The sequence below is a fragment of the Hordeum vulgare genome, chromosome 1H (genome assembly GCF_904849725.1).
Source record: "Hordeum vulgare subsp. vulgare chromosome 1H, MorexV3_pseudomolecules_assembly, whole genome shotgun sequence".
Lineage (NCBI taxonomy): Eukaryota > Viridiplantae > Streptophyta > Magnoliopsida > Poales > Poaceae > Hordeum > Hordeum vulgare.
This window is the reverse complement of record NC_058518.1, coordinates 5,759,899-5,813,723: the sequence shown is the minus strand read 5'-3', so window position 1 is coordinate 5,813,723 and position 53,825 is coordinate 5,759,899. Positions and strand designations below refer to the sequence as shown.

The 53,825-nt window shown below is 44.4% G+C and overlaps 4 protein-coding genes and 2 pseudogenes across 5 annotated transcripts; 5 read left to right on the top strand and 1 right to left on the bottom strand.

Moving 5' to 3' along the window:
• The first annotated feature begins 1,143 nt into the window (after nt 1–1,143).
• On the top strand, nt 1,144–4,003 carry LOC123403911 (disease resistance protein RPM1-like). The gene has a single exon (XM_045097824.1). The coding sequence runs from the start codon at nt 1,194–1,196 to the stop codon at nt 3,990–3,992; it is 2,799 nt and encodes a 932-aa protein (XP_044953759.1). The 5' UTR covers nt 1,144–1,193; the 3' UTR covers nt 3,993–4,003.
• Nucleotides 4,004–10,262: 6,259 nt separating this feature from the next.
• LOC123428869 lies at nt 10,263–14,130 on the top strand (annotated as a pseudogene).
• Nucleotides 14,131–14,608: 478 nt separating this feature from the next.
• On the bottom strand, nt 14,609–19,017 carry LOC123428973 (LEAF RUST 10 DISEASE-RESISTANCE LOCUS RECEPTOR-LIKE PROTEIN KINASE-like 2.4). 2 transcript variants are annotated; one of them, XM_045113141.1, is made up of 4 exons: nt 18,180–19,017; nt 17,610–17,791; nt 16,345–17,472; nt 14,609–14,691 (listed from the first exon to the last, which is right to left on the bottom strand). In XM_045113141.1, the coding sequence occupies exons 1-3, from the start codon at nt 18,935–18,937 to the stop codon at nt 16,346–16,348; spliced, it is 2,067 nt and encodes a 688-aa protein (XP_044969076.1). In that variant the 5' UTR covers nt 18,938–19,017; the 3' UTR covers nt 14,609–14,691; nt 16,345. The 2 variants fall into 2 exon arrangements, with proteins under 2 accessions (XP_044969076.1, XP_044969013.1); XM_045113078.1 differs by lacking the exon at nt 14,609–14,691 and having other exon boundaries at nt 16,237–17,472.
• A 343-nt stretch (nt 19,018–19,360) lies between these two features.
• LOC123429148 (rust resistance kinase Lr10-like) lies at nt 19,361–22,195 on the top strand. The gene is made up of 3 exons (XM_045113241.1): nt 19,361–20,336; nt 20,816–20,839; nt 20,960–22,195. Exons 1-3 carry the CDS (start codon nt 19,514–19,516, stop codon nt 22,030–22,032), a joined length of 1,920 nt encoding a protein of 639 aa, XP_044969176.1. The 5' UTR covers nt 19,361–19,513; the 3' UTR covers nt 22,033–22,195.
• Nucleotides 22,196–43,016: 20,821 nt separating this feature from the next.
• LOC123403900 (disease resistance protein RPM1-like) lies at nt 43,017–45,876 on the top strand. The gene has a single exon (XM_045097814.1). The coding sequence runs from the start codon at nt 43,067–43,069 to the stop codon at nt 45,863–45,865; it is 2,799 nt and encodes a 932-aa protein (XP_044953749.1). The 5' UTR covers nt 43,017–43,066; the 3' UTR covers nt 45,866–45,876.
• Nucleotides 45,877–52,135: 6,259 nt separating this feature from the next.
• Nucleotides 52,136–53,825, top strand: part of LOC123428502 — a 3,868-nt pseudogene continuing 2,178 nt past the window's right edge.

Here is a 53,825-nt window from a genome sequence, read left to right as displayed (position 1 = left end):
CCTCCGAACCGGTTTCATTATCCTCTTCAGGCACAAGATCCTCACATAGACACTCTAGCGCCTCCATCCCTAGTGCATTAATTCAGAGTCGCTCATAGGTTTTACCGCCGCAATATTTCTAACCATCTCCATAGCCCTCTCATATTCTAAGTCTAAGAGGTCATTCACAGATTTTGAGACCTCCTTACCATTGTTACCGAGAGATATCCCGAGGTTGTTTGCATTTAAAATAATATCATCATCAGAGGAATGCAAAATAGAACAGCTCGTGCTTATGGCCATACTTGTAGTGGCCTCAATGTCATGAAGCTTAGCTGCACGCATGGCACGGCCCATCTGCAAATCATTAACGTTCAGCTGAGTCTGGAGGTGTAGGCTCGTCCGCCTGTCTCCCGTCGCCGGGTCAGGGATCCTCCGAAGGCAATAATCTCCTCGGTGGTGGGTCCTGTCAGGCCATCGCCTCTTGCCTCCTGTCCGACGGGACTAGCCTGCGTAAGGCCAGCAGACGCGTGATCGCCCATCGCATGGCTGGCGAGGCAATCTTGCCTATCTGCTCCGCACCCAACAGACACATCCCTAGCTGGGCAGTGGTCTCCTACCACGCACCAGCATGGCGCCGCGTCACCGAAACAGTTGGGGTATGGCCACCTGCCAGCATCCCAGCCGCATATGAAGCCCCAGAGCCACCATGAGGTTTAGTAGTCACTCTACTCGACCCACACTGCCTGGATGCCGCCGTCGTGGGTGAGGTCGAACGTCGCACCTGACACTGGTCTCTGGACTGTGGTGCAATGCTCACGATCATCCTCGGCGAGGCCTCCTCCGACGAGGGCCTCGCGGACGGCGACGTCACCCCAAATGCCCCCGGAGTGACAGGAGGTGATAGCGGTAAAAATTGTCTGCAGTTTTGTCACATGAAAATAATGCTACTAGATTCGGGTACCCACTAGATTCATCGGAAAAGTTCCTTGCATCATTATACTTTTAAGAATTGTTGACACATAACTAGAAAGATAAATGTGAATATATTTCAAAATTTTACCCTAAGGGTCAATAACCTATAGCGTACATTGTACAGTTTTGGGATTTTGTTTTTAATATTTCGTAATTTTCTTACTGCAGTGTACCTTCGTTTGTAGACTAGGCTATACAGAATCTCTGAAGGCCACCTACTGCGCAACCTATACCTGCCGATGCAAATGGCTGAGGCAGTGATTCTTTCAGTTGTGATAAAGATTGGGGTTGCTCTAGGCAATGAAACACTAAAGCAGGCTAGCTTGCGATTCCAGAATTTCAATACACAACTAACAGATCTTCAAGGCAGGATGGGTCGCATCAGAGTTGAACTAAGGCTAATGCATGGATTTCTTGGCCAAGTGGACATACAGAATCTTAAGAATCGAAACTATGGAATATGGGTTGAGGAGTTGAGAATGCTTGCTCACAGGATTGAGGACATTGTGGACGAGTATTTGTATCTCGTTGGTCATAAACATGATATTGGATGGGGTGCCTATCTTAGGAAAGGATGCAAGAAAACAAATTTATCGATTTCTCTGAACAGGATAGCTTCAATGGTTAAGGAAGAAGAGGTGAATCTTGTGCACCTGTTCCAGGCTAGAAGCCGTTGGGTTTCACTTGTAGATGGTGGTAATTCTTGTAACTCAAGTGGCATTATTGAGAGGTCCCAACATCTTGCAAGCATTTCTCGTTCCCTCGGTGAAGAAGAACTTGTCGGGGTTGATGAAAACCGAGGACAACTTGAGCAGTGGTTGCTGCCTATGGATTTGTTACACTATGTAGTGATAGTGCTGTATGGAATGGGAGGGCTTGGTAAAACAGTTCTGGCTGCAAATGTCTACAGGAAGGAGAGAGAAAAATTTGATTGTCATGCCTGGGTCTCCATCTCTCAAACTTATTCCACAAAAGATGTTCTTAAATGTCTGATTACTGAACTTTACAGAGACAGACAAGACATACCAGATAACATCAACAACATGGGCATTAATGACCTTCAACATGCAGTGAGCGCCTTCCTAAATGACAAGAAGTATTTGATCATATTGGATGATGTTTGGAGTCCAGAAGCATTTGGCGACTTGTTTGGGGCGCTTGTTCATAATAACATGCAGAGTAGACTGGTAATAACAACAAGGCAAGGCAAAGTTTGTGCACTTGCCTCTCCAGAACGTATCTTAGCACTGACGGCATTACCAGAAGATAAGGCATTGGATCTCTTTTGTAAGAAAGCTTTTCCAAGACACACAAATCATAAATGTCCCGCAGAGTTCAATCCTTTGTCTGAGGAAATAGTTAAGAAATGCAGAGGTTTGCCTCTTGCTCTTGTATCTGTTGGTAGCCTGTTGCGTGTGCGTGAGAAATCTGTGGAAGAATGGAGAAAAATAAATGATCAATTGAGTTGGGAGCTAATTAATAACCCAAGGCTCCATGATATAAGGAATATTTTGCATCTGAGCTACATCTACCTTCCAGCACACTTGAAAAGTTGTTTCTTGTATTGCAGTTTATTTCCAGAAGACTATATTTTCCAAAGAAAACAACTTGCACGGTTATGGATAGCAGAGGGATTCATCGAGGGGAGAGGTGCAAGCACATTAGAAGAAGTGGCAGAAGAATATATGAAGGAGTTAGTCCACAGAAACATGCTACAGCTTGTTGAAAGGAATTCATTTGGCAGGATCAAGAAATTCAGAATGCATGATATTATACGTGAATTGGCAGTTGATTTGTGTCAAAATGTGTATTTTGGTGTTGCATATGACGAAGACAAATGTGGCGGCTATCTTGAGAAGGTTGGGCGTCGATTGGTAGTACACAAACTAAAGAAGGATATTGAACAGGCAATTTCAAGAATACACCACCTTCGATCCATCGCTGTAATGGACAATAGTATGCCCTCGTTAACTCTACTATCTGTGCTATCTAAGATGTCAAGGTACATGACAGTGCTAGAATTAAGTGGTCTGCCTATTGAGAAGATTCCAGATGCTATCGGGGATCTTTTCAATCTCTGTCATTTGGGTTTGCGTAATTCAAAAGTGAAGATGCTGCCAGAGTCTATTGATAAGCTTTCAAATTTGATGACGCTGGACCTTCATAATTCTGACATACAAAAGTTGCCTGGTGGGATTGTGAAACTGAAGAAGCTCAGGCACTTATTTGCTCAGAAATTCAATGATCCATCTGGTAGAGTTTTCCAGTGGTCAAGTGGTGTAAGCATCCTCAAGGGTCTTGGTGAACTAGCAAACTTGCAGACACTACAAGCGTTGGTACTAGAGGATGAGTCTGTCAAACAACTGGGGGAGCTGACACAGCTGAGAAGCCTGAGGTTAGTTAATGTGAAGGAAATCTACTGTGGGCGTGTCTGTGGGGCTCTAGCTCAGATGCAATTTTTGTCCACACTACATGTGAATGTAAGTGATGAGAATGAGCGTCTCATGTTGAATGCCCTCCCGGCAAAACTGCAAAAGCTTTGTTTAAGAGGTCCATTGGATGTAGAGAGTTTAAAAGCGTCTCCTCTCTTCCAAGCTGGAGGTCAAAACTTGCATGTATTGGGTCTAAATTGGTCGGGGTTGATGGAAGACTCCCTGCCATTCATTTCTCGGTTGACAAATTTGACGGAATTGTTTTTTACCAATGCATACAACGGAGGGCAGCTGGTATTTCGCGATGGCTGGTTACCCAACCTGAAGACTCTTCAGTTACGAGACCTTCCTCATCTGGAGCGGCTAGACATAGAGCAAGGTGCTATGGTGACTCTCGAAAAATTACTCCTAGCCAACCTCAACAGCATGAAGCACGTCCCATCTGGTATTCAGTTCCTTGTGACCCTCCAGCATCTATACTTTCTGGAAATTAGAGCAGAATTTTTAGAGTTACTGCGGCAATTTCTTACAAATGGCGATATCCACCCGTTTCGGTATTCTCTGCAAGCTCGACTGATGTTTTCTGATCCACAAAATGCGATGTAAGTCATTCACCTACATGCCAAGGATTATTTGCATGCACTAGTGCCTCTCGTTCCCTCGTGCATTTTAATTACTAGCTTAACATGTGTTGGCGCTGAGTTGTTTGCTATTTAATTCAGGCCGCTGGAGTGAAGCAAGCAATCAAAATGTTTCATCTTAAGTTTGAAGACTCCTGCAACCAGCTCATGTCAAAGATTTGACGACTACTGGTACCTGCATCTCATGTTCCACCGTCCTGCTACTCCGTTGGGAAAATTACAGCTAAGAACTAGTATTACTACTGCGCTACTGGTGTACCGCTTGCGAAGTGTGTTTTACAATATGGCTTTGTAACAACATGGCACTTATTGTCATCAAGACTGCTGTTGGGTTGTGGTTTGATCTTTCTCAGACCTTTAATTTGACATTGCTCCGTTCAATTACCTACCGCTGTTCGGTGTGTTTGATGTCTCTGTACTGTGACATTTTCGCCTATATATTTCAGTTGTAATGAGTGTAAAATAATTGAAAACATTTGATGACGTACATACCTCTATGGTTTGTAATTTCATAATGCTCAGACCACATTCATTTTCATTGTCGTCTTTTGTTGGTATATATCTGGGACCGTTGAAATCGTACCAGCTTATATGTGCCATGAGCCCATGACTCACATATTGGATTCCAGTTCAAATATTGTACTATACTCTTTCATCTAAAATTTGTGCACTACATACATCATTACAAGTAGCAAATTGTTGCTGACGGTAAGGGCTGTGTATGTTGGAATTCCGTCCACAAGATCGATCACATCAAATCACGACGAACACGCACACAACAACTTTTGCCAAAGACACGTGTCGTGCCTCTCTTCTCTCTTTATTGCCGGTTGGACGGGGTGGCTGACCATGTCAACAAACCCACTCAAACAGCATTTATGCAGGGCCGCAACATATTATATGGAGTTGTCGTGCTGCATGAAACTGTACATGAGCTTCACCGTAAAAGGTTGAATGGAGTCATCTTTAAAATAGATTTTGAAAAAGTCTACGATAAAGTTAAGTGTCCCTTTCTGTTGCAAACTTTACGCAATAAGGGGTTTCCGCCAAAATGGTGTCGCTGGGTCGAGAGCTTTGTTTCTGGACGTAGTGTGGCCATCAAAGTTAGCGATGATGTTGGCAACTATTTTCACACAAGGAAGGGGCTTCGCCAAGGGGACCCCGCATCCCCTATTTTGTTTAACATTGTGGCCGACATGCTAGCTACCTTGTTGAGCGGGCTAAGCTGACCGGTCAAGTTAACGGTGGCATTCCACATTTGGTAGAAGATGGTCTAACTATTCTACAATATGCGGATAACACTATACTTTTCATCGATCATGATCTAGATAAAGCAAGAAATCTCAAGTTGCTTTTATGTGCTTTTGAGGAACTTTATGGTCTCAAAATTAATTTTCATAAGAGCGAACTTTTTTGCTTTGGCGATGCTGTAGAATCAGCACCTAAGTATGCTGAGATTTTTGGATGCCAGCTCGGGCAGTTCCCGATTCGATATCTGTGTATTCCCATACACTATCGGCGTTTAACTATCGCTAAGTGGAAGCATGTGGAAGAGAGACTTGAGAAACGACTAGCCAGTTGGAAGGCCGAACTATTGTCTTACGGGGGCGATTGATCTTGATCAATTCCGTTCTCAGCAACATGGTTTTATACATGTTGTCATTCTTCCACCTCCCGAAAGGGATTCTTCGGCGCCTCGATTATTTTAGATCCAGATTTTTTTGGCAGTGTGGATGAATCCAAGAAATATCGACTGGCTAGATGGAGTGTATTATGTAGACCTAAAAGTCAAGGGGGACTGGGAATTCAAGACCTTGAGATAAAACATTGCTCTTCTCAGCAAATGGGTTTACAAACTACTCATTGAGAATGGGATGTGGCAGGAAATCATTCGTAACAAGTATGTGTGATCCAAATCCATTTCTCAAGTTCATTGGAAACCTGGGGATTCACATTTTTGGTGTGGCATGATGAAGGCCAAGGAATTATTTTTCCAATTTGAAACCTTCTCGGTTAGGGACGGTTCTCAGGTCCGATTCTGGGAAGACACCTGGCTCGGGACCAACCCACTCATGGTGCAATACCCGAGCTTGTATAGGATTGTCAGACATAAATTTGTCACGATCAAACAAGTTTTGGGACAAGAAAACCCTGATATTTATTTCCGTAGGGAAATTTTAGGTCCTCGCCTGGCAGCATGGAATGAATTACTCATTTGCCTGGAGGATATTCAGCTGTCAGGTGAACCAGACATTTTTCGATGGAATTTGCATCAGAATGGAAAATTTTCAATCAAATCCATGTATGATGCAATGGTTCATTGTGATGTTTCGATAGATAACAGGAAATTATGGAAGCTCAAAATTCCTCTAAGAGTGAAGATATTCCTCTGGTTTCTAAATAGAGGAGTCATCTTAACTAGAGATAATCTGGCACGACGGAACTGGCATGGTAACAAGACATGTGTCTTCTGCCAACATGACGAGTCTATTAAACACTTATTTTTGTAGTGTAACTTCGCTCGGGCAGTTTGGGTCATAGTTCAAGTAGCTTCAAATTTATACCCACCACGTAGTGCACGTAACATGTTCGCCAACTGGTTGCGGGGTATTGATAAACAATTTTCTGCACATATTCTTGTGGGGGTGGCTGCCTTATGCTGGGCATTGTGGCTTACCAGGAATGATGTAATTTTTAATAATAAATGTATCTCATCTCCAATGCAGGTTATTCATGTATGTACACAATGGCTCTGTACTTGGTCTATCCTGCAGAACAGGAGGACAGGGGCCTTTTTATGATGACGTCTACACGGCTGGAGCATACGACCAGTGAGGTTTTCTACCCTCATGGATGGCGGTGTGATCTTCGGATAGGATCTGCCACACCTTAGGCTGGACTTGATTTATTTTCTTAGCTATAAAGCAAATTTTAAAGGTACCATACTCTCCTTCCACTTGATTGCAAATGGCAAACATAGGAAAAAGAGAATCGTACAACTCGAGCAAGATGAGGGTACCGTAGTAGGGCATGAGAACCTTAAACTTTACATCACAAATTACTATAAACGGTTGTTTGGTGCTCCAGATCATAGCTTTGTGTCTATGGACGAGCATCAGACTGCGGATATTCCTCAAGTTGGACAAGCCGACAACGAGAGTCTCTCCGCACCATTTCTAGAGAAAGAGGTGTTACAGGCAATTGAGGGTATGAAAAATGGTAAAGCTCCTGGTCCAGACGGGTTTCCAGCTGAGTTTTATAAACGTTGCTGGCATATTATTAAGGCGGATCTTATGTCTATGTTCAATGATATGTACTCTGGTCACCTTCAACTTTTTCATCTTAATTTCGGTACGATTACGCTATTACCGAAAAAAGAGGGTGCCTCCGGAATTGAACAATTTCGTCCTATATGTCTGCTCAATGTCAGCTTTAAAATTTTCACAAAGGGGGGAACGGATAGGCTAACTAAGATGGCACATTCGGTCGTGCAATCTTCGCAGACAGCTTTTATGCCTGATAGGAATATTCTTGAAGGGGTTGTCGTACTGCATGAGATCCTGCATGAACTACACTCCAAGAAACTCAATGGAGTTTTATTCAAGATGGATTTCGAAAAGGCTTACGACAAAGTTAAATGGTCTTTCCTCCAACAAACTCTACGTATGAAAGGGTTTGGTGACATTTGGCGAAAGCATGTGGATTGTTTTATAAAAAAAGAAAGTGTCGGTGTTAAAGTAAATGATGATGTTGGTCATTTCTTTCAGACGCTTAAGGGACTTAGGCAAGGAGATCCTATGTCACCTATTTTATTTAACATCGTTGCGGACATGTTGGCGCTAATGATCAGGAGGGCTAATGACAGAGACTTAGTAGGGGGACTAGTACCGCATCTAGTTGATGGGGGTGTCTTGATCCTACAATATGCGGACGACACGATCATTTTCATGGAACATGATCTCAAAAAGGCCAGAAATTTGAAACTCATATTATGCTTATTTGAACAACTATCTGGGTTGAAAATTAACTTTCACAAAAGTGAGCTTTTCTGCTTTGGGGATGCACAAGCGGAACCGCCCACGTATTACCAACTTTTTGGCTGTGAGGGTGGTAGGCTACCATTTTCATATTTAGGTATCCCCATTCATCACCGAAAGTTGACCATAAAGGAGTGGAGATGTATCGAGGATCGTTTTGAGAAAAAGCTAAGTTGCTGGAAGGGCAAGCTTTTATCCTACGGAGGACGTTTAGTTCTTGTCAACTCAGTGTTGACAAGTATGCCAATGTTTCTCTTATCCTTTTTCCTAGTGCCTGTTGGGGTGCGGAAAAGGTTGGATTTCTATCGATCTCGATTTTTCTAGCAGAGCGATGAGGTCAAGACTAAATATAGACTTGCTAGATGGGATATTATTTGTAGACCCAAGGATCAGGAGGGTTTGGGAATTGAAAATCTAGAGGTCAAGAACAGATGTCTGCTTAGCAAGTGGTTATTCAGATTGTCTGTCGAATCACAAGGGATGTGGGGTCAAATTCTAAAGAACAAATATCTACAGCACAAAACCCTAGTCCAGGTCACTGCGCGACCGGGTGATTCCCCTTTTTGGAAGGGTCTAATGAGGACAAAGGCTGCTTTCTTTAACAGAACTAGATTCGTCATTGGTAATGGTGAAAGTACTAGATTCTGGGAAGATACTTGGTTAGGACCTCAGCCTTTGGCTCTACAGTATACGCAACTTTATCTTATTGCACAACGAAAACAGACTTCCGTTGCGGCATACTCCTCTTAACATTCAATTTTGCAGAGCCTTGATCGGAAATAGATGGGTTAGTTGGTTACATCTAGTCAGAAGACTGATGGATATTTCCCTGTCTGATTTTCCAGATAGTATTCGTTGGAGGTTGACCACCAATGGTACTTTCTCAGTGAAATCAATGTACGACCATATTATTGATACGTCGCCTATTCCAAAGTTCATGCATATTTGGAAGGTCAAGGTTCCCCTTAAGATAAAAATCTTCATGTGGTTTGTTCACAAGGGAGTTGTTTTAACTAAGGATAACTTGGCTAAAAGAAACTGGAAAGGAAATAAAAGATGTAGCTTCTGTCAAACGAATGAGTCAATTAAACACCTCTTTCTGGATTGCCCTATGGCTAAATTAGTATGGCGCTCATTACAAATTGCTTTCAACATTACCCCTCCTACTAGCATTCGCATGTTATTTGGGACGTGGCTAAACGGGGTTAATGTACTTTATGCCAAACTAATTCGGGTTGGAACTTGTGCCTTGTTGTGGACGATATGGAACTGCAGAAATGATCTAGTTTTTAACAGATTGCATCACATTAACTTTTTGCAGGTCATCTTCAGGGCTACCGCTTTGATCCGCACGTGGTCCTTACTCACTCATGTGGAAACTAGGGAGCCTTTGGTTACTGGGTGTGTCCGATGAAAGATGGTAGCTCAGGTTATCTTCAACCGATATGGATGGCGGCATGCTAATAGGATTGGTCCTTAGCCCGGCTTATCCGTGGGTTGTAGTCGGTTTTCCGGTGCGCCGTGTAACTTCTTTTTTTCTTGTTTTTCTTTTTACTCGGACTACTTTGTAACTTTTTCTCGGACCATTATGCGTTATTAATAAAATGGATGTATGCATCACTCGATGCAGAGGCCGGGACAACGCCTCCTTTTCGGAAAAAAAATACTCTCCTAACATTGATTTGACTAAAAATAAAGAATACAAGAACTGCCTTGCACTAAATACGTTATATACACATGTATATGGTCCCACAATTTAATATATTTGAGCATGAAAAGACCACCGCTAGCTACGGTAGAAATGACTTCACCACCTGCATGTGCTTCTTTGGATGATCCTATATTTGAACATTGATTTGACCGGCGTTGGCGCTTCTACTCTCGAAACGGGCTGCTGCTCCTGCCCTCCTTCGTCGGCTCTTGGTGGCATGGCCGCCGGAACGAAGCATTGAAATTGTTAGCCTAAACTAACTACTTTATACACTATAGAATTTATCGAATACTCCCTCCGTTTCAAAATAACTAGCTTGAGTTTAGTATAACTTCATACTAATGTTAGTATAAAAGCCGAGACATTTATTTTTGGGACAGAGGGGAAGTACCTACAATATCTATCATAATGTAGTTGTCTGGTGGCAATCATGGACATTTAATAAATAGCTTAATAGATAATGTAAGAGGCTCCAGACACGCAGCTTCAAGTTGACCTGCGGGAGCGGGAGCTGGTGAGAAGGAGCTGCGTGTACTATTCTAGTCTTCCCCGGCGCTTTGTTCATCGGAGGGGGAACGCAAATCCGAGTCAGACCAAGCACGTGGTCGACGAACGACGGAAGGCTGGTTCTCTTCTCCCCTTCCCTTCTTCCTGGCTCGCGTCGCCGTGCTGCTCCGGGTCCAGGTCGTCGCCGTGAGATGGGACGGCGAGCATGAGCCGCCGTCGCCTTTCTCTGCCTGCACCGATCTGAAAGAGGGTGGAAGTCGCAAGCCCGGCCCCGGCGGTGGCCGAGGAGACGAGGGGACTAGCTGGCCCGCTCGTGCTAGCTGCTGAGTTACTCAGAGCTAGTCTGAGAGAGACTCCTTTGTTTTCTTGTGTTGTGGGTTACCAAGGAGAGATGTGAAATTTCAGTGTGAGGCTGTGAGTTGATATTTGGCTGCTGCTGCTGACTCAGAGGGTAAGGAGTGCGTGATAGTGAGAGAGAGACAGAGAGAAATATAACGAGGATAGATCGACGCCGCTGCTCTACTTGTTTCGATGCTCATAGCTGTTGTCCCTGATGCTCTTGTTTGTTTCAACTGATTTTACAGCTTCTTTTCATCATCAACAACCATGGCAGAGGCTGTTGTAGGGCAGCTGCTGGTGACGCTCGGCGGGGCGCTGGCCAAAGAGGCAGCGACCTACGGTGGGGCGCTGATGTGCAAGGAAGCCGCCGCCCTGAGGGGGCTCTTCGGCAAGATCCGCCGTTTCAAGGCGGAGTTGGAGAGCATGCAAGCCTACCTGCGGGAGGCAGAGCGGTTCAAGGACATCGACAAGACCACCGCCATCTACGTCGGCGAGATCAGGGGCCTCGCCTTCCAGATCGAGGACGTCGTTGACGAGTTCACATACAAGCTGGAGGACTCCAAGCACGGAGGGTTTGCCGGCAAGATGAAGAAGCGGCTCAACCATATCAAGACCTGGCGGCGTCTGGCAGCCAAGCTCAAAGAAATTGAAGCCCAGCTGCAGGATGCCAACAGGAGGAGGAGGGATTACGCCATCACCAACAGGTCTGCCTCTCCTGCCAGACTGGGGAATCAAGGTCAAGCTTTGCACTTCACCAGGGATGAGGACCTTGTGGGGATCGAGGAGAACAAGGAGAGGTTGATACGGTGGCTGGCCGACGGTGGTGATGGTGTGGAGCAGAGTAGCAGCAAAGTCACCATGGTTTGGGGGATGCCTGGTGTTGGTAAAACCACTCTTGTTGATCATGTGTACAACACCGTGAAACTGGATTTTGACGCTGCAGCATGGGTAACTGTGTCAGAAAGTTATCGTATTGAAGATCTGCTGAAGAAGATTGCCGCCCAGTTCGGCATTGCAATCGACGTCACCAACAATGAGATGAGAGGCCTAGCGAAGTCCATCCACAACTACCTTCAAGGTAAAAAGTACATCATGGTCCTGGATGATGTTTGGGCTGAGCGTTTGTGGCCGGAGATAAGAAATGTCTTCCCAACATCTAACTCTACCGGCCGAGTCATTATCACATCAAGAAAGCAGACGGTGTTAGCAACTAGGGAGTCTTCATATGCAATTCACTTGGAACCACTACAAGCACATTACTCCTGGGTGTTGTTCTGCAAAGGGGCATTTTGGACTACTGATGAAAAAAAGTGCCCGTTGGACCTGCAGGAATTGGCTTGGAAGTTCATAGCAAAATGTTAAGGCTTGCCTATTGCTATTGCATGCATTGGACGCCTACTCTCCTGCAAACCCCAAAATTCCGTTGAATGGGAGGATGTATACAGGTGTTTGGATTCACAATTTGCGAAAGAAGTGATCCCTGATGCTCATTTGATCCTAAAGGTCAGCTTGGAGGACCTTCCGTTTGATTTGAAGAATTGTTTCCTACACTGTGCATTGTCCCCAGAAGATTATGAATTAAAGAGCAGGAAGACAATGAGGCAGTGGATCACTGCGGGGTTTATCACAGAAAAAGATGAGAGCAAAACATTGGAGGAAGTGGCGGAGGGATACTTGGTTGAGCTTGTGAACCGAAGCTTGTTACGGGTAGTGGAGAGGAATCATACAGGAAGACTGAAATGTTGTCAGATGCATGATGTCATACGCCTTCTTGCCCTCAACAAAGCCAAGGAGGAATGCTTTGGTAAAGGTTATAATGGCTCCGGTGGTACTGGGGCATTTTCTATAGAGGGTGCAGGGCGCATATCGGTCCAGTGCGGAAATCTGGAACAACTGAGCCGATCTTGTGCAAGACATCTCCGTGCGCTCCATGTATTTGAGAGGTATATCAATGTTGATTTACTGAAGCCTATCATAACATCTTCAAATCTGTTGTCGACGTTGGATCTGCAAGGTACTAATATCAAAATGCTGCCCAATGAAGTATTCAACTTGTTTAATTTGCGTTATTTGGGCCTTAGAAATACCGAGGTGGAAAGCCTACCTGAAGTAGTGGGGAGGTTACAAAATTTGGAAGTCTTGGATGCTCTTGAGTCTAAACTAATGTACTTGCCAAAGAGTATTGTAAAGCTTCGGAAGTTGAGGTACCTATATGTGTGCACTCCCGCCACATCAGAAACTGTAACTATAGGCGGAGTCAAGGTGCCTAATGGGATGCAGCACTTGGCAGGATTGCGGGCTCTTCAATCCATTAAAGCCACTCCAGAGTTTCTGCGTGAAGTTGCAGCTTTGACAGAGCTAAGGACATTCGATGTTTGCGACGTGAGAAGAGAACACTCTGCTGACTTGAGCAATGCTATCACCAAAATGAGTCATCTTGTTCATCTCGGCATTGCTGTTGCTGAGGATGAGTTGTTGCGGCTGGAAGGTTTAAATTTACCTCCAACCCTTTCTATGCTTACTTTAGGAGGGCAGCTAGAGAAAACAAAGATGCCTCAACTTTTCTCTTCTTGGTCACACCTTAATAGCCTCACTCGGTTGCACCTAGAATTCTCCAATATTGATGAGCAAACCCTTTCCTGTCTGTTTGTGTTACGTGGTCTACGCTTTCTGTACCTACTGAAGGCTTTCGAAGGGAAGAGGTTGGATTTTTATGCAGGGTCATTTCCGAAACTTAGGCATCTACTGATAGGATATGCATCACAGCTCAACCAAGTTGGAATAGAGGAGGGCGCAATGCAAAACCTCGTCGAGCTCTTGTTCAGAGACTGTCCCGAGCTGAAGTTTCTTCCTGATGGCATCGAACACCTTGCAGCCCTTGAGAAATTAGTTCTGCAAGACACGTCAGAAGAGCTGATAGAGAAGCTCCGGCAGAAGAGAGATTCAGATGAATGCAGCCAAGATGTAATGAAGATTAACCACATAAGAAATGTTACAGTTGTACTGAGCCATAAAGGACTTGTCGAAAGGATTAGGTGATCGTCACCACTCCCAAGGTCAGCATTCGCTGTTTTGTACTCCCTCTATATCATAATATTTGTTGTTGGGGAGAACTAATCTAAACAACAAGTATTTAGGAACAGAGGTAGTAGCTCGTACTAGTGTGAATTTATTACGACTGTGTCAAAGTAAATCTAACATGATCTTTCTGCATGTTCACCTGACTCCATAGAACAGGACAGATAGGGTCGATCATGGAAACAAGTAGACTACTCTATTAATTAGCTTTTGAGAAGATACATGTTCCTTCATCTTTTTTATTTGACCGGAAAGAGATTCCTTCACTCCCTGGACAGACTGACTCAATTTGCAATTATTACCAGATTCTGCACTGCAATGTAAGCTCTATGAGTTTCTCCTGTCTTGTATCAAAGGCAGGTGTGTATCTCTATGACTGTGATGATTCCATATTCAGCATTGCTGGAGCTGGAACACAAGATTTTTTCTGCCCCATCTTCTTCAGACATTGCAACTGTCACTGTTACTAGAATTTCCACACTGCGAAGGCACCCCTTGTCGCACACACTGACACACACACACACACACACACAAGTACCGTTTGACATGACTGGATTGCGCCAAGTCTATGCATCCACTACAACACGGGAGGGAGTTCCGTTAAATCAGAGTTGGGATTATTATTTTTCCTGCACACGATCGAAGACAACGTGTAAGAAGATCAGCAGTGGCTCTGTTCTTGAATGCATTATTTGATTCCATGACCACGACGATTTTTTAGCGGCAAAGAGGAAAAAGAACTACCTATCTACTCCCTCCGTTCCTAAATATAAGACCTTTTAGACATTTCACTATGGACTACATACGGAACAAAATGAGTGAATCTATACTCTAAAATGTGTCTATATACATCCGTATGTAGTTCATAGTGGAATCTCTAAAAGGTCTTATATTTAAAAACGGAGGAAGTATATCTTTGTGCACTTGGGGGTGCGCAATCCTGAAGGGGAGAATATGAGGGACTCTGCAACAATGCCAATTATCCAGTGACTCTGCAACAATGCTGGAATATGAGAAACTCAACCTGGAATGATGTTACTGTAAACTAAAACTTTGTTTCAACAAAGTCACAATGAAATCGGAGACAAATTCAAATGCAAAAGAAAAAACGTATGTAAGCTAGCTTCTCAGTGACAATGTTCATCCATAAAATCTATGTTACTGCTAGAATATCCACAGAGACAGAGGGTATGTGGATTCAAATTTTAAGAAATAAGTATCTAAACTCAAGAACTCTAGCTCAAGCTACAATTAGACCCAATGACTCACCTTTCTGGAAAGGGTTAATGAGGACAAAGATTAATTTCTTCCAAAGGGTGAAATTTATTGTAGGGGATGGTACCTCAACAAGATTTTGGGAAGATACTTGGCTTGGGGACACACCACTTGCTTTACAATATCCCATGCTTTATAATATTACACAACGTAAGCAGGACTATGTCTCCACACTCTTACAATCGATACCTATCAATATGCACTTCAGGCGAGCACGTTGGGAGCCATGGATGCATCTGGTAAGAAGACTTATGCAGGTACAACTATCAGATCATTCAGACAGCGTTCGATGGATTTTAACTGTCAATGGGGTATTTTCAGTAAAGTCCATGTACACAGATATGATTAATTTAGGACCTTTAGCTAGATCGTTGCATATTTGGAATATTAAAGTGCCGTTAAAGATTAAAAAAATTATGTGGTTTTTACACAAAGGTGTGGTATTAACCAAAGATAATTTAATTAAGCGTAGTTGGAGAGGTAGATCTAATTGTTGTTATTGTGATCAACATGAAACAATTAGACACTTGTTCTTGGAATGCCCTCTCGCAAAATTACTTTGGTGCACTATTCATATAGCTTTTAATGTGATCCCACCTATGTGTATCAATTCAATTTTTACAACGTGGCTCAATGGAGTGGATGTTAAAGTATCTAAACTTATTAGAATTGGGATATGTGCTGTTTTGTGGGCTATATGGAATACCAGGAACGACATAATATTTAATGGTAAGAAATTCAACAATTTTTTGCAGGTCATATTCCGAGCAACGTCCTGGATCCGTACGTGGTCATTACTAAGTCCTGCGGACAACAGGGAACTTATGGTTACTGGGTGCAACTGATGGAAGATGGCTGCACGGGTTATCTTCAACCGGTTTGGATGACATGCTAGTAATAGACTAGGTGTATAGGCATCGTAGTCTGCTATTAGTTACGCCGGATGTGGCAAGTTCTTAAGAGTTGGTTTATTTTCAGATTCATTTTATTTTCAGCTTTCAGACTTATCTCGAACTATGTTGTTACTTTGGATTTTTAATAATATGGCTGCATGCATCGATTGATGCAGAGGCCGGGGACTCGTTTCCTCCTTCTAAAAAAAAGCAATGAAATAAAAGAAATTCTCAGAAAATGTTTCTCAAACCTATTTGTATCAATAATTTACTCTTCAAGAGTAATATTTCCCATCAGAATTTATCAAGAGTAATGAACAAACAAATAGATGGATGTAAGATTTCATACTTATTTCAAGTTGTTCTGCATTGCAAGCAAGACAGCTTGTAGAAGGCATTTATAGTGGATGGTACTGTTACATATAAAGTGCATCACCCCATGATACACATATACATACATACATAATAAATTAATACCTCACATATCGTCTTCCTCGGACACCGCAGACAGTTCCTCCTCTGAGACTGTCGTCAGCTCAGAAGTGAAATGGTAAGAGTCCTCCACATGGATGTGCCCTTCGTCACAGAAAAACGGCCTCGAAGGCATCTCTAGGCCATCAACCCCAGACTGCAGGATCTCAATGACCTCGCCCATGGTTGGCCGATCACGAGACCTCATTTGAATGCACCATAATCCGACAACGCATAGCTTCTTCTCCAGCTCATGCATGTCAGCAGCAACAGCAGATATCTCGCCTGCTTCTTCCTGAGTCAGCCGGTCGTACACCCATGAAGGGTAGTATGCCTGGCTTGAGGACCCCATGTTTGGATCAGCGTTCCTTCTCCCGCCGGCCATCTCTAGCAGCAACATCCCGAAGCTGTACACGTCGGACTTGCTGGATATGACGCCGAAGCTCCGGGATATCATCTCGGGGGCTATGTAGCCGACGGTTCCCCGCATGGCGCTCAAAGGAACAAAACTGTCGCCCCTTGGGTACAGCTTGGCAAGCCCGAAATCTGCGACCTTTGGGACGAAATTGCTATCGAGAAGGATGTTGTGCGGCTTGATGTCAAAGTGTAAAATCTGCATGTCGCACCCCTGGTGTAAGTAGTTGATCCCCCTCGCAATGCCCAAAGCAATCTCGTTGAGCTTGTCCCAAGAAAAGCTCTTCTCAGCAGAGAAGATGTACTTGTCGAGAGAACCGTGGGGCATGTACTCGTAGACTAAGGCCCTTCTCATTTCCTCTGAGCAGAAGCCCACTAAACGCACCACGTTGACGTGGTGGATCCTGCCGATGGTGGAGACCTCGCTGATGAAATCTTCTCCATTGCAGTTGGAGTTGCCCTCCAACATCTTCACAGCAACATGGACACCGCCTGGGAGTAGGATGCCCTTGTACACAGTGCCGTAGCCCCCTTGGCCCAATTTATCTCTGAAATGGCTTGTGACTGCAACTATATCTGTGTACGAGTACCTCATCGGGCCAATCATTTGTTGAATCCTGAGGAACTTCTCAACTGCATCAATTATGATCCTTGTTTTCATGTACTTGTAGGCTAGGAATATCCATACAGCCAGGGGTGCCAACAACAGCCTGCATAGTACTGCCCAACAAGTCGGCAGATATGGATGTAAGTTAGATAACCGTGTAGGCATATGCTTATGTCCAAGAATGTGGCCATGATGATTAAAAATATGAAAATTCAATTTCGTAAGTATAAGGCATATAATTCTCACGTACCGAAAAAGAACTTGGGGATGGCAATCGCCGAAAATATGGTCACAACAACCAAAACAAACTGTGTTGTGTAGTAGTGATCTTCAGAGCTTTGAGTCACGCATTCTAAGAAGTGCACTTCACTCCAGAAAAAAGCATGAGCCCAATTCACAATGCTCGCACCACATGATTGCTCCTTGAAGTAGCTGCAAATCATACCATTTTAAAGAAATGGATTTAGAAGGGACCACGGTTCTTAGACAGGGTAAATTCCATTTGTACACTAATTCAATCCCATTTGCGCAAAACAACAGTGTTTGACTTCGCCACCATGTAATTCGCTATGTGTTGTATTTTGGACTCTTGCTTTTAAATTTGACATAATCTGATCCGTGCCCGACATGGATGGAGTAGTGCAATTGATTAACAAACCTTTGCTACCAATTAGCATTAAGTGTGTAAGTACAAGATGAATTAATGACGAGTGTGGATGTGCTCTAGTAAAGATGGGCTTAACAGCCCCACATTAATTCTTGAGAAAAGTAGAGAACAGAGAAACTAAATTAGGGAGGAAACTGAACCAGAGGGTATCACCTAATTGAATTGTTGAGGCATATATTGATGTTCTTTCTTAACTTCACAGAGGCAGAAGGCCCCATGATGTCCACAGGAAATTGGACAGTAAACCCCTTACCTATGAATTGTGTGATATCTGCATAACTTGCATTCTGCCAATAAGGAGTATAATCCTTACCAAATGGAATCTTGGCCAGATATCCACAATAAGGTTCAAAATCTTCAACCACACAACTGTAGTGAGACACCCAGACATAAACATGTGAATTGTTGGCACTCAGGCAAGAAACGGGCTTGTATGAACTACTATCCGTCACTGCTTGCGAACAATTAGCAAAACAAGCTATGTCGTAGCTTTGAGAGACCAAATACAGAAAGCCAGGTGGTGAAACTGAATTAATTCCGTCCAAGTATCGACCGTAAGGAACGTGATTCCACAGTGGAAGAGGGCAGCTGCTGATGGTATCGAAGTTGGTGTCGATGACCCAGAAGTAGGAACCAGTGTAGTTGATGGCAGTCACATAGTATGTTCCTGTGCTGATGTGAATGGTAGCCTTGCTACTGGTACAACCCAGCTCGTATGCTTCAACACCACACTCAAGAGGATCACCTTGCCGACGGAAAGGAGGCCGTATATCTTGCAGATGCCCACAGGAGAAAGGTGCGCACCCATCGTCTCGTCCCTGGACATGATCTGCTGCAAGAACTGCAACTAGGGAGAAGACAGTTAAGGATTGCAGGGTAATAGAATGATGAAATGCACCAGGGTTCCCCATGAAAGCTTTCTCACAGATGCACTAGGGACTTGATATCCTAGTTTAGTTCTGTTAAGAGTACTGAGGGGGGCAAGGGATCGACATCAACTAGTTGATGATATCCAGCTGTGTATACCAATTAATAGTGTGGTTGGGTTATTGATTATGATTTCACTGGTATATACACGACGAACAAAAGAGGAAGATATTCTCTCGATTTTTTCCAGATTTCCACACTGTGGACTGGATTTTCCAGAGATTTTCCACAGCTAGGACTAGAAGACGACCCAAGCCTTGGGTCTTCTGTCCTATCAATTTTTCCAGAGATTTTTCATAATGTGGACTAGATTTTCCACACTATGACAGCTGCCAATAGACTGGACAGTAGGCTGAACCAAGTCTGCAATCATACAAAGTCCACAAGAGCATGGCATGGACTATCAATTTAAACACTATCCTCATCATCAGGCCTAACTATCAGTATAGCATGACTGTGACTGCTTACCTATAGACAACAGGGAATAAGTGCTTTTTTTGCACTTGCTACTCCACTTCTTCTTCCTCTTGCTCACCATCTTGGTGGAGTAGTAAAGAAAGATGAGTAAATTTCTTGCCATAGGCCTCCTGCTGCTGCATCTTATCAACCATGGAATCTACTTGGCGAAAGCATGGGATGATAAAGATTTCTTCAAATACTGCCCACCGTCCCAGTGCAGCCAACATGGCCCAGAGATCAGGTTCCCTTTCTGCCTTGAATCCAGCAATAAATCGTCGTCGTCATCATCATCATCATCATGTGGATGTGACGGCAGATCAATCAGGAAGTTGGCATGCTCTGGTCAAGACACCATCCTAGTTCACCCATTTCTTGGCCCATACAGTGTCAGCGCCATAGATTACAGGCATTCTTCCATGAAGGTCATCCCGCTTGTAGACCCCTGTTTGATGCTAAACCAGAATCTCATCATCTCCAGAAACTCATCATCTCTACAGATTGATGTTATCAACGATTATAAGACAAAGTTTGACCAAGATTTCTTTTGGCCTTCATCTGCAGCCGTAGTACGCTGTTCAAGAGAGTTCTCACCTGGTGCTGACGATAGAATTGTTGGCCCAGTATCCTGCCTTAGCAACGCAACCCACTTCTTCTATTTCGTGGCTAGCTTTGCAGACATGTCTATTCTTCCGTTGGACTGCAAGGCCGCCCCACTCTCACATGGTGTCAGTGGCAGTCTGATACCTATGTATTGGAGTTGCAGCCTATACAGCTCAGGGTCCTTCAAGGAGGGTGCAGAAACATTCCTCAGTTCTGCTGAGACCACAGTATGTTGGCTTGGTTCTGAATGCAGAAAATGTGAGCTCATTGGGGGACGCTGCGCGTTCAGCTCAGAACGGAATCTAGCATTCTGTATGCCTGGCGGTATGATCAACTCTAACTCTCTAGAACCATGTTTAATTGCATCATCCTATTTTATTTGTAATGAAGTTTTAAAGTATATTAAAATTTCACTTCATAATTTCAGGTGTTTGAATCTCCACGAGTCTTTCTTTCAATTATTTTTCTTTCAAAATAGCACCACAAATGCTTTTAGTAGCCTTCTTGAGCAATCACATTGACCTAAGCACCTGAACTCATAAAAATTCTGAAAAATTGTCGACAGGAAAGAAATATGTTTTGTTTATCTAATATACACTGGCCTTATAAAATTTATTCATCTGCTTATTTGTTTCTCAAACATTAAAAGCTCTATTGTATCCGCGCTACGGAAATGTATGGCAGAACCAGTGGACAACACCGAAAGCAATTTGACAGTTCTACAAAAACAAATCAACAAGTATAATTCATTTATGTTAACTAAACCATCATCGGAGTCTAATTCTCTTTTTTGGTATTTGCAGGTTCCCGTATCAAAGTCATCGCAGGTATTACTCTGACTGCAGTCATTTTCATTACAAAATTTATATTATGCAAATCCCTATAGTTGCACGTCTAATTACAAAATTTAATGGAATATGCTGATGTCACATTGTTTGTTTATTCAGCTACATCATCGGTGGCCGCATTTGTTGTTCTTTTGTTAACGGTGGCCACTGTGCTTTATCTTTCACTCAAAACAAGATATAACGCGGAGATACATTTGAAGGTCGAAATGTTTCTCAAGACATATGGAACATCAAAACCCACAAGGTACACTTTCTTTGAAGTTAAGAAGATGGCAAGACGGTTTAAGGAAAAAGTAGGGCAGGGAGGATTTGGAAGTGTCTACAAAGGCGAGCTGCCAAATGGAGTGCCCGTGGCAGTCAAGATGCTAGAGAACTCTAGAGGAGAGGGAGAAGTATTCATCAACGAAGTTGCAACCATCGGACTAATCCACCATGCCAATATTGTCCGTCTCCTAGGATTCTGCTCTGAAGGAATGAGACGGGCTCTTATTTACGAATTCATGCCTAACGAGTCACTGGAGAAATACATATTCTCTGATGACCCTAACATTTTTCAGAACCTTCTAGTACCAGACAAGCTGGTAGATATTGCTTTAGGCATCGCCAGAGGAATGGAGTACTTGCATCAAGGGTGCAACCAGCGCATCCTCCACTTTGACATCAAGCCTCACAATATCCTGCTCGACTACAACTTCAACCCAAAGATCTCAGACTTTGGCCTTGCAAAGCTGTGCGCAAGGGACCAAAGCATCGTCACCTTAACTGCAGCAAGAGGCACAATGGGCTACATTGCACCAGAGCTATACTCTCGGAACTTTGGGGGAGTATCGTACAAGTCAGACGTGTACAGTTTCGGAATGCTGGTGCTAGAAATGGTGAGCGGAAGGAGGAACTCAGACCCGAGTATTGAGAGCCAGAACGATGTTTACCTCCCGGAGTGGATCTACGAGAAAGTGATCAACGGGGAGGAGTTGGCGCTTACTCTGGAAGCGACTCAAGAAGAGAAAGAGAAGGTGAGGCAGCTGGCGATGGTGGCACTGTGGTGCATCCAGTGGAACCCGAGAAACCGGCCGTCGATGACAAAGGTTGTTAACATGCTAACAGGGAGGCTGCAGAGCCTGCAGATGCCACCAAAGCCTTTCGTCTCATACGAAAACGAACCTGTGTCGTAATAAATCAGAAGAGGGACTACAATACTCTGTCAACATTCATGGACTGGCATACTCTACCAACACTGTGTTCCATACTAGGTCTCGAGATGTAATAATAATACGGTACAATTTGCAAGATAAACGATTTGTAGTTGGACTTGTGTATTATTAACAGCTACTCCCATGTTTATCTCTACATAAGCTGTGAATGGCTCATGTAAAATCCAATACTCTGTTGATTACCTTAATTAAATATTGGGTCTCCACTCCCGTATTTTCTCTGCATTGCAGTCCGTCCACATCCGACAGTTCGTGAATCTGAGGATATCTGACGGAGCACAAAGTGAACGTGATCCACATTCACACATTTTCACTTGCCTCATCTGCACATTCACAGATAAAATGCCACCAATGAATCGAAATTCCACATCAATTCGAGCTTCGATTATTTGAGTATGATAACAAACTAGTAAATCAGAGACTGTGGGAGGGAGAGGAGTGATGTACCTCTGCCCGCTGCGATGTGGAGGGCGACGGCCGGAGTTCAGCTCCCTGTCCGCTGCGGTTGCTTCTGCTGCTGCTGGTTTGTTGGGGTGACCGACACATGCTTGCTGACGTTGGGAGCGGAAGTGGTGGGCGGCGGCCGGAATCATCGTCGGCGGCTGGGACTGGGACGGATGAAAATGGATAGGATCAGTGTGCGCAGCCCACCTTATAACAACAAGGCCTGCTAGACAGAGCCCATCACATTCGCCGGCCCACGACCAATGCTTTCCGTACGAGCTACAACTTTGCCCACTTCTCTTAAAATGCTTCTTTTTAGCTTCTTGTGTCAAATAGTCGTGGGCGCGCGCACGCCTCCCCCCTACCCCGGCGAGGCCGGTCAACACGGGTGGTTCGAGCGCTCCTGCTCGTCTCCTCCCGTGCCCGAGGCACGAGGTCTGGCCATGGTGGCGGCGCACTGGCGGGGCCTGGGCGGCAGAGCAGGGGCGGCGGCCGGCCTAGGGCGCAAGACGGAGGCGAGGGGAGGAGGGCCCGGACCGGATCTGGTCGATGGGGCCTTGAGGCGGCGGCGAGGTCCCGCCGCTGTTGGAGGCCTCATGCGGGCCGACGGCGGCGCCAGATGGGCTTGGCGGGCCACGCACGGGCTCGGGCGGGCCTGGCGGCTGGGAGGAGGGAGACAGGGAGGTGGGAGGCTGCGCTAGGGTTTGGGGGCGGCGCGGATTTTGAGGGAGAGAGAGAGTGAGGCTGTCTAAATTGATCTGGGGGTCTATTTATAACAATGGGGGGCTAGGTTTAGCAGTTTTTCGTTTCGGTTCCAATCACGCGATCGGAATCAAACGTTCTCGCATGCGGGGATGGGTAAGTGACTATGTAGAGTAGGTTAGCCGGGGAAGAGAGGGAAATGGGCGACCCGGCAACGAGTGTTAAAACACCGATAAAACGTCCGACGATAGACCGAATACGGTGCCGTTACGGTCGATCGTTCGGGTACCAGACGGACTCCGATTGCGACGAAATTTGACAGGCGGCCTAGCTACAACTAATTAAGACCGCACGCCAAGTTTAGACTCAATCAGAGAATATTTTACACACACTTTTAAAAACAGGTTTTTGACGATGCTGCGGGCGCGTGCGCGTGTGATCGGGCTCAGAATGGACAACGACGAGAACCGGTAACTACTAACGGATGCAAGTTTGAAAACTGACGGCAACGGGATGCCGATGCAATGCGGATGATGCGCATGATGCGATGATGATACGACAAATAAAAATAATCACACGACGGAAACGGAATAGAAGGGGAATCTTCTGAAACGTCGGTCTCGGGTTGTCACAACACATTGCGTCCCATTAACATAGGTACGTATTTCTTTTTTGCTTTCTTGGAATCGTGTTAAAACATTCGTTTTTTATAAAAAAGAGTAAAAATATCCGTTTATTATAAAAATTATTGAAACATAAAAGATACTCCCTTCATTTTATATACAAGGCCACTATTTAAAATTATAATTTGCAGAAATACAAGACCACTAAGAGCATGGTTAATACTATAGCCAACTGCTAGCTATAAGCTGTCTTATAGTCCATTTTATAGCTAACTTGTACAATAGTTAGCTATAAAAGAGCATTACTTTTATCATATATGGCCCATCTTTCATTCTCACAAAGCACCTAGGAACACGTGTTAGAGCTGGCTCTTCACGAAGAGTCCACTTTCCTTCTCTCTCCTCTTCTCTCTCATCCAACTCAGCAAAATATAGTATTTTAATTCTTACAGCCTGCTGACTGTACCTTATTGTACTTGCTCTAACACTAACCGATACAATTTTAATGATGTTCGCCTCGTAGTACTAATAATGGAGGACATTAATCATTTCTTGCATGCATGCGGAAGTGAGATCATTGGCTTGATATGCATGAAAGGAAAAAAATACACATTAATTTACACGACAAACAAGGAGACAAACTGTCTTGCAACATTGACTTAGAAGACATTAAATTTTGTCTTGATATCTGTAACATGGGTTTGTGTCCTTATATACAAAAATAGAGGGAGTAGATCATCTTTTAAATATAACTTTATGCAATTGAAACAATGTTCATATACATTAGAAATTATCAATGCAATTTTCAATTTGTTCATGCCTTTTCTAGAAAATAAAAAATTACTTTGAAAATGTGTTAACACGTCATGCATGTAGATAACAAAAGTTGACCTGTTTGAAAAGGATGTTCTTATAATTTTACAAAGTGTTCATGTCCTTCAAAACATTCATGTAATTTAAATCTTTGTTCATGTATTTTTAAAAATATTCATGCATTTCTCTATAAATGTGTATATTTCTTTTATGCAAAAAATATATAGAGAAATAAAATGGAAAAGGGAAGAAAAGAGGGAAAAGAAAAAAGAAAATGAAAAACCCGGGGAATGTAATAAGAAAACACCGATAATACTAGCAGGATTAAACAAAAAAACAAACAGAAACCGAAAATCAGGTACATGGATGGAGAACAAAAAATGCGCCTCAGTCCAAGTTGGTCACTCTGTGGGCGTCAAATACCGTTTGGAGTCCATCTTTGGCTCTCTGTATAAAAGGTTATCATGGTCAAATTTGTAAAAATATGAGTACATCTAAGCTCCCAAACTTGTTGAATTCTGGTAGGAACTACCGTCTTTTATGTTGGATATTCTCTTTACACACAATCCAACACAAATATGGTCACTAAATTCAGTACCCATCATCCAACCAAACTCACTAAATTTTGATGGGCGTCTAATATGTGCATAATTATACATGCACTAGGACTGGTCCGATCTTGCCTTCCAAACAATATACATGCACACACAACCACATATATACATGCTTCTACCTATCTTCTAATCAACCTCATGTCGAATCCCATGGACACGAGGTGCCCGTACATCATATGGTTCCACGCGTCTGGCACACCCGGTAGGCACCAGTGGCTACAATCCTCTGGCGCATCCGATGGCGTCTCAAGCTCCCGGTGCCGCGACGGGTGCCCGTCACTCCTCAAGCTCGTCATGTATGTTATGTTCAAGAACACTGCACCCTTGGTTTATGTTATGTGCTACTTATATAACATAAATATCTCTTGAGGTAAATATGTTATGTGCCCTTTTTGCCATCCAAAGTCTAGATGAGTTCTTTGAAACGATTGGCTGTCCAATTTAAACCTAATGTGTCTACTTACATTGTTTTTACGGACGAAAATGATCAATTTCATGTCTTCAGTAGCTATCACTTGTCTCAGAATCATCCCTCGATTGATTGGTAACTACCCGTATGTACAATTAACTGCAATGAGATATTGAAGTGAAACAAGCAAGCTAGGTGTTTTCCGATGCGAGCAGTGTGAAAGAGTTGATCCTGCAATGAAGGGAGAATGGCATGCCATTCGAATAATCGAATCCATCCGTTGACAATGGTGCAACAAACTCATACATGGCCTGGGCTACCGTCACATTCAGTTTTCAGTTAACATAGGACTTGGTCTATGTGAAAATAGATTGAAGCGTCTCAGCCCTCCGGAGGAAAGCAAGCAGGTTCATATCGATGATCAAGAGAACACTCGTGAGAATTACAAGGTCGGTACAGAAGACATGATAGAAACTTAACGCAACTCAATCTATCTCTAGGAACCAAGTCAATCTCTATTTCTATGAACATAACTTGTAGTACTATCTAGTAGTTTAATTAGACAAATATATCACACATTGCAATGGCAAATTATGACTAGTCGCAGGCATTAATGTGCACGGCTTCCACTGAATATATATTTCTCTCGGAAGAGTCTGATAGAAGAACCATATCCATTTCAAGCTTATTACATTTTCAAACCATATTAAATCAAAGAGATTAGTCTAATGCGCCGGTAAAACTAGTTACCGCAAGTCTCGGCGATGCCTAGCGACCGGGGCGACCCGGGCGATTCAGGAGACGCCGGAGACATCATCGGAGAGGGAGATGGCAGGCGAACCAGATCAACGTCCGATCTGGGGATCCCTGCGAGTGAACTATCTTCTGCGGGGATAGAGCAGCGGTTTCAGATCTCGCCGACGGTGGAGGCCAACAACCGCATAAAATGGAAGGCTTCATTTTCAGAGGTTGGCAAAACAGATTTGAAGGAAGGTACGATAGTTTTTCACTCGGAGTCAAGATGGATGACACTCAGGGACGAGGAGGACGACATTCTCGCTGGCCGTCATCTTCAAGAGGGAGATCTGATCAGTGAAGGTGCACATTTTCTAGTGGACGTTTATTCTGTCATTTGTGTTTCTCGCATCTTGCAGGGTGTGCCGATAAATCAAGAAGATCTGCAACCAATTGATGTGTCCTCGGATGAGGAAGAGAGATACAAACCGAGACAAAACCCACCTAGGGTTGGGGGAGGTTTTGGGTACTTGCAGGAGAGGACGACAACGAGGAGGAAGAGCAGCCATCATCGCATGAGGAACCACTGACTTGCAGGACCGATGGCTGCCACATGAAGGTCCTAAACTATCTGTCAAACCTGCTATGATGAGAGTACGGGTCGATCAACAGAAGAAGTCAGGTATGATTAAGCCTTGGAAAGGTCCATTGCCCAAGATATCTCTGGAACCATTGAGGATTTTAGATTTCATCCCCTCGGAGTCCTGGACTACCGTTTTGCCTAAGAAGAACAAGAAGGGCAGAGCAGGTACGGTGCAGCCGCCGGCCGCCGTCGAGGTGCTGACGATCCGTGAAATTCGTAACGCTCGTTTGAATAACCTGATTTGGACAAAGCGGGCCTTATGACAGTACTCCAGAGATGGGCTCAATAGAACTTGGGTGTATGGCCCAGGTAGAGTCTCAATTAGATAAGTTTGGCAATAAACCACATCACGAGAACCATGCTGGATCGGTTGCTGTGGCTTCGGTTGATGCGGGATCAGTGTTGGATTCCAATTACCTGGCTATCGATGGGTATATGGCCCAGGCGGTAATACCTGTTGTCGACTCGGCTACGTTGGACAGGGCTACTACTGGGTATAGGGCCCAGGACCTAGCTCCTTCGACAGATTATACCGTGCAGAGGATTAGTCTGGGCGGCGTAGATCCCATCGCGGCACCTTCTCCCCTCGACGACATCCCATGCACGAGGTCGCTTGTCTCTAGGGTTCTTCGGCGGCTCAACCACGGCTTCCCGCCGTTGGGAACGGGTCGTGCAGCTCGAGTGCCGCCCCTTCCGACTGGCGGTACGGATATGGCGGGTAGGGGGGCTACCAAGCAGCCGCTGGCAACGCAGCCTAGACCGCCGGGACAATGGGACAGAATTGCAAAACCAATAGCTGCTGCGCAGGTCGTGAGAAACCCCCATGCTGCTGCACAGGCGGGGAGACCGCCCGGGGCAGCCGGTCAGGTGGGGGAGCAGGCGGATCATAGGTCTCAACATCGAGGACGCTGGGGCAATGATGGAGGTAACACGTATGGGGATGGTCAATTCCGTGGCTCGTCAGCATATGGTGGTGGGCGAGGTCATGCGCCAATGAACAATGTGGCTGGCAACCAGGGTTTTACGGCACCACCGGGCAAGTTTGTGCCGGGGACGTCGGGACCTTCGTATCACAAGAGAGGTGGCTTTCGACAGAATTGGGCGGGCAGAGGGGGAGGTAGAAAGCCGAGGCCTCCTATGCCTGCTCAAGAGGCGACGACAGAGATTGTTAAGGCTGCTAGGGAGTCTGTGCCAGAGCCAGTGAATGAGGCAGCCGATCCTGTACTAGCTGAACAGAATCTTACGGTGGCAAAAGGAGATGGAGGGGATAGACCCTCCAAGTGGGCACGTAAGAAAGAGAAAATGGTGTGTTACCGTTGCAATGAGGGAGGACACTTTGTTTCTGAATACAAGGCTGAGCTCTGTGTGTATTGTCTTAAGCCTACGCATGGTTCCGCTAAGTGCCCTCTTACGATTGGACCTATGCCGGTTGTGACCATTTATGGTGTTTCGAGTCAAGAATTGATGTTCTTTGAGTCGCCGGCGGCGACGGCGACACTTCATACACCAGATGCTGGATTCACGGGCACGGTGACGGTAACTCGGGGGATCTTGACTATGGAACAGGTGGTGCAACAGCTCAAGGAGCTTGTATCATCGACTTTCAGGTGGGAACCGGTTTTGATATCAGATAATGTCTTTAAGGTTGTTTTTTCTACTAAGGAGGATTTGGCTCGTCTACTTAAGTTCGGTATGTGCAAAGTGGCTAGCACAAGCTGCGTACTTGAATTTGATGCCTGGAAGTGTGAGGAGCCCAAGGGTGTTCCTCTACCTCAGATTTGGGTACACTTTGCATGAGCTCCTTCTAGGGCTATGAATGACTTTAGAGTTGTATGGAGTTTGGGTTCGCTTATTGGCAAAACAGAGGAGGTGGATATGGTGTTCACTAGAGCCAAAGGCATTGCGAGGATGCTGGTGAGTGTGCTAGATATTCAACTTATTCCAGATGACATCATTTGGACATATGAAGGGATGTGTTACACTCTCCAATTGGAAATTGAGAGCCCTGCTCTTTTTGATGCACCGGACACGGATAAAGATACCAATATAGCTGATGGGATGATGCGGATGGTGCCAAGGATAACGCGGATACTGCAAATGATTCAGGGCCTAAGTTCTCTTCTCAGAACAATGCACAATCGCCATCCACTCAGTCTAGGCAATACTCAGGCACGGGTACAAAACAATTGGTCTTTCCTTTCGATCTTGCCTTGCGGTTTGGTTCTTTTGAGCCTGCATCTGCGCCGGCAAATTTTTGTCGGTCAGCGTGCAAGGATACCTACTCACGGGCGAGACTGCCGAGGTGTATGGTGAAAAAAAATCCTCGGAGCAACATTGATATTCTGCAGTCTACTAATAAGTTGCAACCAGTTTCCTTGGAGACGTATTTGGCGGAAGCAAAATTGGTTAGTAACCAACCTGGGTGCTTTCATCCGGCTTTGGAGGCTGAACCTGTTCGCTCTTCTGGTGGGAGTGAGGCTATTCCTGTGCTTGAGAACCTTCATGCTATAAACTCGCCGAGAGGTGCGGTACATCCGGCATCAACCATGGTGGCTCTAGCTGCTGCACCGGTTTCTGTTGGCACCATGGCGGCATCGGACGGGCCGCTAGCGGCATCTCAACCAGCCAAGGATGATGGTATACTTACGAGAGGCGCCACATGCATGGGAGGAGAGCCAGGCGTGCTAGCTGCGTCTAGTATGGGCGCAAATACTTCTCATGCAGCCGACGTTGTTGCTACTCCTTTGACCGTGGCTGCTGACCAATCTCTGCATGGCGGTGCACAAGCTACTACAGCCAGCGGGCGGCCGGCTGATATTGGCGTCGAGTTGGGCGCCGCTGTGTACGCTGCTGAACTGGGAGACGCGAGTACGGGCACCAAAGGTATGCCTGAACCGGATTGGCCTATGACGAGTTCGGAGGTTACCTCACTGCTAGTCCCTACATCACAGCCCGTTGAGATCTCTGTTGATGAAGTCATAGCATTTGGAGGAGTTTCAGATCCGATGGGTTCGGATAGACGGGCTAGTCAACGGGTTCAGTCTCAACCAGATGCGGATGACTTGCAGATTGGGCGAGCTATGCGGGCTGCTAAAATGAAGGATGTTCGGAACTCGACAGGTATGTCTATTAATACTGAGCATTCCATTCTACATTTTTCTCCGCAAGATATAATAGATAATGCCACCTCGGTGGGGGTCAACTTGGGTAGTACAAGCAAAGAGGTTTCCAAATCTATTAATGACTTATTGGACTTAGAAGTTGATAGGGCTTTGGATATTATTCGCAACCTAGCTGCAATTTAAACCAATGAATGATGACGCAATATCTAATATGGGAGGTCTAAATTTACTTTGTGAAAATTTAGTCTCACCTGAGGATAGAGAGGAGCCACAGATGGTTCTGCATCATAACCAGCAACCCAATGTTACACTTAATGATGATGGCAAAGATACGACTGGTTATATGGACCAGGAGTATGCTTCTGAAAAGCCAAAACGAACTTACAAACGGAGGGTCTATACAGTATCTGCTATACGTAGGAGCGCTAGATTCAAGACGGCTAAAAAATTCTACGATGAAAAATGAAAGGAATGTTTTGGAATAGCACAGGTCTGAGAGACTTGGCTAAAATTCGGTTCCTTGCAGAAACAACGTTACAGCATAGTCTTGACTTCATTGCGCTGATGGAGACGGGGCGGGATAATTTCACATCGCAATTTCTAAACTCTCTTTCGGGAGGCGTTGAGTTTGACTGGCATTGTCTCCCTCCAAGAGGAAGGTCCGGAGGGATCTTACTTGGTGTCCGTTGTCATACACTTCAAGTACGAGAAGTGGTGCTAGGGGAGTTCTCGGTCAAATTTCGTATTAGAACCAAGGGAGATGGGTTTCAATGGGCTCTTGTTGCGGTTTATGGAGCGACCCAAACAGAGAAAAAGCCAGCCTTTCTTGCTGATTTGGTTCGAATCTGCGATGACACTTTACCACTGGTGGTAGGTGGTGATTTCAATATCATCAGGAGAGCTGATGAGAAGAACAATAATAACTTTGATGGCAGATGGCCTTTTATGTTCAACACAATTATAGAGAGCCTAAACCTACGAGAGATTGATCTCTCGAGTAGGAAATATACTTGGGCCAATTCTCTACATAATCAAATTTTTGAAAAATTGGACAGGGTACTTACTAGTGTTGACTGGGAATAGAAATTCCCGCTTGTCACGGTTTGTGCACTTCAGAGGGCTATATCTGACCATACCCCGCTCCTAGTAGATTCTGGCCAGGCTACTCACAAAGGGAAAAAAGATGCTTTCTCTTTTGAACCATGTTGGTTCACACGTGAGGGATTTGTGGACATAATTGCTAGGGAGTGGAACAAGGATGCGGGTGGGAAGTCTAGTGTTGATATCTGGCAAAATAAGATCCGGCATCTGAGACAATTCTTGAGAGGTTGGGCTAAGAATGTCTCTGGGGTCTATAAGAATGAGCAAGACAGATTGCTCCAATTTATAGATAATCTGGATCGACAGGCAGAGACCCACTTGCTAGATGAACATGAGAGGTCGTTAAAGAACTAGGCTGAACAAAGAGTTCGAATCCTTCTTCGAGAAGAGGAAATGAAATGGGCTGTCAGAGCCAAAGTTAGGGCAATTGTCCAAGGGGATGACAACACAAAAAAATTCCACTTAATTGCAAATGGCAAGTATCGGAAAAAGAGGATCATACAGCTAGAGCAAGATGAGGGTACAATAGTAGGACATGAGAATCTAAAATTGTACATCTCAAATTATTATAAACGATTGTTTGGTGCTCCAGATCATAGTTTTGTGTCTATGGACGAGCATCAGATCGCGGATATTCCTCAGATCGGACAGGCCGATAATGAGAGTTTATCCGCTCCATTCCTAGAGAAAGAGGTGTTACAAGCAATTCAGGGTATGAAGAACGGTAAAGCGTCGGGGCCAGATGGGTTCCCAGCTGAGTTCTATAAGAAATGTTGGCATATTATTAAGAAGGATCTTATGTCTATGTTTCACGATCTGTTCTCCGGGCACTTACAACTCTTTCATCTAAATTTTGGTACGATAACGTTGCTACCAAAGAAAGAGGGTGCTTCAGGAATTGAACAATTCCGCCCCATTTGTCTGCTCAATGTAAGCTTCAAAATCTTCACAAAGTTGGGAACGGATAGGCTAACTAAGATGGCACATTCTGTGGTGCAATCTTCGCAGATGGCCTTCATGCCTGGTCGGAGCATACTCGAAGGGGTGGTCGTTCTTCATGAAACCCTTCACGAATTACACTCTAAGAAGCTTAACGGAGTCTTATTTAAGGTAGACTTTGAAAAGGCCTACGATAAAGTCAAGTGGTCTTTCTTGCAACAAACTCTACGTATGAAGGGGTTTAGCGAGATTTGGCGAAAACATATCGATTGTTTTATAAAAAAAAGGGCAGTGTCGGTATTAAAGTAAATGATGATATATGTCATTTCTTTCAGACACTTAAGGGACTAAGGCAAGGAGATCCTATGTCACCTATTTTATTTAACATTGTAGCAGATATGTTGGCGCTAATGATCACGAGGGCTCATGACAAAGGTTTAGTAGGGGGGCTAGTGCCACATCTAGTTGATGGGGGGTCTCCATCCTACAATATGCGGATGACACAATCCTTTTCATGGAACACAATCTCAAAAAAGCCAGAAACATGAAGCTAATATTATGCTTATTCGAACAGCTATCTGGGCTGAAGATTAACTTTCATAAAAGTGAGCTCTTCTGTTTTGGAGACGCAAAAGCAGAACAACTCACTTATAACCAGCTATTTGGGTGTGAGGGTGGTACGTTACTATTTACGTACTTAGGGATACCTATTCACTACCGAAAGTTAACTATCAAGGAATGGAAGTGTATCGAGGATCGGTTTGAGAAAAAATTGAGCTGCTGGAAGGGCAAGCTACTATCCTATGGAGGACGATTGGTTTTAGTAAACTCAGTGTTGACAAGCATTCCAATGTTTCTTCTATCCTTTTTTTGAAGTACCAATTGGGGTGCGAAAAAGGTTGGATTTTTACCGATCCCGATTTTTCTAGCAGTGTGATGAGATCAAGACCAAATATAGGCTGGCTAGATGGGATATTATTTTTAGGCCAAAGGATCAGGGAGGTTTGGGGATTGAAAATTTAGAGGTCAAGAACAGGTGTCTGCTCAGCAAGTGGCTATTCAGACTCTCAGTGGAAGCTGAAGGTATGTGGATACAAGTACTTAAGAACAAGTATCTACAGCAAAAAAACCTTAGCCCAGGCCACCGTGAGACCTGGAGATTCACCTTTTTGGAAAGGCCTAATGAGGACAAAAACGACCTTTTTTTAACAGGACTAAATTCATCATAGGCAATGGTGAATCTACTAGATTCTGGAAGGATACTTGGCTAGGTGACGAACCACTGGCTCTTCAGTATCCGCAGCTGTATAATATTGCCCAGCGCAGACAGACGTCCATTGCGGCAGTGTTACGTGAGACTCCTCTCAACATTCAGTTTCGCAGATCCCTAATTGGCAATAGATGGGTTACATGAGACTACATCTAGTCAGAAGGCTAACGGATGTTAGTCTTTCTGATGATCCTGATAGTATTACTTGGAGGCTGACCTCCAATGGTACATTCTCGGTCAAATCAATGTATGACCATTTTATTGATAATTCACTTATCCCAAAATCAAGGCATATTTGGAAGGTCAAAGTTCCCCTTAAGATAAAAATCTTTTTGTGGTTTCTTCACAAAGGAGTTGTTTTAACTAAGGATAACTTGGCCAAGCGAAATTGGAAAGAAAATCGATGATGTAGCTTCTGTCGGACGCTTGAATCAATTAAGCACCTCTTTCTGGACTGCCCTATGGCTAAAATCTTATGGCGCTCAATACATATCACTTTTAACATTTCCCCGCCTACTAGCATTAACATGTTATTTGGGACATGGCTGGACGGGGTTAATGTTTCTTTTGCCAAACTAATTCGAGTTGGAACCTCTGCACTTTTATGGGCTATATGGAATTGCAGAAATGACCTAGTTTTTAACAAACAACAATGTATCAACTTTTTGCAGGTCACCTTCAGGGCTACCGCCTTGATCCGCATGTGGTCCTTATTCACTCCTGTGATAACCAGGGAGCCTTTGGTTACTGGGTGTGCCTGATGAAAGATGGTAGCTCAGGCTATCTTCAACCGATTTGGATGGCGTCATGCTGATAGAATAGGGATTTAGTCAACTACGCCTATTTTTACCATCGATTTTGGCGTTGATCGCCATGTAATTTATTTTCGCAATTTTTCGATCTACTTTGTACTTTCTGTTAAACTGTTACAATACTTAATAAATGACTGCATGCATAACTCGATGCAGAGGCCGGGGCGATGCCTCCTTTTCGAAAAAAAAATTAAATCAAGGAATAAAAAAAAAGAAAAACTTCTGTGAAGAGTGTTATACTCGGTATCTAGGGCTTATAGGCATGCTGCAAGTAATGACACTAGATTTCTAGATGATGCACTGATATTTTCATAGTTTATTTCTCGCTTTGTAACAAACCTTTTGTCCTGCTACTAGAATGGCCAACACTATAGCCATGCATTCTAAACCAGGAGATAATTAAGTAGTCTCCACCCAAACAAGGCGTCCTCTCGCTCATGTCTTCCTTCTGGCAGCGATATACTCATGACTGCATGCAAATACATGGCTATCGGATGATCTAGCTAGGCATGCATTTGGCTAGTCTATATATAGTCCATGGCAAAGTGTCTTCTATCCTCCCTCCTGCAACAAATAGCAATAGTTATTGTGAGCTATCTAACTATAGGATCAAATAGAACCTTGCATGTACCCCCGGACTATATAATAGATGCTAGAAGAGATTAGCTACATTCAAATGCGATGAGATGTTGGAGTGAACCAAACAAGCCTACTTCTTTCCCATATGAATATATGACTATATATTCAACACTCTCGGCGTAGGCCATTCCCGCAGCTTTGATATGAATCTTCAACACTCTCGACGTCATTGCTTCGACCAACTAGTCCTGCTCAGCGCCGTAGATCTTGGGAACTACGAGAGCACCTTGATGATGACGATCATGACACACATGCAACGACGAGGCACAACACCCTCGAGTGGACCCGTGGACGATCTCTACATCGGCAACCACGACTAATATTCATGGCTGCTCGCCTGTGTCAGTCCTTTGAATGTCCCTGTGTATATGCTAATCACGAGTGGCCACTACACTGAAGCCCGTGAAGCAAGGCCCTGAGGGTGGCCAGACCATTTGATGCCACTCTCTCGCTGTAAAGGGATGTGTCGGCCACGGCGACACGGCGGCTGGACTCTGGAGCCCACTGGTTTTCTCTGGCACGCTTGTCCGCGGTGGCCGGCGCACAGTAGATTAGGTAAGAAATTAGCCAGTTCCCCTTTTAAGTGAGTTCACCATTACAGAAGAGAAGATACGTTTGTGTAAATCAACATCATCAAATCTAGATTCCTTCTCGAGCCTCTTGCAGCGCATGACCATGTTGAGTCGTTGGTTTCGTTCGTGCAGGCCACCTCTATAGGCAGGAGCTAGCACCATTGACCAACATAATTTATCAGATCATTAAGCTTGGTGTCGCCGGTGAGGTACGCGTTATTTAAATCATATAGGCCTTGATCACTCATACCATGTCTACACCATGTTGATTCCGTAGCCAGGGACCAATTATTTCTAAGCATGCACAATCGTAATAAATTCTTTACTCCATCAATTTAATGCCAAAAAAGAATTATTAACGTCTTAACAATAGTTTGAGGGCGCCAACATGCATCCCATTACCTAGCTTGTTTGACTTAAAAAATGGCCTTTGTTTTTAACACCAACTTGCTAGAATCTACACCATGTTGGTTCAAACTTCAAACTAACGAGTTTGTATAAGTTGTTAGGGGAAGCAGCAATTAATGCTACTTTGACATAACCAGCACATCTGAACTACACATGGCTTGACCACCATGTATGCAAGCCTCAAGTTCAGAGCTTGGACCTTGGAGTCTAAACTCTGAAAGGATTGAACAATTTCTCATTATCGCATGGGGATTGCAACAGCTTCGAGATCTGCTGTACCATCAATAGAAGGTACGTACACACGCATCGATAGCTGTACTGAAATTATGAATTCAATGTATCTTTTGCATCAGCAAGATAGAAGGCGCATGGTAAACCCTTCAAAGTGCTGAGTTATGAGCGTAGGCTTCTTTATGCAAATCCAAATTAGTTAATCCGAAAGCACACAATTATTTTTGCCTAAAATAACCATTTACGCTAGAATCATACTCATGAAATTGAACTGGGTATGTAGCTATATCAGTCGTTCATAGTGCACTTGTATTTCTCTGATAAACTGACACCGCTAGTAGCAAAACCGTATGAAAGATGGCATTCTAGTTTAAGCTGTCCCGAATTTCCCCTTCTGCACCAGTCCATTTGAATTTCCTCTCTCTTCTTTTTTTTATCTCTGATGTGGTTAATTTCGTTGGATCTCTAGACAGCGATCTACTGTATTTCACCAATTATCAAGCAAACGAGACTGAGAGTCTACTGGGATTCAAAGGGATATGAAAGAAACCACGGGTTAAAGGTCAAATCTAGAGTCATTAGCAAGCATGTATGCAAATATTCTCAGACCTTTTCCTGTTTCATTTGGCTGTGGTTGTCAAGTTAAGCACGGTCAACTATCTAGGGATTGAGCTTCATTGACTTGTTTGCAACCTTGCTGCAGCTTCTTTATTTTTTCTGGTTTCGACAACAAGAAAACAACTGTTCGCCACCCTTAACCTTAACAAGAAACACATAAGTTCATCTAACGTTACCTGTTCCAAGGCAAGTATGTTGTCATTAATTTGGTTTTCTGCACTTAGATAGCCACTTCTCTTGTGCTATCGAAGGTTGTATTCAGACATTCTCCTTTGATTAAAAAATACTACTCGCTCCGTCTCGGTTTATAAGTCATCTTACGAAAATCAAATAATCTCAAAACACTTAGGGACGATGCATTAATTTTTACCTCGTTTCTTATTTTTTTGACATGAATAAAGGAATCAATCAATAAAAGACGTGAGACGTGTATGTTTTTAATGACTTGAGACTAACTATCACAACATGAAGTTATCAATTCATTACATGCAATGATATTAATCAGCAAATTAACATTAATTTCTTTCGTTTTCCTTCCAGTCTTGATAGTGGTACACAATCTAAGATGATTTATAAACTGACACGGAGAAAGTACTCAAAATGAGTATTACGGATTATTGATTCAAACTATCTAATGAGTACATGATTAATGAATCAGTGTATTATTGATTCTTCTAGGTAGTACCAACCAAGAGCACACCCAATAAGTTCTTTAGGAGAAGGGACAAGTCTATGAAATTCCGAATTCAATCGTCACGGCTGTGAACAGGTAATATATGTTCAGGTTTCAGTTGCCGTTTTCCTATACATAAAAAAGTATCTGGAGTCAGTTTGTGGCTTAGGTGTTAAACAGTGCTCGTCACTTCTCACTTGGATAATGGGATATACAGTGCAAAAATATTTGCAATCTTACTGTGCATATGCTCTTGCTTTGAAGCTATTTTTTTTCAAAAAGAAAGTTATACAGCATCTGCGCATGCACACATCAGTCATATTATTAAAATATGTAAGATTTTTTACCCCTGGCCTCTACATCTGGGTAATGCATACAACCATTTTATTAATTATTCATAAAGACCTTACAAAGTATTACTCCCTCCGTCATAGTTTATAAGACATGCACGTGTACCTAGGTCGTCAATTTGACTTATATAAAATATATTGATTAGCATTAAAATTATATCATTAGAAAATAGAACATCTAAAAGTTTCTAATGATATATTTTTTGTAATATATGCCTCTCATTAAGTTAGTCAAATTGACGACCTAGATACACGTGCCGGACTTATAAACTGAAACGGAGGAAGTACATCAATAAATCCAAAGTCACCATCTTGACAACATTTGTCGCTACTCCTATCTACTTGATGAAGGGGTGCCGATTGTACGAGCCGAATACCAAACAGATCTTGTACCAAAGCCTAACATCTAAAGCCGGAGCCCCAACCAAGCCTCTTGTCGGGTCTGGGTCACACGCCGGTCTGACGCACTCTTAGAGGCCGCCGCCATCGTCTTCCACTGATCCATATTCGGAGCAGGTACTCACGCATCGACCATGTCGCCGAGACCTTGATGCGGCACGCCGCCGAGACTCCACATTATTGATGCATGACATGAAACGCCGCTCCACCGCTAAAACTGTCGACTGGTCCCTCGGGGCAATACACACTTCCATGAATGACGCCCCCAAGGAGAGAACGCCAGAAGAGCGCCGTCATCATCCGATCAAAAGATCAAGGGTTTCCCCCGAAGGTAGTGGGAGGAGTTGGGAGCTTCACCTCAATGATGCCTTCATGAAGGAAAGGACACCAAGGGCATCCCCATACCGGCTCCATCCACCGATCGAAGACTAGGTTTTCACCTGGATCCATCCCAAGAACATCCAACCGACAACGTGTGCACTGCAAAACCACCTTCAAAGCCCCGGAGCAAGCCGTCCAGATCCGGCGATTATCCACAGTCGCACTAACATCGCGGTGTATCCTGATGCTCCGGCCACTGCCGAAGGGCGCAATCACGGAGCATGGAGGGAGGGCTGCCACCACATTGCACCATGCCAGAAGAGCCGCTAGGATGAATCTCAAGCACACTCTTCACCTCTCTAGGATGATATGGGCCTCACTAGAGTCCGCCGCGCCTGGGGCCGCCGCCTTTGTTGGGGAAGGTCACATGGGAAACCAAAAAATTACTACGCTCATCAAGATCAATCTAGGAGATGCACATCTACGAGAGGAGAGATTATATCCACATACACCGGTACATTGCTTAGCGGAATCGTTAAGAAACGCGGTTGATGTAGTCGATCGTCTTCATGATCGTATCACGATCCGTCCCGCGAACTCCGGATCAAGTGCCGAACGGACGACACCTCCGCGTTCAGCACACGTACAGGTCGATAACGTCTCCGCCTCCTCGATCCGGCAAGCGAGGACGGAGTGGTAGATGAATTCCCCGGCAGCACGACGGCATGACGGTGGTGGTGGTGGTGTTGTCCCGGCAGGGTTCGCCTTAGCACTACCGGAAAAACTAGAGGAGAAATCGATCTAGTGAGGGAGAGGGGCGCCAAGGGCTTCGTGTGTCCTCTTGGGGCACCCCTGCTCTCTATATATAGGTGGAAGGGCATGGGGAACATCCCCTCCAAGCCCTAGGGCGCAGCCAAGGGGGAGGAGATGGAATCCTAGTCCCCTTCCTTCCCTTTCATACAAAGGTCGACTTTCCACCTTTCCCAACTGCATGGACCTTGAGGGACTTGTGCGCTTGGCCCAATAAGGACACGACATCTCCCCTCAGCCCAAGCAAATCATTGGGACGTGGTGGAACCCTTGGTGGACTTCTGGACTCCTCTGGAAGTTTTCGGAACCTTCTAAAATCTTCCGGTACAATATCGAAAAAACCTGAAACTTTTCCGGTAGCCAAAATATGACTTCCCATATATAAATCTTTACATCCAGACCATTCCGGAGCTTCTCGTGACGTCTCATATCTCATCCGGGACTCCGGACAACTTTCGGTTACTACCACACATAACTCATTAATACCAAATCGTCACCAAACCTTAAGTCTGCACACGCTCCGGGTTCGACAACTATGTAGACATGACCGAGACACTCTTCGGCCAATAACCAATAGCGGGACCTGGATGTCCATATTGGCTCCTACATATTCTACGAAAATCTTTATCAGTCGAACCACGATGTCAAGTATTCAATCAATCACGTATATTATTCCCCTTGTCTATTGGTATGTTACTTGCCCGGGATTCGATCGTCGGTATCTATATACCTAGTTCAATCTCGTTACCGGCAAGTCTCTTTACTCGTTCCGTAATACAATATATCGTGACTAACTCCTTAGTCACATTGCTTGCAAGCTACTTGTGATGTTGTATTACCGAGTGGGCCCTAGAGATACCTCTCCGTCGTATGGAGTGATAAATCCCAGTCTCGATTCACGCCAACCCAACAGACACCCTCGGAGATACCTGTAGATCACCTTTATAGTCACCCAGTTACGTTGTGACTTTTGATACACACAAGGCATTATTTCGGTGTCTCGGAGTTGCATGATCTCATGGTCATAGGAACAGATACTTGAGATGCTGAAAACAGTGAATATAGCCTCAAACACCTCTTTCTCCATGAATGGTGTAGTTAATATCTCATTATCGTATGTCCCGAGCTGAGAAATATCACCGACCGTGTGCTCATCCATCGACACAAAATTGCTTATAGTATTCGGAGATATACAACTTTAGGTTTTCGTGCCCTATAATTGTACCCTCATCTTGCTCAAGTTGGAATATTTTTTTCTTTCTGTGTTTTCCATTCGCAATCAAATGAAAATTCTGCGTGCTGTCATCACCTTGTACGACATGTCACATTTTCGCTCGAAGTGCCCATTTCAACTCCTCCTCTCTCAGGAGCTGCTTGAGATTTTGTTCTGCCTCCACTCTAGATGCCCTCTCATTGTATCTAACAACGATACTTCGGCTTTTAAGTCTAGGTTATTTATAAGATTGAGAAGTCTTTCTTTCTCCATCTTATATTTGCCACTCTCATGTTTTGCCCAACTCCTTAGGAACTGCCTCAGGTTTCTGATTTTATTTTGCCATCTATCGATATTCGATCTTCCCCCTGTGGCCCTAGCCCATTCTCTGGCTATGAGGTCCAGGAAGCCTTCTCTCTCAAACCATGCTATCTCGAGAGAAAGTGCTTTTCTTACCCGCGTGTGTTGCTTCCCCCGAGTCAACAATTAGTGGGGTGTGATCAGAAATTGCTCTTGGCAACGCTCTTACTGTCACGAGAGGGAACTTCTGCTCCCAATCCACACTAGTAAGTATGCAGTCCAACTTCCCAAAGGTTGGATTGGGCAAGCTGTTTGGCCAAGTAAATTTTCTGCCCGAGAGCTCAATCTCTCGCAAGTCTAGGCTTTCGGTAATTGTATTAAACATGAATGACCATCTGCCGTCAAAGTTATCATTACTTTTTTCATCTCTTCGCCTAATGATATTAAAGTCTCCCCCAACTAAGATGGGAAGTCGCTCGGCCCTACAAATCCGTAGTACGTCAGCCAAGAAGTCCATCTTAAGCTCCGGCTGGGCGGCTCCGTACACTGCGACGAGCGCCCATTAGAACCCACCCTCCTTCGAGCGCACCCTAAATTTGATGTCGAAGTACCCATACACTGCGTTTCGGACTTCGAGGGTCTCACACCTTACAGTAAGTAAGATCCCACCAGACCTTCCTCTTGGTGGTAAACAGTGCCAATCAAAATCAGTATCACCGGAGAGAGTACTAAGAAATTATGACCTGAAATTATCTCTACCCGTTTCCACAAGTGCAATAAAATCAAGCTTTCGCTCAAGTGTTACTTCCGCAAGAAATCTTCTTTTAGCCAAGTCCCCTAGACCTCTCCTATTCCAAAAGATTCCTTTGATCTTTCATCATAAAAAAATTGCAGTCTTAAGTCTTGTGCTTCTGCAAACCGCAGATTCGGGATAGACCTTCCTCTTCTAGGGACGTTTTGGCCTATCCTGTTCAGCCATCCGGTCCATATAACCGGTCTCAAATTGCGTGCAAGCATGAGGTTGCGAAGGAGCCACATACCCCTCCGAACCGGTTTCATTATCCTCTTCAGGCACAAGATCCTCACATAGACACTCTAGCGCCTCCATCCCTAGTGCATTAATTCAGAGTCGCTCATAGGTTTTACCGCCGCAATATTTCTAACCATCTCCATAGCCCTCTCATATTCTAAGTCTAAGAGGTCATTCACAGATTTTGAGACCTCCTTACCATTGTTACCGAGAGATATCCCGAGGTTGTTTGCATTTAAAATAATATCATCATCAGAGGAATGCAAAATAGAACAGCTCGTGCTTATGGCCATACTTGTAGTGGCCTCAATGTCATGAAGCTTAGCTGCACGCATGGCACGGCCCATCTGCAAATCATTAACGTTCAGCTGAGTCTGGAGGTGTAGGCTCGTCCGCCTGTCTCCCGTCGCCGGGTCAGGGATCCTCCGAAGGCAATAATCTCCTCGGTGGTGGGTCCTGTCAGGCCATCGCCTCTTGCCTCCTGTCCGACGGGACTAGCCTGCGTAAGGCCAGCAGACGCGTGATCGCCCATCGCATGGCTGGCGAGGCAATCTTGCCTATCTGCTCCGCACCCAACAGACACATCCCTAGCTGGGCAGTGGTCTCCTACCACGCACCAGCATGGCGCCGCGTCACCGAAACAGTTGGGGTATGGCCACCTGCCAGCATCCCAGCCGCATATGAAGCCCCAGAGCCACCATGAGGTTTAGTAGTCACTCTACTCGACCCACACTGCCTGGATGCCGCCGTCGTGGGTGAGGTCGAACGTCGCACCTGACACTGGTCTCTGGACTGTGGTGCAATGCTCACGATCATCCTCGGCGAGGCCTCCTCCGACGAGGGCCTCGCGGACGGCGACGTCACCCCAAATGCCCCCGGAGTGACAGGAGGTGATAGCGGTAAAAATTGTCTGCAGTTTTGTCACATGAAAATAATGCTACTAGATTCGGGTACCCACTAGATTCATCGGAAAAGTTCCTTGCATCATTATACTTTTAAGAATTGTTGACACATAACTAGAAAGATAAATGTGAATATATTTCAAAATTTTACCCTAAGGGTCAATAACCTATAGCGTACATTGTACAGTTTTGGGATTTTGTTTTTAATATTTCGTAATTTTCTTACTGCAGTGTACCTTCGTTTGTAGACTAGGCTATACAGAATCTCTGAAGGCCACCTACTGCGCAACCTATACCTGCCGATGCAAATGGCTGAGGCAGTGATTCTTTCAGTTGTGATAAAGATTGGGGTTGCTCTAGGCAATGAAACACTAAAGCAGGCTAGCTTGCGATTCCAGAATTTCAATACACAACTAACAGATCTTCAAGGCAGGATGGGTCGCATCAGAGTTGAACTAAGGCTAATGCATGGATTTCTTGGCCAAGTGGACATACAGAATCTTAAGAATCGAAACTATGGAATATGGGTTGAGGAGTTGAGAATGCTTGCTCACAGGATTGAGGACATTGTGGACGAGTATTTGTATCTCGTTGGTCATAAACATGATATTGGATGGGGTGCCTATCTTAGGAAAGGATGCAAGAAAACAAATTTATCGATTTCTCTGAACAGGATAGCTTCAATGGTTAAGGAAGAAGAGGTGAATCTTGTGCACCTGTTCCAGGCTAGAAGCCGTTGGGTTTCACTTGTAGATGGTGGTAATTCTTGTAACTCAAGTGGCATTATTGAGAGGTCCCAACATCTTGCAAGCATTTCTCGCTCCCTCGGTGAAGAAGAACTTGTCGGGGTTGATGAAAACCGAGGACAACTTGAGCAGTGGTTGCTGCCTATGGATTTGTTACACTATGTAGTGATAGTGCTGTATGGAATGGGAGGGCTTGGTAAAACAGTTCTGGCTGCAAATGTCTACAGGAAGGAGAGAGAAAAATTTGATTGTCATGCCTGGGTCTCCATCTCTCAAACTTATTCCACAAAAGATGTTCTTAAATGTCTGATTACTGAACTTTACAGAGACAGACAAGACATACCAGATAACATCAACAACATGGGCATTAATGACCTTCAACATGCAGTGAGCGCCTTCCTAAATGACAAGAAGTATTTGATCATATTGGATGATGTTTGGAGTCCAGAAGCATTTGGCGACTTGTTTGGGGCGCTTGTTCATAATAACATGCAGAGTAGACTGGTAATAACAACAAGGCAAGGCAAAGTTTGTGCACTTGCCTCTCCAGAACGTATCTTAGCACTGACGGCATTACCAGAAGATAAGGCATTGGATCTCTTTTGTAAGAAAGCTTTTCCAAGACACACAAATCATAAATGTCCCGCAGAGTTCAATCCTTTGTCTGAGGAAATAGTTAAGAAATGCAGAGGTTTGCCTCTTGCTCTTGTATCTGTTGGTAGCCTGTTGCGTGTGCGTGAGAAATCTGTGGAAGAATGGAGAAAAATAAATGATCAATTGAGTTGGGAGCTAATTAATAACCCAAGGCTCCATGATATAAGGAATATTTTGCATCTGAGCTACATCTACCTTCCAGCACACTTGAAAAGTTGTTTCTTGTATTGCAGTTTATTTCCAGAAGACTATATTTTCCAAAGAAAACAACTTGCACGGTTATGGATAGCAGAGGGATTCATCGAGGGGAGAGGTGCAAGCACATTAGAAGAAGTGGCAGAAGAATATATGAAGGAGTTAGTCCACAGAAACATGCTACAGCTTGTTGAAAGGAATTCATTTGGCAGGATCAAGAAATTCAGAATGCATGATATTATACGTGAATTGGCAGTTGATTTGTGTCAAAATGTGTATTTTGGTGTTGCATATGACGAAGACAAATGTGGCGGCTATCTTGAGAAGGTTGGGCGTCGATTGGTAGTACACAAACTAAAGAAGGATATTGAACAGGCAATTTCAAGAATACACCACCTTCGATCCATCGCTGTAATGGACAATAGTATGCCCTCGTTAACTCTACTATCTGTGCTATCTAAGATGTCAAGGTACATGACAGTGCTAGAATTAAGTGGTCTGCCTATTGAGAAGATTCCAGATGCTATCGGGGATCTTTTCAATCTCTGTCATTTGGGTTTGCGTAATTCAAAAGTGAAGATGCTGCCAGAGTCTATTGATAAGCTTTCAAATTTGATGACGCTGGACCTTCATAATTCTGACATACAAAAGTTGCCTGGTGGGATTGTGAAACTGAAGAAGCTCAGGCACTTATTTGCTCAGAAATTCAATGATCCATCTGGTAGAGTTTTCCAGTGGTCAAGTGGTGTAAGCATCCTCAAGGGTCTTGGTGAACTAGCAAACTTGCAGACACTACAAGCGTTGGTACTAGAGGATGAGTCTGTCAAACAACTGGGGGAGCTGACACAGCTGAGAAGCCTGAGGTTAGTTAATGTGAAGGAAATCTACTGTGGGCGTGTCTGTGGGGCTCTAGCTCAGATGCAATTTTTGTCCACACTACATGTGAATGTAAGTGATGAGAATGAGCGTCTCATGTTGAATGCCCTCCCGGCAAAACTGCAAAAGCTTTGTTTAAGAGGTCCATTGGATGTAGAGAGTTTAAAAGCGTCTCCTCTCTTCCAAGCTGGAGGTCAAAACTTGCATGTATTGGGTCTAAATTGGTCGGGGTTGATGGAAGACTCCCTGCCATTCATTTCTCGGTTGACAAATTTGACGGAATTGTTTTTTACCAATGCATACAACGGAGGGCAGCTGGTATTTCGCGATGGCTGGTTACCCAACCTGAAGACTCTTCAGTTACGAGACCTTCCTCATCTGGAGCGGCTAGACATAGAGCAAGGTGCTATGGTGACTCTCGAAAAATTACTCCTAGCCAACCTCAACAGCATGAAGCACGTCCCATCTGGTATTCAGTTCCTTGTGACCCTCCAGCATCTATACTTTCTGGAAATTAGAGCAGAATTTTTAGAGTTACTGCGGCAATTTCTTACAAATGGCGATATCCACCCGTTTCGGTATTCTCTGCAAGCTCGACTGATGTTTTCTGATCCACAAAATGCGATGTAAGTCATTCACCTACATGCCAAGGATTATTTGCATGCACTAGTGCCTCTCGTTCCCTCGTGCATTTTAATTACTAGCTTAACATGTGTTGGCGCTGAGTTGTTTGCTATTTAATTCAGGCCGCTGGAGTGAAGCAAGCAATCAAAATGTTTCATCTTAAGTTTGAAGACTCCTGCAACCAGCTCATGTCAAAGATTTGACGACTACTGGTACCTGCATCTCATGTTCCACCGTCCTGCTACTCCGTTGGGAAAATTACAGCTAAGAACTAGTATTACTACTGCGCTACTGGTGTACCGCTTGCGAAGTGTGTTTTACAATATGGCTTTGTAACAACATGGCACTTATTGTCATCAAGACTGCTGTTGGGTTGTGGTTTGATCTTTCTCAGACCTTTAATTTGACATTGCTCCGTTCAATTACCTACCGCTGTTCGGTGTGTTTGATGTCTCTGTACTGTGACATTTTCGCCTATATATTTCAGTTGTAATGAGTGTAAAATAATTGAAAACATTTGATGACGTACATACCTCTATGGTTTGTAATTTCATAATGCTCAGACCACATTCATTTTCATTGTCGTCTTTTGTTGGTATATATCTGGGACCGTTGAAATCGTACCAGCTTATATGTGCCATGAGCCCATGACTCACATATTGGATTCCAGTTCAAATATTGTACTATACTCTTTCATCTAAAATTTGTGCACTACATACATCATTACAAGTAGCAAATTGTTGCTGACGGTAAGGGCTGTGTATGTTGGAATTCCGTCCACAAGATCGATCACATCAAATCACGACGAACACGCACACAACAACTTTTGCCAAAGACACGTGTCGTGCCTCTCTTCTCTCTTTATTGCCGGTTGGACGGGGTGGCTGACCATGTCAACAAACCCACTCAAACAGCATTTATGCAGGGCCGCAACATATTATATGGAGTTGTCGTGCTGCATGAAACTGTACATGAGCTTCACCGTAAAAGGTTGAATGGAGTCATCTTTAAAATAGATTTTGAAAAAGTCTACGATAAAGTTAAGTGTCCCTTTCTGTTGCAAACTTTACGCAATAAGGGGTTTCCGCCAAAATGGTGTCGCTGGGTCGAGAGCTTTGTTTCTGGACGTAGTGTGGCCATCAAAGTTAGCGATGATGTTGGCAACTATTTTCACACAAGGAAGGGGCTTCGCCAAGGGGACCCCGCATCCCCTATTTTGTTTAACATTGTGGCCGACATGCTAGCTACCTTGTTGAGCGGGCTAAGCTGACCGGTCAAGTTAACGGTGGCATTCCACATTTGGTAGAAGATGGTCTAACTATTCTACAATATGCGGATAACACTATACTTTTCATCGATCATGATCTAGATAAAGCAAGAAATCTCAAGTTGCTTTTATGTGCTTTTGAGGAACTTTATGGTCTCAAAATTAATTTTCATAAGAGCGAACTTTTTTGCTTTGGCGATGCTGTAGAATCAGCACCTAAGTATGCTGAGATTTTTGGATGCCAGCTCGGGCAGTTCCCGATTCGATATCTGTGTATTCCCATACACTATCGGCGTTTAACTATCGCTAAGTGGAAGCATGTGGAAGAGAGACTTGAGAAACGACTAGCCAGTTGGAAGGCCGAACTATTGTCTTACGGGGGCGATTGATCTTGATCAATTCCGTTCTCAGCAACATGGTTTTATACATGTTGTCATTCTTCCACCTCCCGAAAGGGATTCTTCGGCGCCTCGATTATTTTAGATCCAGATTTTTTTGGCAGTGTGGATGAATCCAAGAAATATCGACTGGCTAGATGGAGTGTATTATGTAGACCTAAAAGTCAAGGGGGACTGGGAATTCAAGACCTTGAGATAAAACATTGCTCTTCTCAGCAAATGGGTTTACAAACTACTCATTGAGAATGGGATGTGGCAGGAAATCATTCGTAACAAGTATGTGTGATCCAAATCCATTTCTCAAGTTCATTGGAAACCCGGGGATTCACATTTTTGGTGTGGCATGATGAAGGCCAAGGAATTATTTTTCCAATTTGAAACCTTCTCGGTTAGGGACGGTTCTCAGGTCCGATTCTGGGAAGACACCTGGCTCGGGACCAACCCACTCATGGTGCAATACCCGAGCTTGTATAGGATTGTCAGACATAAATTTGTCACGATCAAACAAGTTTTGGGACAAGAAAACCCTGATATTTATTTCCGTAGGGAAATTTTAGGTCCTCGCCTGGCAGCATGGAATGAATTACTCATTTGCCTGGAGGATATTCAGCTGTCAGGTGAACCAGACATTTTTCGATGGAATTTGCATCAGAATGGAAAATTTTCAATCAAATCCATGTATGATGCAATGGTTCATTGTGATGTTTCGATAGATAACAGGAAATTATGGAAGCTCAAAATTCCTCTAAGAGTGAAGATATTCCTCTGGTTTCTAAATAGAGGAGTCATCTTAACTAGAGATAATCTGGCACGACGGAACTGGCATGGTAACAAGACATGTGTCTTCTGCCAACATGACGAGTCTATTAAACACTTATTTTTGTAGTGTAACTTCGCTCGGGCAGTTTGGGTCATAGTTCAAGTAGCTTCAAATTTATACCCACCACGTAGTGCACGTAACATGTTCGCCAACTGGTTGCGGGGTATTGATAAACAATTTTCTGCACATATTCTTGTGGGGGTGGCTGCCTTATGCTGGGCATTGTGGCTTACCAGGAATGATGTAATTTTTAATAATAAATGTATCTCATCTCCAATGCAGGTTATTCATGTATGTACACAATGGCTCTGTACTTGGTCTATCCTGCAGAACAGGAGGACAGGGGCCTTTTTATGATGACGTCTACACGGCTGGAGCATACGACCAGTGAGGTTTTCTACCCTCATGGATGGCGGTGTGATCTCCGGATAGGATCTGCCACACCTTAGGCTGGACTTGATTTATTTTCTTAGCTATAAAGCAAATTTTAAAGGTACCATACTCTCCTTCCACTTGATTGCAAATGGCAAACATAGGAAAAAGAGAATCGTACAACTCGAGCAAGATGAGGGTACCGTAGTAGGGCATGAGAACCTTAAACTTTACATCACAAATTACTATAAACGGTTGTTTGGTGCTCCAGATCATAGCTTTGTGTCTATGGACGAGCATCAGACTGCGGATATTCCTCAAGTTGGACAAGCCGACAACGAGAGTCTCTCCGCACCATTTCTAGAGAAAGAGGTGTTACAGGCAATTGAGGGTATGAAAAATGGTAAAGCTCCTGGTCCAGACGGGTTTCCAGCTGAGTTTTATAAACGTTGCTGGCATATTATTAAGGCGGATCTTATGTCTATGTTCAATGATATGTACTCTGGTCACCTTCAACTTTTTCATCTTAATTTCGGTACGATTACGCTATTACCGAAAAAAGAGGGTGCCTCCGGAATTGAACAATTTCGTCCTATATGTCTGCTCAATGTCAGCTTTAAAATTTTCACAAAGGAGGGAACGGATAGGCTAACTAAGATGGCACATTCGGTCGTGCAATCTTCGCAGACAGCTTTTATGCCTGATAGGAATATTCTTGAAGGGGTTGTCGTACTGCATGAGATCCTGCATGAACTACACTCCAAGAAACTCAATGGAGTTTTATTCAAGATGGATTTCGAAAAGGCTTACGACAAAGTTAAATGGTCTTTCCTCCAACAAACTCTACGTATGAAAGGGTTTGGTGACATTTGGCGAAAGCATGTGGATTGTTTTATAAAAAAAGAAAGTGTCGGTGTTAAAGTAAATGATGATGTTGGTCATTTCTTTCAGACGCTTAAGGGACTTAGGCAAGGAGATCCTATGTCACCTATTTTATTTAACATCGTTGCGGACATGTTGGCGCTAATGATCAGGAGGGCTAATGACAGAGACTTAGTAGGGGGACTAGTACCGCATCTAGTTGATGGGGGTGTCTTGATCCTACAATATGCGGACGACACGATCATTTTCATGGAACATGATCTCAAAAAGGCCAGAAATTTGAAACTCATATTATGCTTATTTGAACAACTATCTGGGTTGAAAATTAACTTTCACAAAAGTGAGCTTTTCTGCTTTGGGGATGCACAAGCGGAACCGCCCACGTATTACCAACTTTTTGGCTGTGAGGGTGGTAGGCTACCATTTTCATATTTAGGTATCCCCATTCATCACCGAAAGTTGACCATAAAGGAGTGGAGATGTATCGAGGATCGTTTTGAGAAAAAGCTAAGTTGCTGGAAGGGCAAGCTTTTATCCTACGGAGGACGTTTAGTTCTTGTCAACTCAGTGTTGACAAGTATGCCAATGTTTCTCTTATCCTTTTTCCTAGTGCCTGTTGGGGTGCGGAAAAGGTTGGATTTCTATCGATCTCGATTTTTCTAGCAGAGCGATGAGGTCAAGACTAAATATAGACTTGCTAGATGGGATATTATTTGTAGACCCAAGGATCAGGAGGGTTTGGGAATTGAAAATCTAGAGGTCAAGAACAGATGTCTGCTTAGCAAGTGGTTATTCAGATTGTCTGTCGAATCACAAGGGATGTGGGGTCAAATTCTAAAGAACAAATATCTACAGCACAAAACCCTAGTCCAGGTCACTGCGCGACCGGGTGATTCCCCTTTTTGGAAGGGTCTAATGAGGACAAAGGCTGCTTTCTTTAACAGAACTAGATTCGTCATTGGTAATGGTGAAAGTACTAGATTCTGGGAAGATACTTGGTTAGGACCTCAGCCTTTGGCTCTACAGTATACGCAACTTTATCTTATTGCACAACGAAAACAGACTTCCGTTGCGGCATACTCCTCTTAACATTCAATTTTGCAGAGCCTTGATCGGAAATAGATGGGTTAGTTGGTTACATCTAGTCAGAAGACTGATGGATATTTCCCTGTCTGATTTTCCAGATAGTATTCGTTGGAGGTTGACCACCAATGGTACTTTCTCAGTGAAATCAATGTACGACCATATTATTGATACGTCGCCTATTCCAAAGTTCATGCATATTTGGAAGGTCAAGGTTCCCCTTAAGATAAAAATCTTCATGTGGTTTGTTCACAAGGGAGTTGTTTTAACTAAGGATAACTTGGCTAAAAGAAACTGGAAAGGAAATAAAAGATGTAGCTTCTGTCAAACGAATGAGTCAATTAAACACCTCTTTCTGGATTGCCCTATGGCTAAATTAGTATGGCGCTCATTACAAATTGCTTTCAACATTACCCCTCCTACTAGCATTCGCATGTTATTTGGGACGTGGCTAAACGGGGTTAATGTACTTTATGCCAAACTAATTCGGGTTGGAACTTGTGCCTTGTTGTGGACGATATGGAACTGCAGAAATGATCTAGTTTTTAACAGATTGCATCACATTAACTTTTTGCAGGTCATCTTCAGGGCTACCGCTTTGATCCGCACGTGGTCCTTACTCACTCATGTGGAAACTAGGGAGCCTTTGGTTACTGGGTGTGTCCGATGAAAGATGGTAGCTCAGGTTATCTTCAACCGATATGGATGGCGGCATGCTAATAGGATTGGTCCTTAGCCCGGCTTATCCGTGGGTTGTAGTCGGTTTTCCGGTGCGCCGTGTAACTTCTTTTTTTCTTGTTTTTCTTTTTACTCGGACTACTTTGTAACTTTTTCTCGGACCATTATGCGTTATTAATAAAATGGATGTATGCATCACTCGATGCAGAGGCCGGGACAACGCCTCCTTTTCGGAAAAAAAATACTCTCCTAACATTGATTTGACTAAAAATAAAGAATACAAGAACTGCCTTGCACTAAATACGTTATATACACATGTATATGGTCCCACAATTTAATATATTTGAGCATGAAAAGACCACCGCTAGCTACGGTAGAAATGACTTCACCACCTGCATGTGCTTCTTTGGATGATCCTATATTTGAACATTGATTTGACCGGCGTTGGCGCTTCTACTCTCGAAACGGGCTGCTGCTCCTGCCCTCCTTCGTCGGCTCTTGGTGGCATGGCCGCCGGAACGAAGCATTGAAATTGTTAGCCTAAACTAACTACTTTATACACTATAGAATTTATCGAATACTCCCTCCGTTTCAAAATAACTAGCTTGAGTTTAGTATAACTTCATACTAATGTTAGTATAAAAGCCGAGACATTTATTTTTGGGACAGAGGGGAAGTACCTACAATATCTATCATAATGTAGTTGTCTGGTGGCAATCATGGACATTTAATAAATAGCTTAATAGATAATGTAAGAGGCTCCAGACACGCAGCTTCAAGTTGACCTGCGGGAGCGGGAGCTGGTGAGAAGGAGCTGCGTGTACTATTCTAGTCTTCCCCGGCGCTTTGTTCATCGGAGGGGGAACGCAAATCCGAGTCAGACCAAGCACGTGGTCGACGAACGACGGAAGGCTGGTTCTCTTCTCCCCTTCCCTTCTTCCTGGCTCGCGTCGCCGTGCTGCTCCGGGTCCAGGTCGTCGCCGTGAGATGGGACGGCGAGCATGAGCCGCCGTCGCCTTTCTCTGCCTGCACCGATCTGAAAGAGGGTGGAAGTCGCAAGCCCGGCCCCGGCGGTGGCCGAGGAGACGAGGGGACTAGCTGGCCCGCTCGTGCTAGCTGCTGAGTTACTCAGAGCTAGTCTGAGAGAGACTCCTTTGTTTTCTTGTGTTGTGGGTTACCAAGGAGAGATGTGAAATTTCAGTGTGAGGCTGTGAGTTGATATTTGGCTGCTGCTGCTGACTCAGAGGGTAAGGAGTGCGTGATAGTGAGAGAGAGACAGAGAGAAATATAACGAGGATAGATCGACGCCGCTGCTCTACTTGTTTCGATGCTCATAGCTGTTGTCCCTGATGCTCTTGTTTGTTTCAACTGATTTTACAGCTTCTTTTCATCATCAACAACCATGGCAGAGGCTGTTGTAGGGCAGCTGCTGGTGACGCTCGGCGGGGCGCTGGCCAAAGAGGCAGCGACCTACGGTGGGGCGCTGATGTGCAAGGAAGCCGCCGCCCTGAGGGGGCTCTTCGGCAAGATCCGCCGTTTCAAGGCGGAGTTGGAGAGCATGCAAGCCTACCTGCGGGAGGCAGAGCGGTTCAAGGACATCGACAAGACCACCGCCATCTACGTCGGCGAGATCAGGGGCCTCGCCTTCCAGATCGAGGACGTCGTTGACGAGTTCACATACAAGCTGGAGGACTCCAAGCACGGAGGGTTTGCCGGCAAGATGAAGAAGCGGCTCAACCATATCAAGACCTGGCGGCGTCTGGCAGCCAAGCTCAAAGAAATTGAAGCCCAGCTGCAGGATGCCAACAGGAGGAGGAGGGATTACGCCATCACCAACAGGTCTGCCTCTCCTGCCAGACTGGGGAATCAAGGTCAAGCTTTGCACTTCACCAGGGATGAGGACCTTGTGGGGATCGAGGAGAACAAGGAGAGGTTGATACGGTGGCTGGCCGACGGTGGTGATGGTGTGGAGCAGAGTAGCAGCAAAGTCACCATGGTTTGGGGGATGCCTGGTGTTGGTAAAACCACTCTTGTTGATCATGTGTACAACACCGTGAAACTGGATTTTGACGCTGCAGCATGGGTAACTGTGTCAGAAAGTTATCGTATTGAAGATCTGCTGAAGAAGATTGCCGCCCAGTTCGGCATTGCAATCGACGTCACCAACAATGAGATGAGAGGCCTAGCGAAGTCCATCCACAACTACCTTCAAGGTAAAAAGTACATCATGGTCCTGGATGATGTTTGGGCTGAGCGTTTGTGGCCGGAGATAAGAAATGTCTTCCCAACATCTAACTCTACCGGCCGAGTCATTATCACATCAAGAAAGCAGACGGTGTTAGCAACTAGGGAGTCTTCATATGCAATTCACTTGGAACCACTACAAGCACATTACTCCTGGGTGTTGTTCTGCAAAGGGGCATTTTGGACTACTGATGAAAAAAAGTGCCCGTTGGACCTGCAGGA

What these genes read in the sequence shown, in the direction of transcription:
- LOC123403911 (XM_045097824.1), top strand. Translation starts at nt 1,194, where the DNA reads ATGCAAATGGCTGAGGCAGTGATTCTTTCAGTTGTGATAAAGATTGGG.
- LOC123428973 (XM_045113141.1), bottom strand. Translation starts at nt 18,937, where the DNA reads ATGGGGAACCCTGGTGCATTTCATCATTCTATTACCCTGCAATCCTTA. An exon ending in TGCCTCAACAATTCAATTAG is followed by an intron (nt 17,792 to 18,179) that starts GTGATACCCTCT and finishes TATGATTTGCAG; the next exon opens with CTACTTCAAGGAGCAATCAT. An exon ending in CATCCCCAAGTTCTTTTTCG is followed by an intron (nt 17,473 to 17,609) that starts GTACGTGAGAAT and finishes CTTGTTGGGCAG; the next exon opens with TACTATGCAGGCTGTTGTTG.
- LOC123429148 (XM_045113241.1), top strand. Translation starts at nt 19,514, where the DNA reads ATGAGTAAATTTCTTGCCATAGGCCTCCTGCTGCTGCATCTTATCAAC. An exon ending in AGCATTCTGTATGCCTGGCG is followed by an intron (nt 20,337 to 20,815) that starts GTATGATCAACT and finishes TGGTATTTGCAG; the next exon opens with GTTCCCGTATCAAAGTCATC. An exon ending in CCGTATCAAAGTCATCGCAG is followed by an intron (nt 20,840 to 20,959) that starts GTATTACTCTGA and finishes TTGTTTATTCAG; the next exon opens with CTACATCATCGGTGGCCGCA.
- LOC123403900 (XM_045097814.1), top strand. Translation starts at nt 43,067, where the DNA reads ATGCAAATGGCTGAGGCAGTGATTCTTTCAGTTGTGATAAAGATTGGG.